The sequence below is a fragment of the Danio aesculapii genome, chromosome 3 (genome assembly GCF_903798145.1).
Source record: "Danio aesculapii chromosome 3, fDanAes4.1, whole genome shotgun sequence".
Taxonomy (NCBI): domain Eukaryota; kingdom Metazoa; phylum Chordata; class Actinopteri; order Cypriniformes; family Danionidae; genus Danio; species Danio aesculapii.
Window position 1 is genome coordinate 52,840,588 of NC_079437.1, and position 51,399 is coordinate 52,891,986.

The window sequence follows — 51,399 nt, forward strand, 5'->3', positions numbered from 1 at the left end:
TCTTTCACGATCCTAATGTCTGTGCTTTGCTGCTGCTCTGCAGATGGGCAACTTAACAAGACGCTTCTGCCAAAGAACATTTCAGTGTGGTTTGTGCTCCTGGGGCCTGGCACTATTCTGAGGCTCGCACCAAGTAAGAAAAATATGTTTTGGCATCTGTTACACGAACCGTATTTATTTTCATTTCATTTCAGCATGAAAGAGCGAGCGCAGCCATCCATACCTTTTTGTTGATGCAACCCGAAACAAGCTTCATCATTTGTCATTTGGGGAAGCTGTGATGTTCTTTGAAGCTGTGGGAGTCAATGAAGAGCCAAGCAGGATTATATTCATGTTAGTTTATTGAACAAGTCTTTGACTCGGTATGGGACAGATGATGACGGACACTTTAGTATCTAAATAAATCTCTGAGAAAATAATACTGTAATCTAAAATGGCATGTCTGTTTAGTTTTTCTTCCAGTAAATCTCTGAAGTACAATATATACACATTCTTAATATGATACATACTGGCATTAGCAACAGCCGTAACATTACGTTTTGATGCCATTTTATCATTTATAATTGAGGGTTACCGTTTTTAATCCCCTTCGTGACTTTAAATACATTCTTTCCCTTGCATACATCTAAGTGGATTTAAATGACACCTCTCCACTCTTCTATTACCATACAGTGCTTTCTGTCCAAAATAAACTTATTCTGCATCCACTCGAGAAAAATAAGAGCAAAAACCTCTTTTTTTTGTCTTTTTGATAATAACAGACCATTTACTAGCATAAAATATTTCTTATCTTGCCTCTTGGGTATTATTTTCTGGAAATGTCTATGATTTTCTCCCAGTTTGGGAGCACTGATGCACATCTTCTCTATATAATGAAATCAATCATGCAACTAATCTCAATACAAGCGATTTCTTTAGCACATCCACATCAGAACTGATAGGATTTGTTGATTAGGAGTACTCAAGTCCGATCAATTATTTTGGAAATCAACCGATAGATAGTATTGCTTCATTGAAGGAACTTGGATTCACTCCTCATATAAATTGTTAACCTCTTCCTCATGATGCACTGATAATAATTCCAGTAGTAACCGACTAATGATTGAAAAGGTATTTAAAAACAAAACATCTCTAACTATTTGACCTTAAAACCGTGATCTGTTGCCTAGTTTCTATAGCTTTGTCTCAAGAAGCTATACACAGGAATTACTATGGCTGAGCAGCTGTGCAGTAATGATGCACATCACCTTAGCAGCAAGCACTCGAGAACACACACACACACTCACAACCACCGACATGCAATCACAAGCACGCAAACACATCTTTCCCGCTCCCTGATATCAGTCTCGTCGAGTTATTTCTGGGTGCTGTAAAAGTTGGTTAGACCGTTTCAATGTAATGCCCGTTGGTGTGTGAAATTGAGGTAATTATATTGCGTTTACTAGCATCTACCCGAGAGGTTTTATGGAAAGTGTGACCAGAAAACTCTAGACTGAACAGCTTATGGTGCAAAGAGAGAAAGAGAGCCTGGGGCAGAATGTGGCCTTGAACTAAAAGGGAATAAGTTGGTCTAAAAGCATCACATTAAAAGGTTATACCACATATCCTGTAACAGATTAAACACGTTCAACATCCACCCCCCCGCCACCGAAAGGACCAACAGATGGGTTGAGATATTCCCAAAGCATAAGAACCCAAAGAATAGACACAGCTTACACAAAAACAGCACTTAGTGGTTTCTTCTTGGTCGCCCATTCGCCACAGAGATGGACAAATAAAGTCGAGTCGTTAAGTGTTACGGAGGTTCCACAATTTCACAGAGACACTTCTTGTGGTAAGCGAAATACTTCCTTTCCTTTCAGAGAACAATATATATCCAGGTTCATGTGCTGGCTCTACTTCTGTGGATTCAGAGTAAGTGCCAGTGAGGGACAAGCAGGTCTGATTGGACACAATCCTCATGTTACCACCTGCTGAACTGTCGAGCGTTCGTGAGGACATGATTGGTCCCCGCAGTGCAGCCTCTTTAGAAGCCGCTGGAGTTTATGCGAGAAGTTCTTGTTCATTTGCCTGTACATGAGGGGAATTGCAAAGCTACTGCAGAAGGCGAGAAGTTTAGACAAGCATCTCAGGAAGAAGTATATGGTAAGTTGCTGCTTGCTCGAATGGCTCCCGGGAGCCCCTGCCACCGTGTGCACCAGTAGGGTCATGTAATACGGAGTCCATAATAGAAACTGCATGCACACGGAAGCCAGCAGTAACCTGTGGATGGAAGGATCAAGCCTCCCAGAGTCCTGGTCCAAAGGGGTGGACTCCTTCCTGATGCGTAGGATAAGCACGAATGCATAAAGCACGGCCACTGCTGGCACCACATACCCAATGAACATCATGATGGCGTCAGCCGCTTCTTTGTTCTGCATCTTGGAGCACTCGATGATCTTGGTGGACACGTGATTGCACACGTAGAAGAGCAATGAGGAAAAGCTGGTCAGGACGGCGCCGCCCCAGATGAAGCCGCAAACATGCTTGGTGTTGTAGACGCTGGACATGTAGGTGCGTGGGAGAGCGCGCTCAATGTAATAGTCCAGACTGAGCAAGGTAGTGGAGTACATGATGACCAGAGAAGAGATGTTGAACAGAATGAGGAGGGTGATGTAGATCTCGTTGTTGTATTCCCACATGGGCCAGCGGGTGAAACTAGGGCCCAGCAGCGCCACCGGAGCCACCAAGTTGAGCACCAGGCCAGCGATGGCTATGTTCACAAAGTAGACATCAGGCATGGTCATGGTGACCTTGTTGGAAAGGTTGACCACCACCAGCAGGGCATTGTAGCAAAGGCCCACTGGAAAGCAGACGATGAGGTACACCAACGAGAAGACGGACAGAATGAGTCCAAAGTCCTGGCAGAGCCTGAGGTCCACATTGTCGTCCGTCTCATTGTAAACCATACAGCTCCACATTGCTATACGTCCAGTGGTTTCTGCTCTGTCCTTCGGAATCAGCTGTAAGAAAGCACATGAGCAGTGTGTTAATACATTGATTTGGCTGCACAGTAAAAATATGCATTCATTAAAGACAAGCTCTAGGGTGTAAATCCTGCTCCTGGGGGGAGGACACTTTCCTGCGGGGTTCCTGCCAACACAACTGTCTGGGTGTGATCCCAAAGACTTGAATTATGTATTTCATGTGTATTTAATTAGAGCTACATTATGCTGGAAGGTAGAACTCCAGGATCAGGACTGGACACCCCTTGACAAAATGATGGATTGCTCATTAGCAATGATCTCCTGTGATGTTATATATTATAACTACATATAAACTAAATGATCTGTAAGTTATATTTGTCTCTCTAAACAACTGCTCTGACAGTATTAGCTTCTCTTCTGCCCCCAAAAGTTCTGAAGTTGCTGAAGCAGACTAATCTCTGTGTAAATTAACATTTATATGCAAGACAAAGCTAGTTATGTAATTACAACATGTTGCCCTTTCCTGATAAAGAGTACAGATCCATTTATAAGTCGATGAAATGTAGCGATTCATCATTTCATGTGTTCGGGACACAATGTTCAATTTCTTAAAGCTCCTGTAAAATTAAAATAAAGTTTTATAGTTGTTGGCATCAGTATGTTAGTCTTAAGGATATTAAGGATATCGGCCAAAAATAATGACAAAATTTACAAAACTGGCATGTTTTTCAATTCAGTCTAAATGGATTAACTATTTTACTTGATGCTCATCAAATCTTCTGACCAATCAAATGTTCTCTAGCATCTGACACGTCATGACACTTCTCATTTGCTTTACATTTGATCTCTCACTGGCAGAGCTGTGATAAAAACAAAACACTATTCGCTATTTTTGAAAAGGGGCAGAAGCTACTATATGTCCCACCTTGTCCTTAAGAGATTACATCAAACTTCGGATAAAAAAGCACATTTCAAAGCACTTCACAGGACCTTCAAGGTGTATGACTTTATGTAGGTTGGAAGGGTTGTCAAAAGTATCAATTGATTGGTACCAATCAATAGTGTAATTTAAAAAATATCCAGAAAAATGTCCTGCTAACATTTGAGCGCTGTTGAGGACGTTCTTCACCACTGTTCACCATACGCAAACACAGATACATTGGAGCATTTGGAAGCCACGTCTATCAGCTGATCCGTCAATAAAAGAGATATAAGAACAATTCGTTGACAGATCAGTGGATAGATGTGTTGGTGTATCTGTGTTTGCAGCTGGCGAACAGCGATGAAGAAATCACATTCTGAGTCAATCACAGTCTGTTGAGCATGTGAACGAACGCAATGACCAATCAGCAGCATTTAAGAACCTGATTCACAGTGCTCAAATGTTAGTGGGAAATTAACTTTGAAACATTTAGGCATCGATTTGTATTAAAGTCGATACTTTTGACAAACCTAGTTGGAATGGATTACATTGTGCCCACCCGGGAAATAATTCCATTCTGTTTCCTAAATGGCTGTGCAAAAGTTTTATACATCACATAGAGAAGAAAACTCTTTCAAAAACGCCACAGGCATAGCATGACACAAAAATCTGACCAAAAAAATTGTATTGCATCTTAAGGCTGATTTATACTCCTGCGTCAAGCGCACACGTATGGTCCGGCGCAGCCTTCGCGTGGTCGCGATTTAAAATTTAACTACACATCGCAACGACGCGTATCGCAAGTTCTGTGATTAGTCGGCTTTGTAGCTGTGCTGAGTATAGGCGGTGCAGAGAGCCATGAGCCTGATGAAGCGAGAGTCGAGTCCCGCGAAGGAGCTCCCGAAGTTTTGTGTTTACCTTATGATTAAAGTTGTTGCACGTCCGCTGGTTCCCGCCTCTGAATGACTGAGTTTTAGCTACTTTTACATTAAGGTAGCACCCACGAAGAAACTTGATACATAACATTACCTACTGCCAGCTAGAGTTTCGGAAGTGTTATTGCAGAGCAACACAAACAGCATGCAGAAGTATAAATGCACGGCTACGCGCAAGATATGTGCCATGGGTCATGACGATCGCTCGACGCAGAAGTATAAACCAGCCTTTACAGACTACACAACCTGAAACACAAGACTTCACCCCAGTTAGCACGTGCCACTGAAGTACATGTTCTACCAGAAAGAAAGGATACATTTTATATGACATCAGACATTTCTTTCCAAAACAACAGGTTCCTCCTCTATGGCTCAGCACCACCATTGGCTCATTGGGTGGTGACCAAAGGATGACATTATTCAGCTCTGAGACTGAGGCGTGCAGATTTATGGGATGAGATGTGACATGTAAAGGGTGCAGTGGATGCGCAGCATGAGGCTTGAGTTCAGGGTGAGGTCACAACGCGGGCACATGCAGAGAGCTGCTGTCCAGTCATTAAAACATAATGACATAACGCTCTCCCTGAACAGAGTCTGGCCTTACTTATTAGCCTATAATTACACATAGGCTACATTACTGTTTTAATATTTTTTTAAATTGGCCTCCAGGCCCTTTTGAACAGTGCAGACAGTAAAGTTAAGGAAAAAAGAGAAGAGAGTATACAAGCCAAATTTGAGCAAGGGTTTCCCTGAGCCATCAGCTCTTTAAATAAAATGAGTATACTAGAAACAGAATTCAACATTTGAAGTCGTTCTATTAAACAACCCCCATTCTTGCCTTAGGACAATTTTGAAAAATACTTTTGATCCACTTCAAATGTTGACTACGGTATTTGCTTTTCAAGGGTTATGACGTGAAACCCCCTCTTTTAATTCAAGTCTACCTCAGAATAAAAAAGCAACTTAAATGCATGTGGAAAGCTGTGAGCACAAGGTAGGGGAGTGGATGTGATAACAGCCAATCAGAAGTCATCAAGAATACACTCAACAGCTTTCAAAATGCAAGCAGGAAATGCTGTAATCTCTTTTTTTTTACATTTCAGGACAGACTCGCAGAATTTGGTACTTCTAACAACACTACTCCGCACAGTACAACTGCACAGTCTCACATCTTGACAAAATAATTCAGAAGTTTTCTTTGTTCTATAAACACAAGGTTTTGTTGTATTTGTATCAACAAATTAAAAAAACAAAACAAAAAAAAACTTGCTGTTTTTGATGGTCTTTTTTCTATCTTTACGATCAAAATGACAAAATATTTGAAGGTTTGCACTGCAATAAAAAAAAAGAGAATATACCCAACAGGCACAGGATGTCAACATTACATCAGATTGATGTTGTACCCCATCTGTCAGGGTTCCTGTGTCCATGTGCTTTCTTTGTTGTTTTGCCATGCCACAGTGTTCCACGTGAGTTTGTTTATGTCATGTGATCCCTTTGTTCTAGTTTCCCCGTCATTATCAATGTTTATTAGTTCCACCTGTGTTCCACCCCTGTATGCATTCAGTTCCATTAGTCCTTGTGTATTTATACACCTTAGTTTGGTTTAGGCTTTGTCTGGTATTAATCATCATTCTGGTGTATATTGGCAACCTTGAAGTGATTGCTATGTTCCAGTTTAAGTGTTCAGTTTGTAAATTTGTGTTTTGATAATTCCTGCAATCCTGTGTTTTTGTGAGAGAGCGAGACGTGACACCAATGTTGTGGGACGTTGCAATTTGTTTGGAAATGAAAATCGAGTCAACCCTAGAACCCAACACCAACGTTAGACAGACAATGCATTCTGGTTATTTTCCAACGCAATCTAAACATAATAAAAGAGCAACGTGTAATGATGTGACCGATTGATATTGTGTGGATGTTACCAATGTGATTTCTATCAGATGTTGGATTTTACTGACTAAATGTCAGTATTTGACATCCATATGATGTTGGCTTTTGGCCATTTTCCAACACAATCGAAAATCAACCAATTATCAATGTCATTTCACATCAATATTGAACATCAAAAAAACATCCTAAGATGCTGGCGACCTAATTTTAACGTTTTATCATGTGTGTTTGCTGGCTAAGCACACCTGCGTGTTAGTCAACATCACGTGTTGAAGCGGTTTATTTTTATTTTTTAAATCGTACTCATTTCCAGGTAGTTGGTTAAGATTTCTGCAGACGCGACTTCCAGAAATCATGTATAATTAAACATATTAGAGGATCTGCTAAAGTCTTTTCAGAAAATTGCATTAGACATTTATATAAAGGGCTGTGAGCAGTGACTGGTGTGACGTCTGAGGCTGAGACACTTTAAGGGTAACTTTAACTATTTAGGTGATTTATATGGCTTAAAAATAAAGACCGGTTTTAACATTCTTTCAGTTGGTCAGGTGAATTTGCATGACTTCACAATGAACAGAATCTCTTTAGCATCCAATTTTGCTCTCATGCAAAACTCCTGAAAACCCAGGTCCACCCTGGAATGACTTTCAAAACAACATTTAACCAAAGAGTATAATAGTTAATGTACCTTCATCTTTCCAATGCTCACTTGTGAATATTGTAAATATGGTGTAATTCACAAACTCATCTTAAATAATTTCATTACTGCAAGGGATGTCGCAGTAGCTATGTTTCCATCCAAAGATGTGAAATAACTGAAATTAAATTGCACAAAACCTTAGTGAATAAAGCACTATTTCCATCCAATTAGTCTAAGAAAACAAAATGGTAATTTCCTGATAACTGGTGGTAAATATCCGAAAGAAAAATGGAGTTTGCTGCAGTATGAGAGGCAACTTTTTTCTTTTCTTTTTCGTGTATAATAAACTACATGTGCCTCAGAAGATGAAACTCGATGAACAAACACCGTAGTGACTGGATTTTAGAGGCATGAAACCGCTCTTTGGGAGGGCAGCTGCTCAAAGCAGTTATAGAAGGTAATAATATCACTTTGATGAAGGATGAACGGTCATTTCTCTGATCATACATTTTCAAGTGCATTTTAAGTTTATTTGCATCTTAATGCTTGCATTAAGCATTTTGTATGCGGTAGCCCAAAATGCGCATACAAATAGGAGGATGGAAACACAGCTAGTGAGTAAATGTTCTCACTCCTGAAGAAATGTGTAAGACTGGTTGGATGGGGAGGCAGAACGTGTATAACTCAACAATCAAGGAGCTTCTATCAATATATGGACATTGAAATGACTTTTGAATGTGTGCTTTTATTTTCAAATTTGTGATAACGCATACTCTTTGTAAAGACTGAATGTGCAGTGGCTGCAGCTTGTGCTTTGTGAAGCAGAGCAGATGCTTTCCGTTTTTTTTTTATTGTAGCATCTGTTGTAACTGAAATTAATAGTCTTTATTTCAAGAAGAAAAGCTAAATGACAGCGGGGGAGGTGCAGCGATGAGCAAGTAATGGAATCAGTAAGCCTAATAACTATTTCAATTAAATGAATATGTTCACTTTTTATTTTAAAGGAAATATGCATAATATAAACTGCAGCAACAAGTATAATTGCATTAAAACAAATTGATTAACTGCTGTTTTAAAGTTACACACCAGTCCTTACAAGACAAAATTAACTAGAAAGTAATGTAAAATAATAACTAATATATTTATTCAATCATTTTTCATTATTAGTAAAATGGATACATCCAGCATCCATCCTGGCAAACAACCAAAGAGTCTTTTCATTTTGAGCATGTAATTATTTAAATTACAGTTTGTTCACATACTGTTGCAGGTGTCTTTATAATGTAAAATAATAATAATAATAATAATAATAATAATAATAATAATTAAAGCTGCAAGCAGTGAAGAAAGGGACCTCGCACCCCGGCTCACCGCCGCCCGATGACCTCAGGATGACAGAACTGCAGACACTATTAAATTAAGCCGATTTATATATTAAAAAACCCTCAGAAATTACTAATTTATGCCAAACTTCCTTCTGTCAGCAGGTGGCGCTATGGCTGTGACTCAATATTGGCATGTAGATGTCTTCAGGAGAGGAATATTTTTGAACGTGAATTTTCAGGCAGGTCAGACATCGTGTGGCTGAGTTATAAGCCAAAATCCCTTCTGTCAGCAGGTGGCGCTATGACTGTAATTCAATATTGGCATGTAGATGCCTTCAGGAGAGGAATCTTATCGAAGTTTTAGGCAGATCGGACATTGTGTGTTCGAGTTACTGTGTGTTCACACCAGATGCGGAACGCGCGGACCAATCGCGTGTAAATAGCGGTGTGAACATTTTAATTTACTCGCTTCATTCGCGCATCAAATCCGCTTCATTCGCACATCAAATTCACTTCAGAACAGATGCGGATTCGCGTCATTGGCAGGGCTTCTGTCTGCCCGGTGACTGTAGCTTTGTTGCTAAATGGCTAACATGGATTTTATTGAGAAAATAACTGTTTATGTACTTTATGAAGGCTATAAAAACAGCGTTGATGCATTTAGGACCGTGTCTGAGTCCACTAGATCCTTTCAGAGGTGCATCCAGCTCTGTGAGCTCATAAACTCCTCCAGAAACTTAACCTGGATGATGGAGGCTTTAAGCGGGGCTTCTGACTGAACCGAGCCCAGTTTGATGAACTGTTGTCGGTGTCGGCTGGAGGATTTCCCCCGGGACACCAACAACAGGTTTTATGTCACAATCGCGCCCCCACAAGAGCAAGCTCCTGATTGGTTAAAGAAGCGTCCGCTCTTCGGCGCGAAGACGCATCGCACCACTCGCACAATTTGCGTAATTCGTGCCGCGCCATTTACGCATATCGTGCCGCAGGATGTCTATTCGTGTGTTTGCATTGACTTAACATATAAATCACTCGTGCTTGACACTTCTTCCGCGTCTAGTGTGAACACAGCATTAGAAGTACTTACTCTTCCATGGCGAAGCACCGAGGTTTGTCATGCCGCCACTATAGACTGTATACTCAGGGCTCAACAGTGTGACCATTTTGCTCGCATTTGTGACTAAAAATAGACGTGTGCGAACTGGAACATTTATTTAGTCGCACATGTGCAAATTTATTTTAATAAGCTTGATTGATGACTTAAATCACTTGGTCATGATAAAACATGTTCCTCACACTGTTTCTCAATGTGCATTATGGTGCATTACGTTCGAAATATATTGTGACTGTAGCACACGTGGACACTATCAGCAACAGCACATCTCTACTGGTTTATTTCACGTAAAGCAGTCTTTACATACATTGCTTTGTAAAGAATGGCCAGGCACCGAATGGCGGTGGAGCCGCACAGTGTGGGAGGCTCATAGAAATCGTTTACAATTAGGTCATGGCATATCGTGCCGCGTCAACTATTCAACACCAGTGCTTTCCACACATAGAGTTTACCTGAGCGGCTCGGTTCTGTGATCGCGAGAAACTGAATCACTTCCCCAACAGACTCTGGTGTTACGCAGACCCACAGAGATGTGCTGGACACAAAACTGTACCTGTTCTGACTTTGGTAGTAGCTTTGACAAGAGCGCGAGGACACGCGGAAAAGAACAGATTAAATTCGCTATGGTCATCTGAATGTTTGCACTATATGTGATACTGCACATTTTTATTAACTTAACAATAACTTACAACAATAACTGCCAATTTCTGCTGCCCAGTGTAAAAGATATATATTTTTTTAGCTCGAAAATGGATCAATAATTCAACAAGAAGCTGTCTAGTCATGTCCACAACTAAAGACTTGATTCAGATCAGTTTAGAGAGGCATTCATTAGAGCAATTTGATCCTGGTCCCGCTGTGAACCGCAACCGTAATGCAGCTTAAATTATAAATAATTATTAAATACTATTTAAGCTGTTGTTACAGTAAAATCAAATCTATTGTACTTATTGTATTCAAATAACTGAAACTGCTTTGCTATTAAAGTTCTCTTCATGTGCATTTATTAGGCAAAACCACTATTTACTTAATACATTTTCACTGCGCTCCTAAAATTCTTTAATGTGCTCCTAACTTAGCAGCACATGCTCATTCTGAAAAAAGTAAGCGTCAAGCCCTGATTCTGCTACAAAAAAGTAAAGGGAACACTCAGCTACATTACAATCTTATGAACAAATTTTTCAGTTCAGACCAAACTTTGACACAAGGCCTCTGGCTTTTGTGCGCATGTCAGCACTTATTTTTCAGTAGACATGGAGTCTTCCCAGACAATTCGGAACACATCTGAGCAGAAATAATGACTGTTGAGAGAGCGTTCCCCTATCTGCTTATGTAACGCCATCACAGAGTGACTGTTTTGGCCTGGAGACAGACAGCCATGGACTGTTCCTCTGCCTCTCACTAGAGGGTGGAGACACTCATTTACCCTTTTCACCTTGCAGTCATACACCTATAGCGAACCAGTATGTTTTCGCATCATCAGCTCTGTATGTGCATGGAGCACTTTATGTTGTGGTCTAACTGGTATATAACTACCAGTGTACCTTATGTCTCTCATAAGGACATAAATCTTGTAAAGGGTAAACTGTCTTCCTCATTTACTTTAAAACACAAAACATTAGTGGAGTAATGGATCACAAATTTCATGATTTAGACCACACTTTGGTTTTTGAGTCACGGATCGGACCATTTTTCAGATCAGCAAAAAAGGAGAGACAAATGTCAATTGCTTTCTATTTATACAAAAATATTACAGCAAAACCCATTGGTCTTAACAAACAGAAGTTAAAAATACAATCCAAGAAAGAACCAGCTGAAAAAAGGGAAAATATTCAATAAGAAAAATGATCTTTCGTACTGTTGCTGAAAATGCTAAATATGGAAATCTAACATAGTGTACAACATTATATTTATTTTCAATTTATGATTCAACAATTCACACACAAAACTTCATGTTTCATTAAAGGTTGATCATTTTTGAAAACCTATTCGGTGACCTAATTTTGATGGTGGTTTGTCGCCACCTGTTACACAATGTAATTGCTTTCACCAGCGTCACGTTCCGTCAAACGGTGATTTTAATATTTACCATAAACATCAGCATTTATATCTGAACTATAAACTGTTCGTCCGTGTTATTTAAATGTTTGTAACCAACTGAAGACTGAATCAAACGCAGATCTGAATGCAGCGATTTGAAGTATTAATCAACATATGCAAATCATTATCATTTATCATTCATGTTACGTGGGTTTGTATTGAGATCACGAACGCATTAATGCGGGCTAAACAAGTAGTGACAGAAAACACCTTTAATTCATAATCTAAGAAAGCATTTAATGTAGGTCCCAGCACAACTTTTTCAGTCATCATTATTTTTTTCACAGGGAAGCCAAAATGCTTGCATGCATGTGATTTGAATGACGTGGGAGGCGCTCTCTCTTTCTCGCTCCCTCCAATTGTTATATATGTTGGATTAACCTACAAGTTCGAAAAAAAAAAAAAAAGTTATTAATCTGCGGGTCATGTGCGTTCCGATCTGGGGGTTTTAATCCGTACAGATCAACCGTGATGCGTTACACCCTTACAAAATGTATATCTTTACCTTTTTAGACTTAAGCAAATAAAAATGGACTAAAACTGTAATGAATTGAGTTTACTTATGTTTTTGTTGTATTTGAACGATCTGTGTTGGGTAATGGGGAAGTCCCATAAATTTTTATGAAAGTTGACAACTGAAACACAAGGTGGGGCATATAGTAGCTCCTCCCCTTTATAAAATAACAGTCAATACACTTATTTCATGCGACTGCCATTTAAAAAAAAATGAAAGCAAGGCTGCGGTTGGAAGTAACTCGGAAGTACAGGACCAGCACTGTAAATTTTGCAACAACCTGCAGTGGACTACAAACCTCCAGCTGTTGCTGCGATTTTATTTATTTATTTATTTTTTCCCAAAATGCAGATATGGTTTAAACATAACTTTAATACCATTCAGTTAGGTTTAAACAAAAGCATATTAGTGATTGATTTATTTATTGTCACATCAGCATAATCAAACCCAAAATTGATATACATAAAATATTACATGATAAAAAAAACAAATTCATATTACTATAAAAAGTTACTTAGATATATGGGATAGAAATAAATAATTTTCACACAAATTTATTCAAAGTTAAATATGACTTTCAGTTAAATTTTTGATAAATAATTTAAGATTCTTCCTGGTGGTACCTTTTTAAAAAAATGTCCATTAAAGTACTCTCCTTAAAAAAAATTGTCTAATGGTATTCAAACATCCACATTCCAACAAAATATGTTTTATGGTTAGAGCAGCCTGACAGCAATTACATTTAGGTGGTGCTTCGTTATTCAGTAAATACAAATGAGTCAAACTACTGTAGAATGTCCATTTCGACATCTAGTATAGACAGTTTGATCATGACTGGTCTTAAAATGATAATTTGCTAAGTGTCTGTCATTTATTTTCGGGTTTTATTTCATGTAATTTTATTATTCATGCAGTTGTCCTCAGGAGGAATTAAACATTCTGACACTTTCAAGGAGATTGTTATGAAGCGGACAGGAGACAGAGGTAAGGAAACGTTAGGGTGTTTATTAAATGACAACAAGGAGCACATGAAGGATAGCCAGGAGGATCAGGAATGATGTTGGGGTCTTTTCCTCCGTGGCTGGGTAACAGGAATACACGAGGATGGACAGCACACACCAGATACAGCTGACAGAGGATGACACAGACTTGGAAGGACTGGAAGACAGGACGATTCGGGAGGACCAGGAAGACTAGGAGGAATACAAAGAGAACAGGTAAGTAAATCGTTTGTTTTAGCTGAGGATGACTACGCTGAGTGGTCGCTCAGTTGTCCGCTTTCGTCGAGACGAGCCCGGACAATGAGCGACTGGAGTGCTGTGCTTTTATCTGGTGCTCGTGAATGTGATGCAGCTGTGTGCTCATTAGAAGTCAGGTGATGGTGATCTTCGTGAGTGGGGGTCGTGAGAGCCTGACCAATCCATGACAGTACCCCCCTCCCCAGGGCCCGCTCCTGAGGGCCGACACCTCCGACGCCGTGGTGGTCTCCCTCTGCCTCTAGGCGCTGGGAACTCAGGGTGGCTCTCATGAAACTCCACCATGAGACTAGGATCGAGAATATCAGCTCTGGGAACCCATGTCCTTTCTTCGGGGCCGTACCCTTCCCAGTCCACCAGGTACTCCAACTGGCCACCACGACGTCGGGAACGCAAGATCTCCTTCACTGCGTAGACGGCTCCTTCTTCTAGGAGCAGTGGAGGAGGGGGTTCCTCTTCGTGGTCAGGCTCTGTGGAGGGAAGAACAGGATCGTGATAGGGTTTCAGGAGTGATACGTGGAATGTAGGGTGAATACGGTAGTGAGAGGGTAATTGTAGTTTGTAGGTGACGGGGTTAACCTGTTCCACGATGGTGAAGGGACCAACAAATCGGGGACTTAACTTGCGAGAGGGCAGTCGCATGCGTATGTCCCGGGTGGATAGCCACACCTTTTGTCCGGGTGTGTATCTGGGTTCTTCAGACCTTCTCCTATCGGCGGTTACCTTGCTTCGACGGACTGCCCTCTGCAGATGTTGATGAGCCTCGTCCCAGACTCTCTCGCTCTCCCGGAACCAGTGATCCACTGCGGGGACATCAGATGGTTCGCCATCCCAGGGAAAGAGCGGTGGTTGGAAGCCCAGGACGCACTGGAATGGCGTGAGTCCGGTGGAGGGTTGCCGCAGTGAATTTTGGGCATATTCTGCCCAGCCCAAATACTGGCTCCAGGAGTTCTGGTGACCACTGCAGAAGGTCCTCAGGAACCGTCCCACCTCCTGAATCTTCCTCTCTGTCTGCCCGTTGGTTTGGGGATGATATCCAGAAGAGAGGCTGACGGCCACACCTAGGAGCTTGAAGAAGGCTTTCCATAGACGTGAGATGAACTGTGGACCTCTGTCCGACACAATATCTTCTGGAATACCAAATGACCTGAAGACTTGATTAAAGATATTGTCGGCAGTTTCAAAGGCTGTGGGAAGACCTTTCAGAGGGATTAGTTTGACAAACTTTGAGAATCTATCTACTATGACTAGAATACAGGTATTACCTTCTGACGAAGGGAGGTCAGTGATAAAGTCCACTCCTAGGTGTGACCAGGGACGGTTCGGAATCGGCAAGGGATGGAGCTTTCCAGCGGGTAGATGACGTGGGCTCTTGGATTGGGCACAGTCCTTACAGCCCTGAACATATTGCCTCACATCCCTTGCCATGTTTGGCCACCAGAATCGTTGGGATACTAGCGAGAGAGTATTGTTGATCCCTGGATGTCCAGTGCCTAGCGAGGTATGTAAGGAGTGGATCAGATCTACCCGGTGTTCAGGTGGTATGAACTGCCGATGAGGAGGGCATCCCGGCGGAGCAGGGGCTTCCGGAGTGGCAACGACTGGAGGAGCGTTCCAGGTGATCGGACAAATGGAGATGTGTTCGGGAAGAATCTTCGTTGGGAGTTCTTCATGATCGTGATGCTCGTGTAAACGAGAGAGAGCGTCTGCTCTTAGATTCTTGGGTCCTGGACGATAGGAAATGGAGAAATCAAAACGTGAGAAGAAAAGTGACCATCTGGCTTGACGTGGACATAGTCTCTTGGCCTCTTTGATGTATTGGAGGTTTTTGTGATCTGTGATCACCTGGAACGGATGTTTGGCTCCCTCCAACCAGTGACGCCACTCCTCCAAGGCTAGCTTGATTGCTAGAAGCTCCCTGTCTCCTATGCTGTAATTCTGCTCCGCCGGGCTCAACTTCCGAGAGAAATAGGCACAGGGATGCAGTCGGGGCGGGTGTATCATGATGTTGAGATAATACTGCCCCGACGCCGGTGGTGGATGCGTCCACTTCCACCACGAAAGGAAGATTTGGGTCAGGATGAGTCAGGAGTGGGGCCCTTGTGAACTCCTTCTTAAGAAGGCGGAAGGCTGCGGCTGCTTCTTTGGTCCACTCCAGTCCTTTGGGTTTACCCTTGAGGAGATTAGTGAGAGGTGATGTAATCCTGCTGTAGTCCTTGATAAACCGTCTATAAAAGTTAGCAAACCCAAGAAACCTCTGGAGCTCCTTAATGGAAGTGGGTTCTGACCAGGATAGAACAGCCTCAATTTTCTTCCCATCCATACGTATACCGGTTTGGTCAATGATGTATCCCAAGAAATGAATCGACTTCTGGTGGAATGAGCATTTCTCCGCTTTGAGGTAGAGGTGATGTTCTCTCAATGTGTGTAGGACCTCCGCAACGTGTTGGCGATGTTCGGCCTCACTCCGGGAGTAAATGAGGATGTCATCTATGTACACTATTACACAGTGGTGAAGAAACTCCCGGAGGACTTCATGAATGAAGTTTTGGAATACGGAGGGGGCGTTGACCAGACCGTAAGGCATGACCTCATATTCATAGTGGCCAGTAGGGGTCACGAATGCTGTCTTCCATTGGTCCCCCTCACGTATTCTTATCAGATTATACGCGCTGCGGAGGTCCAATTTAGTGAAGACTTTAGCTTCTCGGAGCTGTTCCAAAGCGGCTGGTACCAGAGGAAGGGGATATCGGTATTTTACTGTACCGTTATTTAGGACCCTGTAGTCGATGCATGGACGCAGCCCTCCGTCCTTCTTGGCCACAAAGAAGAAGCTTGAGGCGGCTGGTGATTTTGAGTGACGTATGTACCCCTGACTCAGAGCCTCCCTTATGTAATCTTCCATTGCCTGATTCTCTGGAAGCGAGAGCGGGTAGATCCTACCTCTTGGCAACTGGGCATCTGGAACTAGGTCGATCGCGCAGTCCCATGGCCGATGCGGCGGTAGCTGGGAAGCTCTCTTGGGGCAGAAGACATCATGAAAGGAGCTGTACTCCTTAGGAATGTGGATAGACTGCTTCTCAGGAGGGCTCTCGACCGATGTTGCAAACAAAGAAATGGGGTTCCGACCTTGAAGAGGGAGATTTGGAAAACAGGCAGGTGTACATCCAGATCCCCATTTCTTTATCTCTCCTGTGCCCCAAGAGATGATGGGATCGTGCTTCACCAGCCACGGGCGCCCTAGAATGATGTCCATATTTGCACCCTCCAGAACCAGAAATTGAATCCTCTCTTGATGTAACAACCCCACTTGAAGAAGGATGTCTTCGCATTGTCGATGGATACGGGTCGAAGATCGAGTGCACTGGGTTATCGGTTGTATCTGGTATATATGCGAGGACGCCTCAGTACGGAGGTGGAGTTGACGACAGAGGGATTGGGAGATGAAGTTCCCTGCTGACCCGGAGTCGATGAGGGCTGTGACAAGGAGAGAAATAGAGGCAGTAGTTATTTGTACGGTGGTAGTAAGTGGTTTACATTGTTCAATATTCGTACTGAATACACTCACTGAAGTCCGAATGGGACGAAGGGGACACTCCATACGGGTGTGTCCACTGACACCGCAGTATAGACACAGACCCCGGGTCAGCCTCCTCTGTCGTTCCGCTGATGTCAGTCTTCCAGACTCTATTATCATGGGTTCTGGTTCTGGAGAGGCTGTTGACTCAGGCGATTGGAGGAGTGCAGACGAGGGGGTGATGGTGTCCTGTTGATAGGAACGGAGACGATCGGAACATCGGAGAGAATGTTGGATGAATCTCTCCAGACCCATTGTATCATCTAATGTGGCCAGTTGGATTCGGAGAGTGGGTTCCAAGCCGAGCCGGTACGTGGTCAACAACGATCTCTCATTCCATCCACTTGCAGCTGCTAGAGTGCGAAACCGGAGAGCATATTCCTGTGTAGATAGAGTACCTTGCTTTAGATGATACAGCTGCTCTCCAGCGGCTACTTCCCCATCAGAACGTCCAAACACCTCTTTGAAATACTCCGTGAAGGTAGTGATGGAATTCATGACCGGCCCGGCTTGGTTCCAGATCGTCTCAGCCCATTTAAGTGCAGGTCCAGAGAGTAGAGATACGATGTAGGCGATCTTCGACTTATCTGTGGGATATAGAGAAGGTTGCATTTCGAATATGAGGGAACATTGTAACAGAAAACCATTGCACTCCCCCGCTCCGCCTGAGTAGGGCGCTGGTCGGGCCATGGGACTGGAAGGAAGGGCCGAAGAAGAAACTGTGGAGGCGGAAGTGCTCGGTGCTGGTGGTGCGTTGGAAAGTGGAGCTGGTGGCTGTAGAATCCGCTTCAACTGGTCCACCAGCTCTTGAAGGTGATCGGGGGTGCTCATGTTGTCGTCGTTATGGGTCCGGGCTTCTGTTATGAAGCGGACAGGAGACAGAGGTAAGGAAACGTTAGGGTGTTTATTAAATGACAACAAGGAGCACATGAAGGATAGCCAGGAGGATCAGGAATGATGTTGGGGTCTTTTCCTCCGTGGCTGGGTAACAGGAATACACGAGGATGGACAGCACACACCAGATACAGCTGACAGAGGATGACACAGACTTGGAAGGACTGGAAGACAGGACGATTCGGGAGGACCAGGAAGACTAGGAGGAATACAAAGAGAACAGGTAAGTAAATCGTTTGTTTTAGCTGAGGATGACTACGCTGAGTGGTCGCTCAGTTGTCCGCTTTCGTCGAGACGAGCCCGGACAATGAGCGACTGGAGTGCTGTGCTTTTATCTGGTGCTCGTGAATGTGATGCAGCTGTGTGCTCATTAGAAGTCAGGTGATGGTGATCTTCGTGAGTGGGGGTCGTGAGAGCCTGACCAATCCATGACAGAGATAGCCTGTTTTGCTGCTTCATCTGCCAGTTCATTTCCATGTAGTCCCATATTACCTGGAACATAAGATAATGTTGAACTTCTTATTTTCTAGCGTTGTCATTTTCTTTACAATCATGGAAAGTGATCACACATGATCACACTTAGAAGCTTCAAGTGCTTGTAGACAGGATTTGGAATCTGTGCAGAATAAAAAGTTACGGTACTGTGTTCTTTCCATTTGTTCTAAAGCCATATTTATTGCATAAGCTTCTGCTGTGTTAATTGAACTTTCTCCTGGAATCCGAGTACCAAAAACATCATCTTTAAAAACTACTGCTGCTGTTACTCTTTTGTCTGTTTTCGATCCATCTGTATATATGGGTTTGTGATGAGGGAGACTGTCTGTTATTTGTTTGAATTCTTGTTTGTATTCATTTGGGTGAGTCAAGGACTTCTTCTGTTTGGTTAGGTTCCATAAGATTCTTATTTTTGAGTTGCACCAAGGAGGAATATGGCTCAAATCAGGTAGTGAAAGCTTTTCCATATTAACACCCATATTCATCAGATGGGGTTTCATACGAATTCCAAAAGGACTGATATAGTTGGGTCTGTCTTCATACATTCTAAATATTCATGGTGGAAGACAGAAGGATTAAAGCTGGGTTACCTCTTTTTGATTTCAGTTTGACAGCATATTGGAGCACTAATTTTAAATGTCATCTTTCAAGGGATGGTTCTTTTGCTTCAATATATAAACATTAAACAGAGGATGTTCTGAATGCTCCCAATGAGATTCCTAGTCCTGTGTGATGTACAGTGTCCAGCATTTTAGCATATTAGTCATCAAACAAAATCACAATCTGTTCATGGCACCAGGTAAACACCATGGGGACGCTTCCCTGCTTCAGCCTATGTAAACCAGTGAGCAATAAAACAACACAGTCCTCTGTAAAATGTTTGGAGCACACCCACGTGTTGTCTGTAATAGTGTTGTCATGATACTGGATTTTTTTTAAGTCAATTCCAGCTAACATTTAAGCACATTCATAAACACTTCTGATTTGCCATTGTTCACCAGTGCTCAACAGAAATGACTGTGATTGGCTGTGAAGTTCATTAGTTCAACACTTTTCACAGAGTGCAAACACAGATACACTGATACTGGAGCGTTTTAAAGCTGTGAAGATCATCTGTGTTTGCACTTCGTAAACATCGATGAAGAGCGGTGAACATGACCTTCACAGCCAATGACAGTCATTTCCATTGAACGCTGGTGAATACTGGCAAATAAGTGGTGTTTGAGAACGTGCTCAACAGTGCTTAAATGTTAGCTGGAAATTTACATTTTTATTTTACTTTTTTTTTATTTCAGTGCCAAAATTCAGTATTGTGACAAGTCTAATATAGAAAGAATCAGTTCATGAACTTGAGTTTGATAAATGGCATCTAAAACATGTGATTGGGAACGATAACATAAGCCAACTAGTGTCATTTCCCTTAACTTGGCTGAAAATGAGTTCTGATATCCCTTTTTTATTTTCACTATTCATTCAGAACGAACCTTCGGGTCACTTGGCAAGCAGTGGAATAATAAATTTGGGTCACTTTCTTTTCACTGTTAAGATATACAGCCAGGTACACAATACACCATAGCAGACAACGTTCCTGTGTGACTCCAGGCAACACTTCCTGGTTTCTTCTCACCGCAGCCTCACTTTCACTTTTAAAATGTCCGCCATGTAAAAATCCAGTCTATAGCTTTCTGTTTTTTTTTTAATGGAGTGGATGAGATCAATTTTAAAGCAAATGAGAAATGTCTTGAGGAGGGGAGGGGGGGGATGGATATGTCAAACACTACAGTATAATAGAACATTTGATTGGTCAGAAGATCTGATGACAAACTGAAGTATGAGCTGACTCAAATTGTTTGCCAAATAGCAAGTTCGAATGTTTAAATCATAATTAAATCGTCTAAATGTGAATGTTGTCACTGTTTTGGTGCACACTTGCTTATAGATATCCTTTAACACTAACATACTAATACTAACATCTAAAAAAAAATGTATTTTAATTTCAAGAGTCCTTTAAGATTATCCACTGCTCTTTTTTTTTTTACGTGTTGGCAAGAGTCTTGCTTCTACATTATGAGAAGAGAAGAAAAGAACTGCCAAGGGAAAACAAGACGTGAGGGCTTGGTTTCTAAAGGGCAGGTGTCAAAGTCTGACTCCATAATGCTTTTAAGAACACACTGGCTTTTCCACATGGATTACATCCAAAGAAACTAAATATCTTGCAAAAGGACTTTGTAAACACAATACAACAGCAAAACTAGCCACTACCCGTGTCCCTATCGCTCTCCTCAAAGATCATCCTGTTCACTTCCTGCTCTCGCTTTGACCACGGTGACCGATAAATAAGGGTAGTTTCAGTCACAAACTGCTAAAAGCATCTGTATTTACTCATCCACTGATCCATGTTCCACTTAATACAAGTCTTCGGAGGGCATGTTTTTACTGTATAATATATTCAGAATACACTATATGAATAATTAAGATGCATTTTTGCTAATGCCAAATTTTCTATAGCATTCCAAAGTGACTTGATCCTTAAATTCTTCTGTAATGATGACCTAATGCCTAAAATACTTTATCAAACAGTTGTGTTGTTTATCTGGAAGACACGATTCACTGACAGTAAATAGTTTAAAAGATGCTGATATAGATATGATATAAAAACTAGAAATATTGGTTAGAGGAAAAAAGATGTAACAGTAATCTAATTCTAGCAAGTTTATCTATCTACAAATTTTGCCATGTAAATATTTTTGGCAAAATTCTTCATCAAAGCTCACCAAAGCTGGATTTATCATTAAAAATACAGTTAAATAATATTGAATAATAATAATCATAATAATAAGACTTGCATTATTTTTATATTTGTTTTATTTGAATGTATACAAAAATTCTATTTATTCCATGTGAATCTTCAGCATGATTACTCCAGTTTTCAGTGTCATGCCTATTTAGAAATTAAACCTTATTATTAACAATTACGGATATCTCAAAACACTTATTTATTTGAATTAGAAATATGTTAATTAATAAATGTATAGCAATGTTTTAACTAATGGTGTGCAATTATTAATCTAAAATATTACTATAGTATTTGTGGTACAGCTGACATTATCATGTAACCTAAAAAAAAAAGTCAAAAAATATTAAACACTGTTATGAAGTGTGACGGAATGCAAAATTACCCTTTAATTTAAGTTCAGAAAGGCAAAAATACATTAATTAGTTAGATTTATTTTTTTTTCGCTTTTTGTTGTCGTTGCACTTTGCTTTAAAAATATATAATATATACTTTTGTATAGTATGAATGTTTGTAATCTGAATAAACGGACATTCTACAATCACCATGCTATTGTCACATGACCTTCCGGTGTCAGTTGTATTGCTTCACTTCCATTCACAAATTCCTCTGTCATGGCCTAACAGGATAGTGAACTGCTCATCTGATGTGCACTTCAGAATGTTAGTAGAAGTAAATCTGAGTTTGTCTACAATTGACTTGAAGAGCTGCACGTTTTGACTACACTTTTAGGAGTGCTGTGAAATCAGAAATACATATATTTACACTTTACACACACAGTACACAGCAGACGCATTTATCCTATTATTATCATAATGTTTGTTGTGTATATATAGAATGGAAGTATCTTATTTTGGACAAAACCTCCAATTTATAATTTATATAATCTATATTGTTTATTAATTTTAAAGAGAATATTTGGATTAATAATTCACTGAACTGGCAGATTTAGATGCCAACACTGATGAGTTTTCATTTCACGACACGTACATTTTGTTATGCCTGGCATCCACATTAATTCAAAATCTTTGCACAAACAGAGCATGTTTGAAAAGCTAAAGATCCTGTTTTAGTTTGGAAATATTGGTGATCCGTTTCAGTATAGATAAACTAAAATACAAACTTTAGAAAATGGCACAGCTTTTCACAATTGCGAATAGTTGGCATCATGTATTTTAGACTGCATAGTGTGGACGGAGATTGTTTTTCTGAAACCCAATGTAAACGGCATTCTGAATGAGGAGCTTTTTAATTTCAAAACACATTTTTTAAAAAGACAAAAACACTAGCCTAAATCCCACCTCAGTGTGTCATGTTTGTACGCATGATATGGTGTGTATTGCACATTATTATTGCTACTTTTGATCTATTTAATGCAGCACTGCTATATAAATCTATTAATTTCTTAACACTTTACAATACGAATCCATTAGTTAATGTACTTACTAACATGAACTAATAATGAACGATACTTGTACAGCATTTACAAATTGTAGTTCAACATTTACTAATGCATTATTAGGAATCCAAATTCATGCTTGTTAACATTAGTGAGTAAACATGAACTAACAACACTGTAAAAAAAAATGCTGGGTTCCACACAATCGATTTCTGTTGGGACAACATGAAGGAATTAAGTTAATTTATTAGTTTTTGAACTTTTAAGTGGATTGAACATAAAACAATTAAGTTGTCCACCCAAAAAACTTATGAATTTGGTTGTTTCAGATTATTTTAAATAAGTTACTTGAACAAACGGTGAACATATTTTATTTCCAATAACTAACATTAACAAACATAAATAACATAATAATAAATATACTCTTCTTTGTTTATTCATGTTAGTGCGTTTACTAGGGCTGCACGATATTGAAAAAACTGACATTGCAATATATTTATTAATTTGAAACTAACAAGATGTGCTTTAATTGCAGACTGTCTGCTTTGATTTGAGGATATTTCATCCAAATCAGGTGAACGGTATAGGAATTATATCAGTTTGCATATGTGCCTCCCACTTGTTATGGGTCCAAAAGTAATTGGACAATTGGCTTCTTAGCTGTTCCATGGCCCGGTGTGTGTTATTCCCTCATTGCCCCAATTACAATGAGCAAATAAAAGGTCCAGAGTTAATTTCAAGTGTGATATTTGCATTTGGAATCTGTATATTGCGAAATAAATCAAATTTGAGCAAATGACTTGAATAGCTTGCAAAGAGTTCATAATTTTAGATCAATTGGGATGATTCTGTACACTCAAAACATATATATTTTTACTTGTTCAAACTACTTAATTAAAATGAGCTGAAACAACACAATTCTTGAGATTTTATTGGGACAACTTGTTCAATCCACATATATTTATTAAAAGTGTTAAATTAACCTAATCGATTTGTGTTGGGACAAAATGTATGAATTGTGTGGAACCTTGCATTTTTTACTGTGTAGGGGAGCGTATCTGCATAAAATATAATTTAAAAAATGACAACCAAAGTAAATATAACAGAGAAAATATGCAAATAAACAATGATTTATGATTTTTCTAACAAGTCAAACTGTTTTCGAAAGCAGAAATTAAATCACTTTATAGTAGTAATAATAATAATAGTTTCCCAGTGATGGGTTGCAGCTGGAAGGGCTGGATAAGTATGCTGAATAATGAATAATAATAATGATAATAATAATACTGAAATGTTTTAATTGAGTCAATAATTATATAATGTACAATTAATCTTTAAGCTACAATGGTTTCATTAAATCTGCACAAATTGCTTAAATTTTCTTCAAATTCTTACAGTCAGGTTTTAAAAACACATGCAAATAATAACATTTCACTCTGAGGTTAAAATATGAAATTACTCCACTTTGTTGTTAACTGTAATGTCAGGTCAACTATAATCCCAACTACATTGCAGATCCCTGCAATGAGATTATTGCAGACATTGCAATGCACATTGATGCTAAAACGATATATTGTGCAGCCCTAACGTTAACTAATACAAACCCTATTGTAAAGTGATACCTTCTTGCCTAATATAAAAATAATAAAAATCTTACTAATCTCAAAATTTTAAATCTGCCGCATCCTTTAAAAATAAAAAAAATCTACAATTTATCGACGTAGCTTGCTGGCAGACAAACAAATTGTCAACCTGCCATCCTTTTTAAACACTGCAGCATCTTGCCTTCCTCAAGAGACCATGACCAAACACTGTCTAGGCTGGCAGACTCAAGCATTCCTAAGCGGGTGCAAAAGGACATCACGGCTTGCTGTAAAGCATGTCATTTTGAAAGGCCTTCTAACGCCTGCAGCGTCCGTACATGAGCAAGCACGCCTGCAAGGGGATGAGTCCCATAGCACTGCACACTTCTCAGTGACCTCTGTTATTAATTGTACATAAACAACAAGACGTGCTGGCTGACCGCGTGCTGTGGGTGTAAAACTAAATGGGCTATTCCACACCCCTCATATCCGCGCTGGAATGTACAGCAAATTCTGCGAATCGGCTGAGTGATGTCACATGATTGCATTTTCTGAGCTTTGTGTGTGTGTGTGTGTGTGTGTGTGTGTGTGTGTGTGTGTGTGTGTGTGTGTGTGTGTGTGTATGAGTGCTCTGCAGTCAGATGGTGAGGTGTTACAATACATTTTTCACTTCTGTGTTTAGGAAATAGAAAGCAGAGGAAGAGGAAGAATGAAGATTTGGAGTTCAGAATATATTATGGTTACACATTTATTAAAGTTGAAAATGACGCCTATGCAAATAAAGCAAACATAATACATACATTTATTATTAATAATTAATATGCTAAAAATGGGTGCTGTATATATGGTTGAGTTTTAGTTTTGTTACTTTTGTAACTTTTAGAACAGTATGGAGTTTAAGGGTGCTTTCACACCTAGACTTTTGTTTCGGAGCCTGGCGCGTTTCCCCAGTTAGCGCGGTTCGTTTGGCATATGTGAAACCAACAATCGGTCCGAGATCTCCTGAATGAGGTGGCCTCGGCTCGATAGAAACGAACTCTGGAGCGGATCGCTTGTAGTGAGAAAGCAATACGATCCAACGAACTAACGAACCAGGCTATATCACAGTGTATTATGGTTATGTAATAGGCATATACGGTATATGGCTATATGAAGAGAGAATTACTAGTAGGCTGGGATGTCATTCCAACAGGTAAATATGCATTTCATGTCAAACACGAAAGTGAAAGCATGCTGAACTATTAACGAGAGCTGTTTATCCGTTATCAGTCTTGGTTTATCTGTTATTTCTCTCTGTAATGTAAAGCATATAACGCATAAATATAGCCAACGGCTACGTATGAAAAAGTCTTACCTCTGATTTATATTTGGTGTGTCACCATTCAAAATTAAACACTCTTTTTCACATTTAATGTCTTATTGCTCATCGTCATAAATTAAAATAAGGACTCATGGCCGCTGAGCGGGACTCTGACCAATGTGAGGAGAGTTTACTCGCTCGTGACTTGTTTTAGCTCTTTTGGTCTGTTTAGAAACTTTGCCGTTTGAAAGCGAACCGCACCAAGAACAAAGTGCAACATTGTAACAATTTTAATCCCTGTTTCAGAAAATCAATCTACAGGTGTGAAAGCAGTCTTCCATCACATTTTATGTAATTTTACAGTGTTTGCCGTTTCTTTTGTGTGTGTGAATTTACAATGATTTCCAGAAATGATCCATCACACATTTATAATTATAACATAATATTATTATTCACTGAAAAAAAATCTGTTTCTTTTTATTTTTGCTATCAGTAATGTAATTTTAGGGTATTATGTGTTACAATTAATTTTATTTACTTTAATTTAAATTACCATAATAAATAATTTAATCTGGAATACGGTTGCAAATAGGTTTTTTTTTTTAGAATTACACTATTATTCTAAGTCCTGTGAAGTGCTTTGAAATGTGCATTTTTATTCGATGTTAGACATAATCTCAATCGAAACCCGATGGGAGGGTGGGACATAGTGTAGCTCCTCCCTTTTTACAAAAACAGCCAATAGTGTTTTGTATTATCACAGCTCTGCCAATGAGAGTGGTTGAGATCAAGAGCAACAAATAAAAAAAGCAAGTGAGAAGCGTCTAGAAAGGGGCGGAGCATGTCAGATACTAGAGAGCATTTGATTGGTTATGATTTGATGACAAACTGTTGTGTGAGTTGACGTAAATAAAACTGTTGATCCATTTAGGTGGAAGAGACAAACTACAAGCTGTACATGTTAATATCAGCTTTATATCTTCTAAACGTGTATTTTGTCACTGTTTTGGAGCACACTAGCTGGATATCTTAAAAACGTCTTAAAAACTTTATTTTAATTTTATGGGACCTTTTAAAGAACTTTCCTTGCATAACAACAAGCATGACTATATTTGACTGAAGCAGTTTTGCTTGTTTGTAAATTGTAATTTCAATATTTTTTAGTAATATGCAAAAGGGTGTTTTGCTATATTTGTTCATTCAGTTAATGTCCAATGCATTATTTTACAGTTATCCATGCTGTTATTTTGTTCCCTAATTCAAAATAAATGGGATTAACATTTAAAACACATTTTTTACACATTCTTAACCAAAACACAACCAAAATCTGATTTAAAATGCAGATAAAATACATTTTTGATTATATTTAGTAAACATTTCTTTCAAAAGGTCAATCAGCTTTATAATATATTACCAATATTTTATTATTACCAAAATATATGTTACTAATGTTAAGTGACAATGTGTGGGCTTTTTTTTAGCTCTCTTTCAGCTCAAAACTAACAAAGCGTGACTGAATTCTGTGTACATTTTGCATCTCCAAGATAAACCAACTTTTAATAACTTAATAGTTGAATAATAACACAGTAATAACCAATAATGTCCAATAATGACCAATAACTGTCGACGCCTCCTGATTCATACATTCAGCTTTAATTATCATGAACTAAGTCTGTTTTTCGTCTTTATCGCGCTTACTAAGTTAAATAAACATTTGCTTGAAACATTTATTTTCTGTATTGTTTATAATTTCATTCATTTTCCTTCAGCTTATTCCTTTATTTATCAGAGGTCGCCACAGCGTCACAGACCACATGTAATAAAAATGCATATTTCAAAGCACTTCACGGGGCCTTTAAAAACATTGCGAACAGATAAAACACTGTTTTAGACATGCCATGTGTGATCTAGTTTGAGATTAGCATCTTGAGCTAAAGCACAAAATAGTGGAAAATGTCAACTCTATTATTGTCAACTGGTTTAGAAAGTTTAACCATAGTTAACAACTAGAAACAAAATCAAATGTTCTCAAAATCTGACGCCCAAAAAACGTGTGCATTATTTGACATTATGGATTCATTCAGTTTACTGTAAATTTGACTTTGTTGTATATCATTCCAGTAATGAGAATGAATTGAAAAGGCTTGAAATGCAATTCTGGAAACAGTCGGACACTCTAGTAGTGGTCATCTTGGTATAGAGATCAAAGTGTGCCTCATCAATATTCAAACAAAAATATTTAATATTCAGCTGAAAAGTACAATTAATAAATGCACACTCAACCGTGTGAGCGCATAATTAAAGTTTGCCTGGTGTGGGTGTTGCAGAGGGACCTTTCTCGCCTCAGAAGCGACAAGTAATTTTATTCACCACTGCCTCGACCCGTTTCAGTCCTTCATCCTCCCACTGCACAATTCATCCACCACCTACAAGCTGAAGGGCAACCAATGTATTCTAGGGCACTTTTTCTACGGCCTCTAATGCTTTCTTGAAGTTGTAAGCACCATACAAACAACATCTCAATTAAAGCTCCTGCACATCTCTATATTAGTGTTCCTGACACCGGCTCAGCTGTGTTGACCCCAGGGACGGCATGTTCTCTCAGCACTTCTTTGTAAAGTCATCAGCAGGAGAGATCACTCTGGGTGTTTGCGTACCGCGAGCATGGCTTATCACTAGGCAGTCTTAAACCGAGGAAAAACAAATTCTCCGTGCTGGAGCATTCCTGGTTATACAAAACCATCCATGCATGATTTGCATAGAGCAATTTGGTTACGCTTCGATTTATGAGTGAACTTTTTTTAAATGTGTGTTAAAGACGTCTCTCAGAAATACAGAAAATATTGCTACAATTTTGTAGTTTTTATTTTTTGTATATTTTTAAAATGCTGTTTATTTTGTGTGATTCAAAGCTGAATTTACTCTAGTCTTTAGCCTCAGATTATCCTTTAGAAATCATTTGAATATGCTGATCTGTTATTAAAAACATTACTTATGATTTAAAGTGGGGTTGCACAATATATCGTTGTTGCATCAATATTGCAATGTGTGCATCCGCAATAGTCGCATTGCAAGTCAAGATATGCAAAGTTGAATTGACTTTGCAGTGTAGTTTTTACATTTAAATATACAAAAGCATAAAGCATGCACTGTTTATCTCACTTTTATCTTTGCATTATTGCATTCATCTATGCTTGTAGTTTGTTTATTACATTTTATGCATGATTCACTCCTCATCATCCAAATCAATCTAAATTAATACATTTGGCAACACTTTAGGACACAATTATTAACTAGTTGCTTATAAGCATGCATGTTAATGCTTATAAGTAATGCATGTTAGAAATTGGGGAAAAAATAAACAGGAGAGCTAATAATTCAGGAGGCTAATAATTCTGACTTCAACTGTATATGTATTATGTATATCAGAGACAAATAAAATGTCTCAATGTCCAAATTATTATTGTTTTTTTTCTTTTTTCCAATATCTTGCAGCCCTAATTTAATGCATTTTAAAAGTGTTCATTTATTGACAATTTAAGCTTACTTCTGATTGACAGCACATTAGTTTTCATTATTGAAAATAAATATTGTAAATTATCAATGTTTTCATTTTAATATAATATAATATAATATAATATAATATAATATAATATAATATAATATAATATAATATAATATAATATAATATAATATAATATAATATAATCTTCTTGAGCATTAAATTGGAATAATTGGCAGTTCTGAAAAAGTACTGCTATATACGTTTCAGGAGAGCGCCAAATACATCCCAGGAGCTACTATTTTTGCAGTTTTTGTTTTCGCGAATCCACCAGAGGCTGCTGTGCACGCTTTTTAAGATCTCAAATTTCCCTCGTAAGTGCCATTCGCACCTGCTGTTCTCACGTAAATCCACTAGAGGCTGCCATCAACTGACTGACAGATACACCCTCTTCCTTCCATAAACCTGACCAATAGTGTTTTCAAAGCACAGACTGACCCACCCACCAATCTCCTAAACCCAAATGACAGTTTTAAAAGATAATTCAGAAAATGAAAATCCCTCGTCTGATTTTTTTTTTTACCACGTTTTCAGATTTTACCACATTCTCACCCTGTTACTTACTTGTTTATTTTATTTTTTTTTAATTATTTCCACTTTTTGGAACCGTTATTCGCCTGACTCAAACCCTGTCATCGTGGTCAACTCCTCTCAGCATCTTAAGTTTGCCAACGTACACGGCAAACTTACTGGACAAACTGGTAATTGCGAAAAAACAATCCATACAGAGGTAAGCGGTCAGCTGGTAAGCATGAAAAAGAAACAACGTCATACCACCCTGTAGCGTTCATTTTAAAGATGAAATGCAGCCATAGCTACTTCTGGCTACATATTTCGCGATCTCCATAAATGTATAAAGGGCTACGTTTTCAGAATGAGCCTATGTTGATAATAATACATAATAAAGATTTCAAATTATGTGTATTTATGCATTACAAAATAAATGCAGAACTCAAAACAGGTTAAAAAATTATTATTCCCAAAATTAGATTTTTTGTTGTTGCACATATTACTATATATATAACTGAATAATGACATCTAGCATCGTTATCAATTTCATTCATTCATACATTCATTTTCTTTTCGGCTTAGTCCCTTTATTAATCTGAGGTCCCCACAGTGGAATGAATCGCCAACTTATTCAGCACATGTTTGCATCGAACTGATAATATTGCAAATATGCAGACTGAAGGGAACATGAGAGATGAAAGTTGAAATGACTGTATGAGAAAATTGGATAACAGGTTATGTAATCCTCTCATGTCCAGCTGGACAGTCCAGACCGTGTTGGAGAGCAAAGCGCCCGCCAGTGTCTTTAGGCAAAGAGGCAAGCATCTCTCAGCTGTCTCCTATGACGTGTGCAGTCTTCAGCAGAACACACAGGCACATTGCCATCCTCTTACAAGTCCTACATGGACCCGATCCAATGGTAACGTAGCCTCTCTGGGGTTTTTGGTTAATGAGGTAAAACAAGAAGTCGGATGTCACTTCACTTCCCAGCAACATCATTTATAGACAGGTGCATTGCGAAATCAACTAATGTGTCAGAGTACGAGAATAAATATAGGCTTCAGGCGAATGACAACAACATCGTCAAGCTTCTCCATTTGCTACTTTCAAACTCAACTAAACATTAAAGGGTGTAAAAACATCCATGTGCTAATAAAACTAAGACAAAATGTAGTTTTAGATGCAAATGAAAGATAGTTTGGTTATAATTGTTTAAATTATTACACTACTTTAGTTTAATATGACTGTTGTTTCACAAGTCGATGAAAGTAAGCACGTTCATACTTTATTAAGCTTAAAAATAATAATAATAAAACACTTTTCACTTGTTAGTCGACTACTTAAATGACTTAACTGAAATAATTTGTTTTCATTTTCAATATTACTTCAAAATAAAACTTCAAACTGTTACCAGAGTACAAACAGGGATTAAATGTAGATACATAGTATTTCTCAGGCTCTGTTGATGCTTACAAGATGCTCAAAGCTCAAAGACATTTACACTGACACTAAAATAATGATACAAAATGCAAGTTTATCTCTCTCTCTCACACACACATGTTATATATTTCCATTCCTTACCAAAGACGTTGGCCATGGTTTCATTATAATAAAAGTGTAATAACAAGGCTTTTGGCGTATTTATTAGCATATGACCACAGTTTTATGGACTATGGTTAGTGCCGCAAAACTATTTGTGGTTACAATGTATATATTTAATTAATTGTTGTTAATTCTTTGATTGTAAATAATCAAGAGTGACGTTTATCAATCTTTATCAAACTATTTTTTTATAAATTTAAGCGTTGTTTACCATCACTGGTTTGTTTTTGTTTTTCATCCGGCCATTACACGTTCAAATTTAACCTGACTGATGTTTCAGTTTTACCCAACGTAACTGTCATAGATATGCCACAGTTCGAGCGGTAAACACATAGAAAGTGCCTCACATGAACGTGAGCTCTCTTATCACCGCTGACGAAATAACACCAGGTTAAATGTTAGTTCAAAAACAACTTTAAACTCAATATAGGGAGGTATTGGCTAACCTACTCACCAGAGGACCAGTTCTTGGCACTCGGACAGCTCTACGGAGGCATCGGATTCTGCTGTATTTCCATTGACATTTCTCCTCCGATACTTTGCCAAAAGCTCCCAAATCGGCAGCAGGAGTACCCGGACTTCGTGTAAAAGAAAGTAAGTAAAAAATGCGATCGATCAAGGCGCCGAGATGTGGCGTAAACACAGTTGCATATGGTATATTCGTCCTTGGTCCGTCAACGCTTGTTCTGGAAAGGGGAGGACGCTGATGATCTTACTACGAGTCGAGTGGTGCTGAACTCTACAGTGTGTGTACACACGTCACGTGACCCTCCCCCACAGTCCTCTTCAAGAGGCCCGACTGCAAAAATCATCAAATCCTACTACGGCAAACACTGGATATTAATATTCATGATCCAAACTTTCGCCGTTGGATAACGCAGCAAAGACGCCCTTGTCTAATTAATATTCATGTCGCAGGCGTTCTCCATTGGAAGGTTACACAACAACGCCCGCGCAGGATCATTCATATTCATGAACTAAGCATTTTCCATTGGAAGGCAGTAGATATACGTGATTAAGAACCTTATTTATATTCATAAGCGCATCCTCACCCGTAGTAGGGTTTGTAAATTCGCTTAATTCGCAGTCATTGGACGAGTGCAGTGAAGGGAGGGGTGACACACACACACACACACTTCAACTTTCAGCAGCACACTCACTCACTATCGCCTTCAAAACAAGCCACAAAAGCAGCTTTGAGTCTGCAGGTCAGAAGATTACTGATCCCTCAGCATTATTTAGACCAACTTACACCAGTAGTCTCGATGAGGAAACTAACCTATTTGCAATTGATGTTTTTACAAATAAGAATAAACGCGGGTTGCTTTTGTATTATAAAAATGGCTGAATAAAACAGTTGTAAATAAGTCTGATAAAAAGGATTATGAATAATTTTAAATATGTTTATTTTTGTTAGGGGTTGTATTACCCTAATTGCATATTCAGAATTTTAATATATTTTCCTTAATAGCTGATTTTAAAGGTCACTTATATTTAAGTCTTTGTTAAAGAGCCAAGCTGTAGTGTGAACTGCAGTGTTACAAATTTTGATGGGAAGCAAAGTATCTGACAAAAAGAGAAAGGTAAAAATCTGTGTACTGTAATTATGCAAAAATAATTGCAGTCTCATGAAGCATTTCAAATTACTCTGTCAAATTAAAAATAGAAATAAAATATTAATTAAAATCAATCAACCTTTATTTATAGGGAGATGCCCAAACTAGGGCCTGCTAGCCAAAGTTGGCCCATGGGTACATTGGGCCCACCATCCCATCTGAGAAGAGAGGGAGAATGATGGGCATGGTTTGTTTGTTTTTTTTATTGTTAAAAGCTAACTGCTGTTAAATGTTATAATTAAATGGTGTAGATTAATCAGATTTAGTTGGAATATACAATCCAGACACTTTGGTAAGCAAATCAAGGCAGATTCTGCTTGAATTCAGCATTGAACTCCACTGTGATAAATATGATTGTCTATTTGATTGCAATAAATTACCATTTAAAAAGTTATACTGCATTAATTTGCATTAATTAATTATTAAATAAATTAGCAAATTACCCAGGGCAACTTTAATGTAATAATATAGTTTGTTATATTTACCTTCTGCCCACATCTCTCAGTGATATTTGGTTTTTTGGTCCTTCATATGAAAACTTTTGGGCACCCCTGATTTATAGCATCTTACTACAAACAAAGTTGATCAAAGTGCTTTAAAACAGTTAAACAGAAAACACATTAAAACTCAAAAGCAAATAAATATTGTATAAACAACACAAGGATGTCAATAAAACACACAAAAAAACATTTAAATAGAGAAAAGTGTCAGTGCTACTAAGTATCAAAAGCTAAATTTAAAATTCTATAAAACATATCATTCATTAATTAATTTTCTTTTCGGCTAAGTCCCTTTATTAATCTGGGGTCACCACAGCGGAATGAACCGCCAACTCATCCAGCACATGTTTTACGCAGCGGATGCCCTTCCAGCCGCAACCCATCTCTGGGAAACACCCATACACACTCACTCACACTCATACACTACGGACAATTTAGCCTTCCCAATTCACCTGTACTGCATGTCTTTGGACTGTGGGGGAAACTGGAGCACCCAGAGGAAACCCACACGAATGCAGGTAGAACATGCAAACTCCACACAGAAACGCCAATTGACCCAGCCGAGGCTCGAACCAGTGACCTTCTTGCTGTGAGGCAACAGCACTACCTATGCGCCACTGCGTCGCCCTATAAAACATATATAACCATTTAAATATTTTGAGAGTGTAAAAAGAACGACTCATTGACTGCTTCATGAGATTGCCCGTGGCTGAGGATCTCTTTTGATGAGCTGTGCAGTGTGATGCAGCCAATGTTTACTTTACTTCAGCCGGTGTTTTAATCACTTAACACAAACTAAACAAACAACCGCACAATAAATACAATTTAAGTATTCCAGACACAGAGTGGGAGTGGGGTTGGGTGACATACCTACATTTTAAAATCGTATATTTTTGTACGACTGAATTAGCCGTACTGCCTCTCTGGCTATACCACTAACTGTGCCCTCTCTCTCTCTCTCTCTCTCTCTCAAAAAAAAAAAAAAAATTCTTTACTAATTCTTTGCTTCTTAGACTTTTACACACCTGAAACTTGTCTATAGCACTTGTTCACTGCTGCTCTTATAGTTGTGTAAATTCCTTCCTTGTCCTCATTTGTAAGTCGCTTTGGATAAAAGCGTCTGCTAAATGACTAAATGTAAATGTAAATGTAGCCACTAAACTGACAAATAGGTACATTTCTTCATGAGATCAGGCTGAATCATCACAGTTTATGGGAACACCATATGGCCTGTTTTCACTGAGTGGTACGGTATGGTTCGATACAATTTTATGGCCATTTCCACTATCAAAAGGTACCAAAAAGCAAACCATACTCTACCACTTTTTGGGTACGATTCAAACGGGTACCTAGTGCAACAAAAGGGCACCAAAAGGCGAAGCAAGACGCGTTTACAGAGAGACGTCACTAGTTTGTGCACAAGCCAGGAGAATGAAAACAAAGGTGTCGTTTTTTAAATACACAACCGAGACATTACATTGTAATACAAATAACATGGTCGACCTGAGTTTAAGCAAACATTGTCGTTGTCTTGATAAACAGCCACAAAGTCAAGAAGAAGAGCAGAATCCACCCTGTGCCCCGTAGTTGTTTACAAGGCCGTCTAAAGTGCAAGCAGTTTTGCTTTCTCCAGAGCTCACGATCACATTTGAAATAACAATCATATTTGAAATAACGAACTTCTTGAGCTGATGATAACGTGCACATAATTATTGAAGTGCTTGAAGAAAGGGGAAAACGCCAGAGTGATGCACAAAAAAGGAAGGAGAAGCCAGAAAAAACAAAGGAGCAAATGATTCTTTCAGCAACCTAAAAGATGAACAAACCGCCATGTTTAACTATTATCATCACCTATTGGACTATCATGAACTCGGAATGACGGAATTATTTTCTAACAAGAAGTTACATGTGCTGGTGAAGCTTAAAGATTCAGATGAGAAGTTACTGTGGGCTATATGTTGCGTGTGGTTTTTGAATCCAAATAAGGACTAAATCTATGCTGTGTGTAGTTTTTCTGTAATTGGTAACATACCGGAGACTGTAAGGGGCAGTATGTGTTCATATATGCTGCTTTTATTTATTCATTTTATGTAATTGCAGACCTTGCAGTAGGCTATTTCGCTTGATCTGCAGTGATATTCAAATCATGCTCATAGAAAGGTTAGTAATGAACATTTATACGCAATTTATGTGTATAAAGCATCTGTTTTGAGAAGCGCTTCTCATATTATATGTGAACGACCCATACAGCTTTACTGTAGACATTTCCGCAAGCGAGAATGACGTCAACTGAAACTTTTAAAAACTTTTTCAGTACCTTTTGGTACCCTTTTGGCAGTGGAAGTGCAAGCCTGATAAAGGTGATCTGTACTGACCCATACCGTACCACTCAATGGAAACGGACCATTAGAGATGGCTGTGCATGAGAATACGATCAGCAATTTCTGAAATACTTAGACCAGTTGTTGTGAGTTGCTGTCACGTGATTACTGAATGCATCTTTAAAGCATTAACCTATGGCAATGGCCGCTGCCACATGCTTTAATCAGCATGTCAGATGGTTACCCATTTAATTATGGATGCATTAATGTGCGATTTCAATTGTTTCCTCCTTCATTCTAAACAATAGGAAGTTTTTTTTTGCCTGTCTGCTTCACTGAACTTTTCGTAGTAAGTCTCTCATAATGTGACTAGTTTGCAAAGAAGCTTAAAGATTATGAGAAGTGAGAGCCGCTCTAAGTACATCCCTGTTTATGACCCACATTTTAAAATCCTGACCCACAGAGCATCAGTTTTATAACAGCCTGTAATTACCCTAATGTTTGTTCTAGTTGGAACGCAGCTACTTTATTTTTAGAGTAAGAAACCAATTGCCTTTACGTTCCAATCGATGGCTCGCTCATGAATACTCATCATGTAGTTCACCACATATTAAGTTCAGCTGTATCGTAGCAATGCTCGATTTTAAAGCTTATAACAAGATATGACACAGCGGATTAAGGAGAAATCTACTGGATAAATGCATTTTATTGCTTTGAGTCATATAGAGGAAGCCTCTTGAGAGATTGTCAATCCTTTGACTCAGCAGCTCCGTGGAGCCGCTAGAAAGAGATTATCATGCGGACTGAGTGTTGTGGTTATGTGATGGCCACTGTGTACTAATGGTGACCACTTTATTCTTTTTTTCACAACAACATGAACTTGTGGATCATCCTGTTGTTGCTGTCACAGTAGCAGAAGCATTTCTGTTGTCATGAATGCAGATAGAGTATTAAAATGACTTTGTAATTCTGCTTGTTTTTTATAGACCATTCACTTCACAATTTCAAACCCTTGTACAGCAGAAATGTTATAGATCTATGGCCCCTTTTTCTTCAGAAACAATTGGCCTAATGTTTTTTATTGTGACCTGAATTTGGTTCAGTGCATTTTGATGTGGATTTTTGTTTATTTAATAATGATTTGCAAATCACATGGGTCGTAATCCTGGCTGCCGTCGCTTAACTCTGCTGCATTCACATTTATCCAAAGTAATAGGTGACACGACCTGTACTTTCATTCAAGCTGAGGTGTATTAAAGAATTAGTGTTTTATGTTTAATCCCCAGTGAATGGTGGGACAGAGCGTGCAGCACGTGTGATGATGAAAATCATTCATGATTACCGTACGGCATTATTTGGAGAGTAAGTGCAACGTAGATCTATTAAAAGACAATGGGCGACTTTGAAACGCATCAGTTCAAAGGCTCATTTTAGAAATCATTTCCAATTGCTATTTATGTCTTGTGTGCCAGAAAAATATCAAAGCATATCTTGAAGGGTCATGAAAACACATTTTTCGAGATGTTGACAGACATATTAACCTGCGATGCGGAACTTCACGTGTTTTTGCGATTGTTTTAGAACTTCCGATTCAGTTGCCTATGGGAGAAAGGACTAGGTATAACAAATGGCAGTAAACGGTCAAACTACTTCCTCTACAAACAAGCGTGTTCATGACTATACAGGCAAAGTAGAAAAATATCATAAGAAAACATCAGTTAGCAACATCAAGCAGCAGAACTAAATGTTTTAACGTCTAAAGAGGAATGGAAGTGAATGGGACTGGAAGTCTCGAGCCAAAAAGATTCAAATGGTTGCGCCTGCTTGTACGTGTTGCTAAAAACACTGTTAGTGAATAATGAAATTTGGTTATTTTTGCGTTGCTTAGAGCAAATGTATTTTTCAGGTTAAAAAATATATTTTGGAGCAAGTCATGATGATGAGTATGTAAATTTCCACTAGATGGCGCGTATTCACAACAAACAAAGGTGTAATTTGATGACATCGTGACTTGGTGTGGAATCATGCGGCTTGTTGTCTTCATTGCATTCTAAAGGAATCATGCAGAAATCATGTTCACAAATGAGTTAAAGAGCCCCTATTATGCATCATAAAGGTCATATTTTGGTTCGCTAATCTGCTGTGATTGGTCCGATGACTATGTCTGTTGTGATTGTCAACTGGGTTCAGCACAAGACAGAGAGTATGTGGGAGTCCAGTGCAGGAATGCAATAAAGCAATGCTGTTAAACACCAGCATATTACTCTATGCTTAACCCTAACCCTAAGTAATAACAACGACCCACATCATTAATCCACACAGTGGCAGAAGTTGAACTATTTAGAAAATGGACCGCGCCGCATCTGAGGAACAGCTGATGGTGGCCATAGCAAAGACATACGGCAGAGGATCGCAGTTCAGAAACGCATTTAAATCGTTAAAGGAAGAAGCACGCATCACGTTTTTAATGTGGTTTTGGGCGCGATATGTGAACATCCCCATACAAATTTAACCTGAGAGACACTGAACAAGCACTAAGTACAAGCAAAAAATAAGTGATTAAAAGCCATATGGAGCGATAACAACTTACAACACACAATTAAACACATTTTTTGCAAACTACCCTAAAGAGGCAACAATTTTAATTACACTTACATGTTATGATGCGGAGGAAGAAGAAATGGATCCATATGAGCAGTAACAGTTACTGACAAAGTCCCTGTCAAAGTCTGACAAAGTCCCATTGTAATAGCTGCTGCTCATTCCTTTAATAGCAAACGGTTGGTGAATCCCGCAGTGCAGCGTAGGTTATTGTATCAAAAATAAAAAAAATGACAGGAACAAACACAGCACTAGATTGGCTATACTGTGGGATTGTTGTGAAAATGAACTTTAAATCTTTATTCCCCGCAGCCAAATCTCCATCTGTCAGTGATCATCATCTTCATGTCATTACTAGTCTCTTGACCCCCCACACTCTGATAAAGTCTGAAGGGAAAGGCGCATTCACATTTTACCAGATCCGGTTCTACATATTTGGTAATGCACCGTATCGATGTCGACATGTTCAGGCGAAAGATCCGAACCCAACACGATTCATTTACTCGACTTTGAGTCAACTATTACATTAAAGAATAATAGTTTTAAACATCGTGGACTTTCAGATTTGAACCTCACTTAGTGTTGTGTTATACACTGCATAGAAGGTCATTTTCAAAATCCCTTAATAAGGATTTAAAACGTATTATTATGGTAGCATGAAGCAGAGTAAAGCCATGGTCACACTGCACTTTTTGCCACATAGACTTCCATTAATATGCACGTAAATGCGACAGACTGGAAACACAAGCTCATGCAACAAGTTTCGCAGTTTGCTGCATTGCAAAATTCAAGCTTGGTGAACTTTGACCTGCGAAATCACATGACTGCTTGAGCCTAATCGAAGATCAAAACATGACCTCTCTGGACAGAACTTTAAAATATGAACCAACAGCTCAATTTTTTTTATGTCATCTTGTTTAATCCCGCCCCTTTTCGCTGCGCCTGTATGACAGAATTTCATGCTCAAACTCTACCTTGACCGAGCCTTTACCTTGATGAGTGTGCTGGAGAGATGAGCACAATGCAGAACAAAAGCACTGGAGATTTTACTATACCATAGTCTTCTACTTCTGGTTCTTTTGGTCATGATCACGTGAAGAAGAAGCAGCGCTTTTTACATTATAACATTACATACATTTTAAAGCTCATACACACCAGGATGATTCTAACTTATTGTAAATATAAATGAAACTGTGCTCACCTTTTTTTGCGTTTGGGTGCCTCCAAGTTGTGTTTACTTGTAACCTCAGCATCTAATATTAATAATGATCTCTAGACACAATAACAAAAGTGGGCGACACGTAGTGTGTGAGTGTGAATAAGTGTATGGATGTTTCCCAGTACTGGGTTGGAAGAGCATCTGCTGTGTAATACATATGCTGGATACGTTGGTGGTTCATTCCACTGTGGCGACCCCAGATTAATAAAGGGACTAAGCCAAAAAAGAAAATGAATGAATGAACATGAACAAAAATCGATTTGGTGATCGATTTCTGTTTCTGACAAGGCGTGTCAAAACAAACAAACCAAAAATTTAGCCTGAGGCGTTTTTTTTTTAAATGGCGCTTTTACACCTGCCATTTTGTGCGTTGGTGAGCACGATCACATTGGTGCCCTTTGTTTAGTCATGAGGCACTAAACATAGTTGAAACGCATAAGACAAAAGTGTCCCGGTGTGCACATGTCTTTATGGTTTTGTTATAATGCTGTTCCTTACAATAAACCGCACAACATATTTGTCTTTGGTGTTTCTCGGTTTTCTATAAAACTAAATAAACACTAAGAAGGGTGTATGATTTCATTAACATGGCCACACAGGACACAGTGTCAGTTAAAGTAATAATGTATTATGTAAATATCTAAACCAGCAAATTATAAAACACATTTCTGGTGATTTTTAATTATTTAAAAAAGTTAAAAAATCCTTTACATTGTGCCTTTATTGAGAGAACAAACATGTTCAATTCAGTTCATCTTTATTTCTGTAGTGCATTTACAATGTAGATTGGGTCAAAGCAGCTTAACATAGAAGTTCTGGTAAATTGAAACTGTGGCGAAGAGCAAACTTCACCAATTGACGAAAGTGAAGGAAAAAAAAACCTTAAGAGAAACCAGGCTCAGTTGGGCATGACCATTTCTCCTCTGGCCAAGCTTTTTGTGCAGAGCTGCAGTCTTGGTGCTGGAGGCTGGACAACACTGGACTTGTGAGAAGCTGCAGGTGTGAGTAGGTCACCGGCGGGTCATGTTATAACTGCAGATAATATTATAAAACTTAATATATAATAATACTGTAATTAATAAATATTGTTAACACTAATTCCCAGTACTGGGTTGCAGCTGGAAGGGCATCCGCTGTATAAAACAAATGTTGGATAAGTTGTCGGTTCATTCCGCTGTGGTGGAATAAAGGGACTAAGCCGAAAGAAAATGAATGAATGAAGGAATATTTACACTAAATATAAAACTCATGGGATGTGATTCATGGGAAATTTAAATGATACTTTTCAACTACAATCTTTTTTTGAACTTCGGCTCTTCGTTTACATTTTGGGTGCCATAAAATGCAAGTGTTTCCTCTCTCCATGTAAACTATAAAAATTATTTTGGGAAAACAGTGAGAACCCTTGAAGAGCACTTCAGGAAGGGGAAGACATTTTTAGTGCTGTTCCAAACAAAGATCCGAATCCATTCACGAAGGGCTCTTACAGAAGTCTGTAAGTGACGGTTAAAAGCAAGCAGATCACTAGGAAGCTCTTAACTCAACTGGATTTACAATATTTGTAGTTATGTGTTTGAGAAGAAAAAAAACCTTTTTGTTTCTTCTGTTCTGCAAGCTGCATTTCAAATAAAAACATTGTTTATTAGAGCAGTTTTGACCATAAAATAAAACAAAAAAGGTACCAAGTTTTCAGTCATGTTTACTGTATATTTATTTTTATACAGCAATTACAGTGTTTTAGTTAAAAGAAAAAAATCATTGGTTGAAAAACACAGATTACAGTAAAATAAAACATTTGTTTTTTTCTGACCAAATGTTATCAGGCCTTTATGGAATTAAACAAATAATGTTTGACTCAATATCTACCATTATATGGTGTAGGCAGTTAACCCATTTAAGCCCCTGGCAACTATAGTTGAAGTTCATAGTGCCATTTTCCTTTTATGAGTAATTTTCTACATGTTATCCATGTTTTATTTCTCAATGGCATGCAAGCAAACAACCAAGTAAAATATTTTTTAAGTCAGAAAAAAAGAATTGATGTACTTCCTGTCACATGAGGCCTTCATGAGGCGCAGTAGGTAGTGCTGTCGCCTCACAGCAAGAAGGTCGCTGGTTCGAGCCTCGGCTGGGTCAGTTGGCGATTCTGTGTGGAGTTTGTAAATTCTCCCTGCGTTCGCGTGGGTTTCCTCCGGGTGCTCCAGTTTCCCCCACAGTCCAAAGACATGCGGTACAGGTGAATTGGGTAGTCTAAATAGTCCATAGTCTATGAGTGTGAATGAGTGTGTATGGATGTTTCCCAGAGATGGGTTGCAGCTGGAAGGGCATCCGCTGCGTAGAACATATGCTGGATAAGTTGGCGGTTCATTCCGCTGTGGTGACCCCAGATTAATAAAGGGACTAAGCTGAAAAGAAAATGAATAAATGAATGAATATGATAGATAATTTTCAGGGGCTTCATATCAAATGGTTTTCTAATTTGAATCATAATAAATGTGTTTATGAATATTAATTGATCTTTTGAAAGCAGTTGTTTTGAGTTAGAATGCCAAATGTTTTCCTTCTATTACAATTTTACATTAAAGGGTTCTTACAACATATTTTGCCCACTAGCAACTATAGTTGCCGCATATTCAAATACAATTTTCTTTAAAAAAATGAAAAACCCTGAGAAAATAAATGCAAAACATGTTCAAATGGGACACTATTAGCAAGGCTACATGCATGAAACCATTTTTAAAAATTTGGGCACAAACGGATTAAGAAACCGAGAAAGAATTGTTTTCAGATTTGCTACTGACCATGTACTGTGCCACGCTTTAGGAAACTTGACTCCTTGTTTGTGGAAACTGACTCATATGTTTACAGGTATTCTGCATTTAGATTCGCCTTCAAAGGGCAAGATGACATTATCATGGTCTGTTCTTATCTTCACATGAGTCAGGGAGGTAAGAAACGAGCGTCACACTCTAGCAAAAGCTGAATGAAGTACACAAATTATTTATACATTTTATGATGCAAGTTTAAGTGTTTCCTTCTCATCATTTGCTGCCGTGATGTTAAGCTGTTGGTGGTTGCAAAGGTATTGCTCTGCAGTGTTTTTAAATCGGTTACTACGCAGTCGCTAAGCTGTTTCTCTGTGGTCACTAGGGTTTAATACTTCACCGTTTGTTTATACGAGCAATAAAACGAGCAAGAATAAAATGATAGTTCTGTGAGGAATATGCAATGTAAATGAGTGTAAAAGCATGGACGGCTATATAAATGTCAGGCCTGTTCTTATTGTAAATCTTTTAACATTACTCTGGCCTGAAAATGTCCTGTAGATTTATTGCATTCTGCCAAGTTCACTAACTGTAAAGTATTTTCTGCTGTAGACTGTGCATTTGAGAGAGTGAGGTCAGTGTTAGTTTTTCTAAGTGCTGTGGACTGATCAGCGATAATCACAGTCTCGTCTGATGTCAGATGCAGGGCACATTTTATTTTAACACTGTGGAGTAATTCAGACATTGTGCAGGTATAGGTCAACGTAAATGCTGAGGCCTAAATCTTTTTTCTGCCACTAGGCTGACACTAATGAGAGAAAAGGATAGAGAGAAAACAGGGACAAGATTAAATCACTGTTTATGCCAAAGCTCTCAAATCTGTCCTCTTCCTAGAAGTCGCAGGACAGTGCTGTGAATTTGTGACCTACTGGCACCTTCAGCATATGGCCAGATTAATTAACACAAGTTGGTTTTATTACTGTGACAGGACCTCTTTTTTTTATTAAAGCACAAATATGTTTAGGGATAGTTGCTTGGAAAAGTTTTCATGGAATATATATTTAGATTTCTAATTTGAGGCACGATATCACAACATTTTAAAATCTCCAAAATAGTGTGATAGTGTAGTATATATATATATGTACATATACATATACATAAACATATATATATATATATATATATATATATATATATATATATATATATATATATATATATATATATATATATAGCCCAGTGGTTAGCACTGGAGCTGTAATCGGACTATAAAAGTTAGGCCTGATAGGGCCCGAGCCTGACAGAATTTGTCCCGAGCCCAACAAGTACTGACAACTTTTTAAAACCCCGAACCCATTTACAGCCAGACATTATTCAAATGTGCATATGCACACTCTTTTGCCTTTTTTCAAGATTGAGTCGTTTATACATGTTTTAACATGATTTATTCATATCTTTCATATAGGAACAAAGAAATAAAATAAGTCCTCTGTAACATCGTAACATCTCAGCACGTTAAATAGGCCTTGATACGTACACTTAACCATTAAATTGGCCAACAGATCAATAAAAGTAAGTCTTTCTTAACCACTTGAATTAAAATAAATTCTAAAATATGGTGGGTATTTGGCAATAATGAAAGAACTTCAGCTCTAGTTAGCACTGTTGCTACCAGGGCTCAAGGATCAGGGCTCTCGCCTGGGACAACATGCCAAACACGCTTTATAATCAATCATCAGCTAAGTGTGAACTCTTGAAGCATCATTTAGGAAATAGTTAAAAAAAAAAAAATTTAAATCAGACGAGCGCTAATAATTTTGACTGATATATATGTAAAGTTCAGATGTCTGTGTCACATATTGCACATATCTATTTCATATATCCAATTTAAATGGTTTTATGATGGCCTCCTAGAGGATATATTTACTTGATGAAAAATGGTAAAATAATAATATTCCATTTTAAAACTAGCTTTCTTATTGAAAATAATTGAATATGTAATTAACTCTTAACTGATATAACAAAGATGAATCATAGAAGCCAGTCAACAGTAGGCATCATTCCTCTTCTCAACGGTGACATTCAGACTAAACAATTTCTCGGCCTTTGCGTGTAACTATTTTTTGTCTTCTTTTTTGGCTTCCACATTAAACATTTGTACATATTTGCTGCATTTGTAAAGCGTCTGCATCTTGAGGCCGGCTGTCTGAGGTTGGGATTTTTCTATAATTTGATTGGACGGGAATCACTGGAAAGAATACTCTAATCAGCCAATCACCACAGATAAGAGACAATGAACAAAGTAATGATTGCAAGTTGAAGAAAATAGTATCATACAACATTCATACAATCATTTTCCTTCGACTTATTCCCTTATTTATCAGGGGTTGCCACAGTGAAATGAACCACCATCTATTCCGGCATATGTTTTATGCAGCGGATGCCCTTCCAGCTGCAACCGAGAACAAGGAAACACTCATACACTCTCACATTTACACACACACTGATGGCCACACATACACTACAGCCAATTTAGCTTATCCAATGCACCTATACCGCATGTCTTTGGACTATGGGGGAAAATGGAACACCTAGAGGAAACCCATGCGAACATGGGGAGAACATGCAAACTCCACACAGAAATGCCATCTGGCCCAGCCGTGACTCAAACCAGTGACATTCTTGCTGTGAGACAACAGTGTTACCCACTGTGCTGCCACTAAAACTACTTAGTAAAGCACAATTCCTGAGAAAAACTACTCGATTACTGTAATTTGATTATTTGTAATTCGTTTCTTTACACCACTGTAAATGGCGGAGGTAGACCTGCAAAATTGAGTGCATCAGAAGAGTGGAAGAATTTCAAAGACTGAGTGGAACCTTTTGGCTATTTCTAATAACCAGAAGGTGACACCTCTAGTGTGATTACAATCCTGGTGTGTATGACATATACAGTTGAAGTCAGAATTATTAGCCCCCATTTGAATATATATTTTTTTTAATATTTCCCAAATAATGTTTAACAGAGCAAGGAAATTTTCACAGTATGTCTGATAATATTTTTTCTTCTGGAGGAAGTCTTATTTGTTTTATTTCGGCTAGAATAAAAGCAGTTTTTATTATTTTAAAAAACATTTTAAGGTCAAAATTATTAGCTCCTTTAAGCTATATATTTTTTTGCCTCACAGCAAGAAGGTCGCTGGTTCGAGCCTCGGCTGGGTCAGTTGGCGTTTCTGTGGAGTTTGCATGTTCTCTCTGCGTTCGCATGGGTTTCCTCCGGGTGCTCCAGTTTCCCCCACAGTCCAAAGACATGCGGTACAGGTGAATTGGGTAGGCTAAATAGTCCATAGTCTATGGGTGTGTATGGATGTTTCCCAGAGATATGCTGGATAAGTTGGTGGTTCATTCCACTGTGGCGACCCCAGATTAATAAAGGGACTAAGCCGAAAAGAAAATGAATAAATGAATGAATATGATAGATAATTTTCAGGGGCTTCATATCAAATGGTTTTTCTAATTTGAATAATAATAAATGTGTTTATGAATATTAATTGATCTTTTGAAAGCAGTTGTTTTGAGTTAGAATGCCAAATGTTTTCCTTCTATAACAATTTTACATTGAAGGGTTCTTACAACAGTTCTTACTATAGTTGCCGCATATTCAAATACAATTTTCTTAAAAAAATGAAAAACCCTGAGAAAATAAATGCAAAACATGTTCAAATGGGACACTATTAACAAGCCTACATGCATGAAACCATTTTAAAAAATTTGGGCACAAACGGATTAAGAAACCGAGAAAGAATTGTTTTCAGATTTGCTACTGACCATGTACTGTGCCACGCTTTAGGAAACTTGACTCGTTGTTTGTGGAAACTGACTCATATGTTTACAGGTATTCTGCATTTAGATTCGCCTTCAAAGGGCAAGATGACATTATCATGGTCTGTTCTTATCTTCACATGAGTCAGGGAGGTAAGAAATGAGCGTCACACTCTAGCAAAAGCTGAATGAAGAACACATAAATTATTTATACATTTTATGATGCAAGTTTAAGTGTTTCCTTCTCATCATTTGCTGCCGTGATGTTAAGTTGCTGTTAGTGGTTGCAAAGGTATTGTTCTGCAGTGTTTGAACTTTAAGCTATATTTTTTTTTTCGATAGTCTACAGAACAAACCATCTTTATACAATAACTTGCCTAATTACCCTAACCCCCCTAGCTAACCTAATTAACCTAGTTAAGGCTTTAAATGTCACTTTAAGCTGTATACAAGTGTCTTGAAGAAAATGGGAAAAAAATAAACAGGTGGGCTAATAATTCAGGCAGGCTAACAATTCTGACTTCAACTGTATATTTGTTTACAATACATTGTCATCATAATAAAAACCCAATATCTCGATAACTTTTCATTACTAGAAACAAGTGAATCAGTCAAGTGAAGTTAAACCCCCTGCTTGAAGTAAACACTAAATAGGAACTCCGTGGGTCTGAACGAAACGCTCTAAATAGTACCACCATCTTGCACATTTCCTCTGTATTTCCTGAGGAGAAAGATCTAACACAACTGTGGCCTTTGAAGCTTTCTGCTTGTCATCCTGTTTGGGCAAAGTTGCCGCGGTCTTTGTGTGCTGCTTTATTTGTGAAAAAATTAGTGAAGTTAAATCATCAAACATATCTTCTACAATGCCTTATTTGTGATGGAAGACGTCCCACAAACACTTCTGTCCACACCTAGCAACAACGTCCATCTGATCGCTCAACGCATGCCTGTAAGCTCTTAGGCTGTGTATTCCTCTGTAAACCCATTACGCCGTGGCACAGATTAGGTTCATGGACAGCTTGACTCTTCCTCACCCCTGACACACATGATGAACCACCCTCCCCCTTTGTGCTCTTCAGGATTTTATCAAGGTTTAATCGGATACACCGGAACATTTCAGTCTCAGATTTATATACACTCACCGGCCACTTTATTAGGTCCAACTGCTTGTTAACACAAATTTTTAATCAGCCAACCACATGGCAACAATTCAGTGCATTTAGGCATGTATACATGGTCAAGATGATCTTCTACAGTTAAAACCAAGCATCAGAATGGGGAAGAAAGATGATTTAAATGACTTTGAATGTGGCGTGGTTGTTGGTGCCAGACGGGCTGGTCTGGATGTCCAGCCGACAAATCTGCAGCAACTGCGTAATGCTATCATGTCAAAATGGACCAAAATCTCTGAGAAATATTTCTAGTACCTTGTTGAATCTATGCCATGAAGGATTAAGGCAGTTCTGAAGGCAAAAGTGGGTACCGGTAAGGTGTACCTAATAAAGTGGCCGGTAAGTGTATATACGGTATCTGTCATGGTGGACTACAATTATGGATGTTTAAAGGATTAGTTCTTTCAAAAAGGGGGAAAAAAGTCTAGAAATTGTTTAGACATTGTCATAACATTCCATGTGACTTCAGTGGCTCAACTGCAATCATACGAAGCTCATTTAGACACTTTTGTGCGTCCAATTTTTGAGTGGGATGACATAAAGACATTCATTAAAAATTCAAGTGAAATCGAGGAATGAACAGACAGGTATTTATAGCAAATTCAGGCCATTTAAGAAAGCAGCATTAAACTACCAATGGTCCATTAAGATAACATAATAGATTCATTAATACCTTGGTATGCTCTGGGGTTTACGTTAAATGCTGTAATGACAGTTTATTTAAAGTAATCTACTGTCTAATGTGCAAAGCTTGTGTAAACAAATCCATATTGGTATTGCTAGTGCTAGTGTTAACTGCCGTTCACACAGAATGCATCTTTGCATCTAAAACATCTAAATGCAGCACTCGGTAATGGTTTTAAAAAGGTTAATGCCAAATAAAACTGTTGTTGTGTCAATTTGCTACTGCAAACAGAAGCTTAAAGCTTACCCTGCCTCTAAGTTCTTCAAAAGCCCATTTAAAGGGGAAGTGAAGCAGTCAGTCAAGTTTACGTTATATTGTAAATTGATTTCCACTTTAATGAAATAAAATAACTAGAGCTAGAGCATGGCCATCTAGGAATATCGCTGTGTCTGACATCACGGGGTTGGTTCCATTCACTCAGCTGAACAGATACAATGGAAGTAATGGACTGAACACGGAAACTGCAAAGTCTAATTTAACCATTTCACCATTTAAGTCATCACTCAGCAGCCATCTTAGTGATGCCTCTCAGGCATGCAAGTCCAGCTACTATCTATGCTATTCTATTAATGCTTTATGTAGATAAACTGTATTTATGTCTGTAAGCATTCGCTGAGATTCCAGTGCATTTGCTGAGACCTGAGGGTTCATAACAATGAAACTGCCTATAACAATGAACGTGCGTCTGGACCAAGCCCCTTTTCTGGAAAATCGCCAGAGTACATCGATCAATGAATTGGATCTTTCATTAAAAGGCGGGGCTTCTTTTGATAGAGTGACCATATTGAAGGTTACATGTTACCCCATACAACACCATACGAGTGATGCATCTTTTGTATTGTATAGTCTTTGGTTCTTCTGATAGGCCAGTTGCTTTGGAACTGACATTAATAAGCAGTGCTCCATAGAAGTTGATACTTGACACAGCATCTTAAAACCACAGCACACATGTGTTAGGCGCTGCAAAAGAACCCATGAAAGTGTAATGGTCATGCTCGTCCATCAAGCGTAGACAGAAAAACAATGGAAAAAGAGCATTTGAATGGTAAAAAAAAAATTCTGAGTAAATGGCCCCTAATATTATTTGTGTTTTTATTTTGTTATTGAAAAGAAAATGTTTAGGGCATCATCTAAAGTGGGTGTCTAAACTGTGTCCTGGAGGGCATAATCCTGTCCTGCATAATTTAGCTCAAACTTCCTTCAAAACACATGCCTGGAATTTTCTAATATACCTAGAAAGAGCGTGATTAGCTGGTTCAGGTATGTTTAATGGTGGTTAAAACTAAAATATGCAGGTCACCTGCCCTCCAGGACCGAGTTTGAGCACCCCTGATTTAAACGCTGCTTCCAGTAGCAAATGGGTGTTCGTAAATTTGTGTTTAAATTTAATAACAAATCACAAATTGTCTATATTGAACTTCTTTTGATTCCTAAATGAAGATTTGAAAAGAAAATCACCTTATCTTTGTGGCCTTAAAATGAAAGATTTTAAACAGATCTTTAACTTGGCTCAGGAACAACTTTCAAGAAGTGTTTTTTTTTTTTTGTGTGCTCATGAGTCTTAATCCATGGTGGAAAGAGTACTGAAAAATCATACTCAAGTAAAAGTATTATTACTTGCCCAAAAATGTAGTGCGAGTAGAGTCAAACTATCTGTTGTAAATATTACTCAAAGTAGGAGTAAAAAGTAGACCTTTAAAAAGTACTCAATATAGTGAGTGGTGAGTATTACGCTGTAAAAAGCTAATGTATTTACATCTAATTTGTGGATGTGTGTAAACGTAACATTCTGTAGTGCATTTAGTTATTGCTTAGCAGCCAGACAATGTCATAAGATGTTAATATTAGATTAGATTTAGGTTGCGATGTCAGGTGACCAGAATTCAATGTCTAGCCAGTGTCTAAGGACAATGTTATTTTGATGTCTAATAACAACAAATATGATCAAATGACGTTGATATTTGGTTGATTTTAGGTTGTGTTGGGAAGTGACCAAAATCCAATGTCGAGCTAACATCTTAAACCAACATCATATTGACGTCAAATACTGACATTTATTTGTCAGGTGTGGCAACCAAAATCCAAAATCTGATAGACGTCATAGTGGTAACATCCACACAAATTCAAGCTGTACACATCATTAGATGTTGATATTTGGTTGATTTTCGGTTAGACATTGGACATTGATGTTGGCCTGATGTTGGGTTCTAATGTCAACCCTATTTTCATTTCCAAACAAAATGCAATGTCCCCATGATGTTTGGATATAACATTAATCTGACGTCATGTCAACGTCTTGTGCTGCTGGGTGTTTAAGGTCCATTTCGGTCTTCATACAGTAAACATCCGTCATCTTCTCATCAGTGTCATGCATCTAAACAGTCTCTGGGTCATTGCGTGTAAAGATTTTTGACATCTTCTACACTTTTAATGCTTCCACACGGTTTGCTGCAATTATAAATCGCCCATGTCTTGAGGTTGTTCATTATATATTACCTCTGTAGTGCATACTATGTTGAATGATATCTGTGTTGAAATTAAACAAAAAAGGGGTTTAATCTGATGCTGAAAACGAATTAAAAGTGATACTAAAGTGACACTCTCCTTGGAAAACACCTCTAATGAGAGTAAAACAATAAAGGACACATGTGGAGACATTGTGTGCTAATTTTAGATTGGCATCATGCTGGGGCCTGTCATCCTGTCAGATCAGTCTGGAAAACATCAGCCTGAGGGACCCACATAAGGCAGGTCCTGTCTGCCCATCTCAGGCTACAGGTGTGGCCTAAATCTCTGTCTGCTTTTACTTTTGCCTTTGCGAGATAGGGCTGATGCATTGGGTAATGTATTTGATATACATACTACATTTTATATTACAATAATTTGTAATACATTTTGGCCCAATCCCAATTCAAATTTTTACCCCTTCAAACTTTACCCCTAAGAAATGGGACAACACTACAACACTGGCACACGTCATCATAAGTCATCGCAAGCTCCTACCATATATGAGATCAGATGATCGCAACTGCTGTAGTCATTCTAGTTTAGTTATTTTTTTGGTATTTATTTTCAGGAAATCACTGAAGGCAGCGATTTTGTAACGCGGGGAGTGACAGAAACAACTGAGGTTAGGATCCACGTGCAGGTTTATTCGTTGTCAGAGAAGCAATGGTCAACACAGGTGCAAACAGATGTGTATAGGCAGTCCAGAATCGTAAACAGTCACAGGCGAGGGGTCGGAAGGCAGGCGGCAGACAAGGATAACTCAGTAAACAAGGCTAGGGTAAATACACGGTGAAAGAAGACAAAGGAAA

General features: G+C 38.5%; 1 protein-coding gene across 1 annotated transcript; it reads right to left on the reverse strand.

Moving 5' to 3' along the window:
• Nucleotides 1-323: 323 nt before the first annotated feature.
• gpr146 (G protein-coupled receptor 146) lies at nucleotides 324-32,139 on the reverse strand. Its single transcript, XM_056454230.1, has 2 exons — nucleotides 31,836-32,139; nucleotides 324-3,002 (listed from the first exon to the last, which is right to left on the reverse strand). The coding sequence occupies exon 2, from the start codon at nucleotides 2,958-2,960 to the stop codon at nucleotides 1,959-1,961; it is 1,002 nt and encodes a 333-aa protein (XP_056310205.1). The 5' UTR covers nucleotides 2,961-3,002; nucleotides 31,836-32,139; the 3' UTR covers nucleotides 324-1,958.
• Nucleotides 32,140-51,399: the final 19,260 nt, after the last annotated feature.

What these genes read in the sequence shown, in the direction of transcription:
- gpr146 (XM_056454230.1), bottom strand. Translation starts at nt 2,960, where the DNA reads ATGTGGAGCTGTATGGTTTACAATGAGACGGACGACAATGTGGACCTC.